Genomic DNA, 72,089 nt, shown 5'->3' with positions numbered 1-72,089 from the left:
GAACTTTTTTTTTTTTTAAATTTGGGATACAAGCAGAAAGCAATAGAACTGTCTTATTTTTCTTCCTCCTTTTAAGTTAGTATCTTAGATCTGGAAATATGGTGAAACATGAGCAGTTAGACAATCAGACAGGAGATAAAGGAGCCACCAGCTTTATTTGGAGCTCAAACCAAATATGAGCGCACCAGTTATGTCAGTTACATTCCCTCATTGCACAGGAGGGCTGTAGGGTAGACCAGTGCTTTCAATGACCACAGATACAAAAATAAGACTTCTGTTGAAATAAACCGTAGCTGTCCTTTAGGGTGAAATTGCATTTGTGTTGGGTGGTCCCACAGTAGAGGCCTCAGGTGAATGCATAGAAAGTGCAAAGCTACTGTACATCATCACTTTGTTAATGACAAAATATTTTTACTAATTACCTTTTTTCTGTGTCGAAGACAAGACGTTGATTAAATGATACTGACGCTGTTAAACACAAACTGACTAAATATCCATACAATATTTTTGTAAAATGAAGTTCAAAAATAAAACCTTTAGCAAAGTCAGTCTCTGTTCTTGTTAACAGAAAAAGAGGATAAAAAATTACAAACTTTTTCAAACAATGATATAATCCAAATATCCATCTGTTACTGGATGGCTGCACAGGAATCATCTTCCTGGTGACTGCACACTAGCAGCGCACCTACTAATTCAGCACCTTTCATAAAAATACACTTTTAAAAACAATATTAAATTTAAATGATAAACAGCACAGAGCTGACAAGTTAAAATTACAGCAACAACTAACAAATGAGGACAGAGACTCAAAAAACAAGAACGAAAGTTCCAAACAGACGAGGAAATAAAAAGCAATAAATAAAATGGTGCAGCTATTCAGACAGGCTAACCAAAAGCCTGTCTGAATACAAACGTTTTCAGCTGCTCCATAAAGATGTCACAGGAGTCTAGGGATCGCAACGATAAGAGGAGAGTGTTCCATAAATAAGGTGCAACAGCTTGAAAAGCACGGTCACCTCGGGTTTTATAGCGGGTTCGAGGGACGGTCAGTAATTTTTGTTCAGCAGACCTAAGAGTCAGATTGGCGGTACAAGGGAGGAGCAGGTCAGCTATATACTGGGGTGTTTGACCATGCAAGGCTGTAAAGGTTAGCATCGGTGTTTTTAAATTGATGCGGACTTTATTTGGAAGCCAGTGCAGAGACAATAAAATTGGTATGAAATGTGATCTCTTGTCGTTGATGGCTCAAAGGAAGGAGTTTGATTCAAACAGGTTAAAAGAGCTGTACAATAATCTAAACGTGAAGAAACAAAAGAATGAAGAATCCTCTCCATCCCAACGTTGGTCACCACAAATGTTGGTTTAACAATGTTCCTCAGTTGGAAAAACCTGAGCGCTTAAGATGGCTGACATGATTATCAAAAGACAGGGATTTTTTCAGCAGATTGGACACAAGAGGAAGGTTGGATATAGGCCTGTAATTCCCTGGGAGGGTGGGGTCTAGATTTGTTTTTGAACGTTTAAACTGGCTAGGGACTGAGCCAATGTCAAGGGGGCCACGTGAAGGCTTAATTTTGTGCAACAGTTTAGTGATGTCTTTTAAGAAAACAAGAAAGATGGAGTTGAGGATAATGGAACATGAAACACTAATAGTGTGATGCTTTGATGTTGGGGGAATATTTGCTCTGACTAACGGAGCAACTGTTTCCACTTTAACTCTACAGATGTACGAGCTGGGACAACAAATGGTGACAGGTAAAGAACATGACGGTAACAGCGGTGGCTTGGTTGGAAAAAGAAACGGGTTGACATTTGGACGTGCCTCAAAAACATAATGCCACTGAGAGAAAAAGTGAGTGTGCAGGATTGTCAGGACAGAGGCCCCGCGGCTACAGATTTGCTGAGAAGAATACCACAAACCTGAAGGTGCACCACAAAAAAACCTTCAGTAATAACCTCACTCAGGACTAAGACTAAATCTAAAAATTGCTGACAAAACACTAGTCATGATCCCTTACAGCAGAAGTATACATCCAAACTGTAGTCAAATTTAGTTTAAACTTCTGCCATTCAGTCTGAATGTATGCTCTCAAAATTATGTCATTTAACAACTATGCTGTTGAACATGAGGATAGGAGAACGAGTAGACATAATTAAACTGTCACAACAGGCTGGTTACAACACAGTATGCTGACAAAACCATTGTACCATGTGACAGGGAAGGCAAGGAAGTGTTGTGTATATGGATTTGCACACTTACACACATACAGACAAACATACATGCCACCCAAACTTATGGGGTGGAAATGACTTATCACTCCTCATCTATTCCATCATTGGGATACATTCAGACTGTGTGTATCACACACACACACACACACATACTTGTTTGCCTCAGGACACAGACCGTCCTCCACTTTCTGTTTATTAACTCATCTGTTTGCCGCAGACAGGCTGGAGATGAGGACATTTATGGCTTGTTGCGATATGGCCACGTATTCAGCATAATTAATCTACTGTCCAATTTGCCCTCAGCGCTCCCAACGCATCTTGTCATCTTGCGCATAACATATCATAAAACTGCCCGCCGTTCACAGCCATCATCTGCCTCATTTGTAACCTTTGAAGTTCTCAGGAGGCTTTTTTTTTTTTTTTTTGTCGTGAGATTTTTCATAGCACCCAGACACTGAGGTGTCAGATGCTGTTTGGTTCAAAATTCCCTGAAATAGAGCCTTATTAACCAGAATTACGTAGAGGAATGGTAGCAGAATAAGCATCTGAATGTGTCACACGTACACCGAAATAATTGAACAGGAGGCAGACAGACCTTGTTTGTGTGCACGCTCATGCACAAGCAGACTAAACGTGGACGTGTATCTGTATGTGTTTTCCTCTCAGTGTGTACGGCCTGTGTGACTCCACCCTCAGAAACCTTCACTTTTCACCCTGATGGGAGCCAGGGATCAATAATGCATCAGCCAACAGATGGGTGACTGTCCCTCCTATCATTTGTTGCCTCTCCTCATCATTTCCCCGGCCAAAGTATTAGAAAACAGAGGTGAAAGAGGGAGACAGAGACAGAGAAAGACAGGATGACAGAGGAGAGAAATAGAGGGGGAGAGTGGATGTGTGCTTCGCTGGTTCTCCAAGGCTGCTCCCTCAAAGGCTCAAATAGAAATGAAAAGTTTAACTTTTTATTTTTGAACCAAAGTGTGTGTGTGTGTGTCAAAGTATGTGCTTGGTGTTATTTGTGGTGGGAGAATTGAACGAATTCACTTAACAGTGTGAATATTTCTACTTGATTTACGTTTGATTGCACAGCTTTTTTCTTTTCTCTTTGTTGTATTAGCAGAGCCATAACTCTTTTTTTTTTATCAATGATCAAAAGATGTTCATTGGTATAAAGTTTAAAAATAAAATGGCAGTTTTACAAGGACAGCTCAAACTTGCAAGACAAGTTAAGAGGGAATTCACTAAGCTACAAATCTGGAGACATTTTTCGAAGGAACCAACACTGCCCACTGTGGAAAAGCGCTTTGCTGTGTAGAGCAGGTCTCTCTTGAGGATGGTTAAGTCTACCCAGCACATCAATGGTTTTCATACTTCCACCCATCCGTCATGTCAACCACTAGCTGTCCCCTCAGGAAATCATGGCACATCTTCAAACATCCCAGATACCCCAGCTGCTGTATGTTCAGCTCTTTGTAAGAACATAGGCAGAGTATAAAGAAATGTGACAACTCTTGAACAGCTCTGTAATCCGCTCTGGGTCTTATTTATTTGCTCTTCAAACTTTCCCGTGATGAGAACACCAAGCCATTTCTTTACATTTGTTCCTCTTGTAGATAAACAGAAGACCATTTGTAAGTTTGTTTCCTCCATTTTGAATCTCAGCTGTCAAAATATATCAGCAAGTGGTTAGTTCATAATTTTGTGGGTATTTTTGTCGGTCATTGTAAAAATAGTCATTGTAATTTAGTCGTGCACTTCCACAAAATTAGGGGTCTTCCAAGTAGTGCATTAAAAAAGAATGATCAAAATAAATTCAGCTTAGCCTGAATCATCCTGATTTATTTAGTCAAGTTCCAAAAACACTGCATCCCATAACGCAAATCAGTAGCACCTTTGTTTAATCTTCCCCTGCCTGGTAAATGGACATCTTTTAAAAACTATCCATCAGTTTGTCAAGCAGGCTTTTCATAGCTTGTAGTCTCCAAGCAGAGATAACCCTGATGACGTTATGAGGATTCATCCCATGCTGCCATCAGAGCTGTGAAAGGTATTATTCAACTGTCTTCACAGATTGAGTAGCACTCCAGGGTTTTCCCTCCCCAAGAAAATTTGATGTTATTCAACTTAATTTAACTTTTCACATTTTTTTTAAAGTTGTGAAATATATATTTTAGCTGGGATTAAAAAAAATCTAATTGAGCCTTGAGGTGTAGCACATAAATTATGTTTCCCCCTTCTCAGTTACTAAAGTTGTAATCAGATATGATTAGCACCATAACTAACTTAAGTCAAAAATAGGTGCCGCATAAATAAGCTCTCACCACTTACTGCACTAATTAGCACTCATCACTTTCAGTTTTCCTAAAATTTATAAATCAAATCAATAAGCTCAAATCTGAGCATGTTGATGAATGCATCAGTTTTGAAGACGTTTGCCTTATTTATTTGTTGATATCACTGTCTACATACTATTGACAAGCATGTTTTGTCAGTTGGTTACCAGAGGTAACTGCTGTTAAAAAAGCTTGTTAAAAGCTACCATCATCCTCAGCATGATATTGAGGAATGGCCAAAATGAAGTTTCAAGATTTAAGATTCAAGATTCAAGAACTTTATTGTCATTGTGCAAGCACAACAAAATACCAATTGCATCAACATCAAATAGTGCATTGTATTTAAGACAATTTGCAAGGCTTAAATAAGACACGATTGAAATAGAAATAAAAAATATCAGAGATTAAAGTGCAGAAGAATAAGCAGTATGAGTACAAAGTAAAAGCAGTATAAAATTCATTCGGCAGCAAAATGGCAGTATGAGGCATTATGATATTGGGGTGTTGTATGATCTGTGTTTTCTGTACAAATATTGTGCATAATCAGTGGCTTAAAGTGGCGTAAGAACATATTTTATATACTCCAATGGTGGCAGCACATCAGTCTTGTCAGACTAAGGAGATATCTGAGCTCAATGGTGCCACAGATTTTGGGGAAAAAGCAGTTTTCAGTCTGTTTGCGTGTTTGTGGCTTGAAGCGCCTGCTTGATGGGAGGAGCTTAAAAAGAGTGTCATGAAAGAGTGTCATGGGTGTGTATTTTCTTCATCATACAGAGTGTTGTGGAGTTGTTGGCAGCTCAATGCCAACAGTGTCCTTTGCTGCTTTCACAATGCGCTGGAGGGCTTTTTTGTCAGCTTTGGTGCAGCGGCTGTAGCAGGCTGTCATGCAGTTTGTTAGTATGCTCTCTGTGATGCGTCTGTAAAAGTTGACAAGTAGCTTTTGTGAAAGGTTGGCTCTCCTTAGCCTCCTCAGAAAATAAAGGCCTTGTTGTGCCATGCCCACCACCGCAGGGTTGTTGTCAGCCCAGGAGACTTCCTCTGTGAAGGCGATACCCAGGAACCTGAAGCTGGGGACTCTCTCCAAAGCTGTGTTGATGTGGACAGGACTCCGTGTGATCTTTTTGGTAGCTTCATTGTTGTCAGACATGATGACTGTTGTGTCAGCCACAAACTATTACCAGCAGTGTTTTGAGTTGTGGATGGGTTGGCAGTCAGATGTGAAGAGAGCAAAAAGGAGGGGACTCAACACACAGCCCTGGCTGTGATGAGGAAATCCAGTATCCATTTCCATATGGTAGTCCTGCTGCGTGGATTTGTCAGCCAGCTTATTCGGTATGATGTAGTTAACAAAGATAATCCTGGCATAGATGTTGTGTCTTCCCAGGTGAAAGGTAGCTGTAATAACCGTCATTCGGATAGCATCCTCAGTCGATATATCTGTCCGTTGGCAAGGGGGTCTGATCTGGAGGTCAAGACCAGCAGGGACAGTGTCTGTGATGTGGGTGAATGCCAGTTGTGCAAAGCATTTTGAAGTGACAGGGGTTAGGGTTACGTTAAGTTTTTTTTAGGAATGGGCATGATAGTGGTGGTTTTGAGACTCTGCATAAGGATAGAGAGAAGTTGAAAATGTGTTAGAATAAATCTGCTGGCCTGGAGTAAATATACCATCAGGCCCAGCTGCTTTCCATGTCTTGGCACCTCGTCAGTGTGTAAAGCAGCAACCTGTGGATCTTCCAACAGTTTGAAACTGACTGGAGGTTGGTTATTGTGTTTGTCAAACTGAGCAAAGTGTTTGTTAAGTTTCTCCACTAGGTTGGCAGGTGTGTTGTTGTTATTTTTCCTTGTGTAATCCACGATGGACTCTAACTGTAGTTTGACTTGATATCTCTCTAAAGGTTAGCTGTAGCCTGAGGTGTCTCCAGATTTAAAAGCCCTGTATCTTGCCCTGAGGAGTTGTGGTTTCTCGTTTGGGTACTCTCGGATCCTTTTGGCAACAGTGACATTAATAGCTAAGGTATGACTATGCAGATAAAGTATACACCTCCAGGACCCTCTGATGGGTAAATTTATTCTATTTTGTGTGTTCAAAACAGTCCTAGAGTTGAGGCTCCCTCAGGCCAAACTTGAACTTTTCTGCTGGTTGGCTTTGCACCATTAGCAATGGCTTTGTGTGCTGAGACAAAAAACAGAATGACATGTTGGTAGAGTCTGGGAAGAACATTCCTGAGGTTTGTTCAGTTGAGGTCCCTAGCAAAATTGAAAAATCCATCAGCTGTGTGTCCTGTTGTTTACTGATGGCATCGTACATGTGTATATTTCCTGAGCTAGTTAAACGGTCGCCATTCATGCATTCGTGAGAAAAACACAAGGGGTAAATGTTTTGTATGGAGCACCTCCTAGATAGGCTAGCAAACCAGCTTGCTTATCCTGCTCCTGTTTTCTTTGGCGGTGCCATTTGTGTTGCCTCCCTCTGGGAATGAAGATCCACGTTAGTCCCTGTGGTCTGAGAATCTCCTGCAGGATTGTTTTTGAGTTAAAATAGTTTTCAGTGCTGCCCGTACCGTTTTTTAAAAGATCTTGGCTGCTGTAGTGAATGTTCGCTGTTGTTTCCATGACTAGTGAGATGATAATAGTCACTATTAATCACAACCGGTAAGAGGACTTGTGTCTGTGTGTGCTGCCATCTTGTTTTCCTATGGCTCCACACCATGTGCCCATGGTGAAATCAACCAGCAGTTTTCCCCAGTCCTCAGAAGGTAACATTTTGCAATGTCTGACATCCTGCTTACAATTAGTTACATCTTTTTAAATTGTGGTAATTTATGTCTGAAAACTTGGGATACCCAGAAATTGCTAAGCCAAAGGCAACATGTTGGTTGGCTCTGAGTGTGAGATGAGGTTTTCAACACATGCCCCTGGCAACAGCACTTCTGGCTTCATTTTCTGCTCCAAGAAAAGCATATATGGCTATGAAAGATTAAACACTGTTTAAGTTAGTGTAAGTGTGGGCTATTTTTGTCTTGTGCGGAGTTAGAGTAAAATATGGGGAGTGCTCAGGCAGGGGTCGTGCTTTCTCTCACTATTTCACAGGAGCTGAGAGAGGTCTGCTTGTGTGATTTGAACTCAAGTAATAGTTTACTGGGTGAAGCACCAAGCCTGATCTCAACTTAACCCGTCCAATCACTCACCCAGAGGGAGTTCCTCTGCCATACTGCCTGTAGGGGTTTTGCAGCCCTTCAAATCTATTTCCATGGGTATGCTGGTGGCACCGTCAGTCATCCATGGATGGGTCTGAATGGGCATGTAACTAATGTCGTGCTCTTGATGTAGTGCACCTTCCTCATCCATTTCCCTCAGTGGGGGTCAGATAGGCTTCTTTTACCTGTTTCACTTTACCACCTTGCTCTCCTTCCTTCCCTTCCACACTCTCCCTCCGTCCCTCTCTCTCCCTTTCTATCTTTCTCCAGCTCTTTCCTTTTAGTTTCCAGAAGGCAAAGCTTGTTCAGTTCAGATGCTGCTGCCAGTTGGTGAGTCTGACTGCTTTAACATATCAAAGGTGCTGTGCAGGAAGAAAGCTCCTCATTATTTCAGCAGCCAACATCAAGCAACTGTGCATTTGTAAACCACAAGGGCTAGGGCAGTGGGGCATTTGTAGGGGTGGGGGTGGGGATTATAGCACGCTCACATTAAGCAACAGATTTTCAAAATATGACCAATCACTTTTGATCATAGTGCGTTACAAGTATAACTTTTTCAGTTGTTAAATTTATCTTTCTAGTGAATACACAATGTGCTCTTCAAGACTTCAGTTTAGGAACTCCTACAACCTTGATATGTGCACGTTTGTGACTGTTCTTGTTCGTTTCTTTTGCCTCTCTATCCTTTCACAGCTTGCACTGGCTTGAAACAATTCTCAAACTTTCTGTGTGATTCCTGTGACTTTTTCTCTCAGCCTCGCTGTTCCTTTGTGTTGTCGGGGTGTGTGTGTGTGTGTCGTGATTCATTAGCTGTTCTTGGTGAGAGGTTTGGGACACATTTTTCTGCACTTTTGAAAGCTGTGGAAAAAATGTCTGTAATTTGTTAGACAAACACTGGCCTATTAAAGGTCACAAAAATGAAAAATGCTGTTGCATTGGGCAGCAAATAAAGTATTTTATTTATGATTAGGCCACAACAGTATCCCACACAGGAACTCATTTGCACACCCATAGACACACATGAACATGGGTGAACACATTATTTCACAATCTTTTGGCAGTGTAATTACAACTGGCATGGTATCAGCATTTTCACCTTCACAGAGGTCTAGTTTAATCATTGTGTGTAATTGACTCCGTGCTAGTTAATGTAATCTTATTCATAACTGTGCAGGGGGCTACACTGGTCACTATAAACTCAGTGGGACATGGCCCCGAGGTTGTGTATCGGTGTGTGTTTTTATGGAGCATGGGGCAGCTACATAGCAATGTAAATTATAACGCTTCACAAATATGACACGCTTTTTCTCATCCCCACAGGCCATGCCACATGTTAACGTGAGTAAAACTCAGAAAAACTGCTGAGGTGACGCTACATGAAGCCAATTAGATGGAAAGTTTTACATATTACCCCCCCCCCCAAATCTGACTGCTGTTCGATACACACAGACACTGATGGTATAGCGACACATAAACTAAGAGAGAGAAGGGGAAAGAGGTATGAACACAAGGATAGTGGGATGACATATAATGCAACAGCACCGGTAAATGAGAGGGGACGGAGGGAAAGTAAAAGACAAGTGGTTGGATTACAATTCAGCTGTTTATCATATAAACGAAGGGTTGTGTTCAACTGAGCCAGGGGATAACAATCAATCGTTTGGCATGCAGATCTGTCTCCATTTCTGTGCCATTGCCAGCCATCCACATAATTCCACTGTGTCACATGCAAGTCTGCCTGCATCTATTTGCTCTGCTAATGTCTGTTGTTTCATTTCATCACCTCTGACATGCTCAGTAAGAGGGAAGAGGTATTTCCCTTGCATCAGTGCCCGCTCTTGATAACATATTTTCATTTCATTTGGATATTTTACTGATTTGGAGCCCTTATGACCGTTCCAGGTGTGTTTACAGTGTTCACACTTAGAAAGCATTCCAGTCTCATTTTAAATCTGATGGCGGGAGCGGACGAAGCAAATTGACCACTTTGTCAGCGCAAAGTGCATTTTACTTGCACAGAGGGCCTTTATTGCAGCACATAGATCATGCCAATCAGTGTAAATGTTGTTAACACTGAGTACAGTACATTCATGTGAAACCAGATTACCTTAAAAGGCTGGTTTCTGTCCAAGAGCCATATGCTCAACAAATGTGATTTGTTAGGAGGGATGATGGATCTCATTGGAGAAATATATAGTACAGACACCTCTGCAACCATGGTGACTGTGCACACCCTAATCATCAGTCCATTTTCCACCATTTATCAGTGTCTGGGTTGCTGAGATGGGAGTCTACGTAAATTAGCCCACATGTCCTTGTCCACAGTCCTCCACTGCTTCCTGAGAGACCTCAGGGCAATTCCAGTCTAGGTGGGACATGTCCTTCTGGGTCTACCCCAGAGTCTAGTGTGACATTCTTGGAATATGTTCACAGCAAAGGGCTGGTGTAGGCATGCTGATCGCATACTTTTACACATTCTTTTTGTTACCACCTTAACTGGCATCTTTCAGTGTTGAGGAGCAACTGTTCTGTTCTTACCTCCTTCCACATTTCCAGTGTGTGAAGCAGCTGAGTCCCTGCAAAGGAGACTAGTGATGTTCATAGGTCCAAGATGTTGGACCAGATCCAAATCTGGCCTGTGTAAAACTTGACACACAATTTTTTTTTTTTTTTTTTTTCAAAAAAGAGAGACCTGGAGACCTGCACAGAGCCCAGACCAGTTCTGTTTGAGGAATCTAAGCTAAGATACATACAAACAGACCCAGCCTGATCAATAGCTATCTGCCATTTCATTGCTTGGCAGGCAGATACAAAGGTGGATGTAATAGCAAGTTTCATTGTTTTGAGTGTGCACATAGGTTGCCAGTATATCTCCACATGACTTGTATCATCAAATATCCCTAACAAAATTAAGTTCCCTGTGCGTCTGAGATCCCTGTCTGGGGAACAAGCTTTTGTTCGAGTTCATGAACTGACACACAGACTCTGCATTTTTGCATGTTAGACCTTACATTTGCAGCAAACCACAGCCTCCCCGTTCATCCCAATCATGTCTTTAGTCTTTTGTCAGCCTGAATTGCTCCAACAAACCTTTTGTCCGAGCCTGCACTGTGCACCCTTTGACTTTAGAGGCTTAGCAATTACAAATCATCCTGAAAGGGCCACAAAGGGGATATTATTAAAGATGAATGAAAGCGGGCTACTTTAGGAGTTTCCTTTAAACTTCACTAAGTCAAGGATAGAGGGATTAGTAACAAGGGATTCTAATGATGCACGGAAGGGAAGCCCCTCCATTGTGATATGTGACCTCTACAGTACTTGATAATGGGCAAGATTTTATTAATCCTACTCTTTAGCACAACCTCTTGGTATTCAAAAGAGCACAAAAACACACTCGTAGCAGGTGTTTTAATAAAAATAAGAATGTCAGCTTTGTAGCAATACTGCTCCCTGTGATTGATGGGCGCTGTACATGTACACTCATAAATGTGTATGCTGAGACATACACCATGTCTAACTTCCAGCACTGCCACACCCACTTCCCGTTTGCTTCAGATGCATCAACTCTCAACTCCAAAAAAAAAAAAAAAAAGTTATTTTCTGTGACTTTGCTGTCTGCTGAATACAAAGAGAAGTGATTACATGGAGACCTCCCACTGCTCTCAGCAAACTGCTGCTTCTGTAACTCACACTGGCATGGAGGCTTGGCACCAGCTCTGCCTGGGTATAATGCCCCCCCCCCCCTCCCCCCCATCATCCCCACCCCCCTGGTGCTGTCATTAGCATACAGGCCATGTCTCACTGGCTGCCAACCTTTAGGCAGTGATTCCATCTTGTCGTGATACGCAGTGAGGGAGTGCAGTAAAACTGCCATGCTGCCAGGCTCTGACGGCTACAAAATTGCAGCGAGGCTGTGAAAAGGGAAAAAGGAGAACAAAAAAAAATAAAAATTACAACCTGCCTGGCAGAACGTCAAGAAAGAAAGGGGACTGAACTCACAGAGGAGCTACTTCACCTTATTTTCTTCTGTTGGTGTTGTTGTTGGGAGTTATTGATGTAATTGACCAACCTAAGGACAAGGGAAAAATCTATAGTGGAAGAAGATTTTCTTTTTCTCCAAAATGGAGGCATCAGTGAAGGCAGCCAAGTTCCACTCATGTGTTGTAGGTCATCTTATTGATTGTAAGTTAACGGTAATTGAACGCGACTGCGACTGTTGTTAAGAAGAGACATGGCCCCTAGGGCTTTGGCTTGCACATCCCGCAGGTAGTCCTGCTCTGCTGGTTTATGACCATCAGGGCTACAAAAATCAGAAGTTGTTTGTATCCAGTGCAGGCCCTAATCACCCCTCTCTCTCTCTCTCTCTCTCTCTCTCTCTCTCTCTCTCTCTCTCTCTCTCTCTCTCTTGCTCTCACTCTCAGCTGATTTTTCTTTTAACCTTGCATCCTTTTTCTTTTTCAAAAAGCAGACAATATTTAGCAAACTGATCACCAGGAACCCCTATTTGAAGTCTTTAACCCTGCCTGAGGGCAAGCTGTGTTGCCTTCATAAAAACAAGTTTTCTGGTCAGATAAGCCTTGATCATCAAGAACACTTTCAACCTGCAATGCTTAAATGCGCTAATTATGTGACCACATGTAGTGAAGAAGAAAAAAGAGTCTATGAAGATGCAGGCAGCCCCTGAACTTACCACTAAAATCTTTTATCTCAGATAATTTGCATACTTTTGCATCTCTAAGATACCGTAACCTTCAAAGGGCACAGAGCTAATGCAAAACCGAAAATCCGCAATCTTACCCTGCTTATCATACGGCAAAACCAGTGATGCAGACAGCCGTCAGCCATGTCTTTAACATGATCCATTTCTTCTTTCCATGTTTCCACTGTTGTCAGAAATAGAACTTACAATTCTGACTTTACATTTTAAAGGCAAGAATGAAAGTCACTAAGCTGTTCTCACAGGGCTGTGTTGCTAATGCTGTGAATATGATGTTGTCACAGGGAGCAAAACATGTACACCTTGTGGTACTATAGATCAGCCACGGAGGACTACACAGGGTTTTACTGTATACTGTATAAACAAGATTATACTGACAGCTCATGCTTCCTCATAGCTTATGCAGGCAATGTTTCTGAGGCTGTTTACGGTATAAAACATACTCGCAGTTATAAATATTTAAGGCCTTTGTCAGGTTACTCTAAGACACTAAAGTCTCGACTGGTACAATTCAACATAATGGCTTCCAAATTCCAAAATGGCAAAACCAGTTTTGACATTTAATATAATTTTGACATGTTACTAATCTGAACATGCAGCTGCCTCTTTCCTTCTGCAAACTCCGGCCTTGACATCAAAATGTGCTCTGGATTGTGCCAAACCTTGATCAAACGCGGCTGCCACTGTGCCAAATTACCAGCTGTAAAATGATAGGGTTTGGCCCTGTTTAACTAACTGATAAAAAGGCAGCTTTATTTGGATCCCAATCCCCCCGTCAAAAGTAATTCCTGCTCTCGCTCCAACCCTGAATTTAGAAAAAAGGGTGACTCACCACCTTCTTTTTGCCGACTAAAGTCTGTTCACGTCTGTACACAGACACAGACACACACACACATTGATAACTTGTTTCTTCTGATTTCAGTCTTTGGACGACTTATCCAACTCCTGCCATGATGAATCTATGCACCTACAGGCCTTCATCTCGGACACAGGTACAGACACACACACACACACGTACAAGAACAATTTCTGTCCATTGACTGTGTCCCTCAAAGCAGCAAGTGGACTTCCCATTCCCCCTTTCAATAATGCAACAAGTTCTCTTAAGCGTCTACAGTACCTCGTATGGAGCACTTAGAAAGATAATCTGCTCTGGAATTGTGTGAATTGCCTGTGTGGGGAAAAGAGAAAAGTAATTTGTCTTACCCTATGATTATTTTGTCTCCTTTCTCTCTCGCTGTTGTTGCTTTGTTGCCAGCCCTCCTGCCCTCGAGTATTTCTCTGGGGTTTGTTTTTCTTCACCTATGTCACCATGACTCCTTAGCCGTGCACTATATTTCCAATAAAGAGTTCTATAGAAGGTCGGGGACAGAGCCATCTGCAGTTTTTATTCCAAGTGCATTTATACATATTTATTACATTCTGTTATCACAAGCATGTCTCCAAGGACCTCACAGACACAGGAGAAAAATCAGTACATCTAAGTCAACACTCATAACAAAAGCACACTGTGTAAACAGACAGAGGACAAGTCAAAAACAATTGCATGTTGAAGAGACAATCTTACCCAATTTATTTAATTCATGTTAGTTGACTTTGTATGTTACTTCAAGTCTTCACAACAGCACCACACATATAAATGGAATATTTAAAGATGAGTAATCTGACTGGAAATAAAAAGGGAGGCCCAATCAGTTTGGTGCATTTATACTGTGACAGAAAGGGATGCAACATTTCTAATTTGATTATTTTAAATAACAATTCATATGATTATTTTCTTGATTAGGAATCACGATTCCATTGTATGAAACGTCAGAAAATAGTGAAACATGCTCACCCCAATTTCCCAGAGCCCAAGGTAACATCTTCAAATGTCTATTTTGAAAACAAAACCCAAACATATTCAGTTTACTGTCATGTCTTGACAAAGTGACAAAGCAAAGCAATTCTAAGGTTGTGGTACTAACAGATCAAAAAACAGCAGCAAGAAAAAAGAATGGAACAGAAATCATTTTAAATCAGGCCTGGTTTGAAATCAGTCTTTATTTATTATTATATTGTGCACTACATTTACCCTTATTCACTCTATTTGAGTGCACCAACTCTGAGTGTGACATTTATTCATTAATTACTGTGTATGTATCCCAAAAATTCCCATGATCCCAAAAGCAGTGATAATTAACAAGTGTCCAAAATCTTAATTTACTGTCCACTGCAGAGTAAGGAAGTAGGCAATGTCTATTACATAGGGAGAAGTGAGTGAGTGAACAAGGGAGCGATCTTGAACACAGCCTTTGTTAAACTCTCTGTATATGTGTATTAAGGCATTAAGGCAAAACATTTTAAAGGCCTGCGCTATGCATTGGATTGATTCCGTAGTGTTATTTTAAAGTGATTCGAAACCTTTAACTGCCGTCGTCTCACATCATTTATATTTAAAGGCTCAAAAAAAATAACTTAAGTAAGAATACACAATTAGCTGCCATAAATAATATGTGTAATATAATTTATGCATTCACTTCACAGTTTTGGAATATACTGTGAAGGAATAATGTGAATAAACTGTGAAGGAATAATGTGGTTGAGCGTAGACATCTTGATAGAGTTTCTGACTCGGGAAGTTAATTTCTTTAGCACTTTGGCTTTCACTTGTTCCCAGGGACATGGAGACAAGTTTTTCATGGCCCATTGGCCTGATCTAATTTGGTGGAAGAGAACCCTCTATGTCTAAATTTGTCACTGCGGCCACCAAGGTTGGCACCAAAGGATGGATCACTGAGCAGCACCCCTGTCTCCCATATCAATTTCAGACCAAACCCTAAAAATACACCCAATTATACAGAGGAGAAGAAAGCAGCTGTTGTCGGTTTCTGTATGTTCTGACCCAGAGTTGTCACCTGGATGAGATCGTGTTGAATATAGGATGTCCTAGAGGCTTGAAACACATGGGGAAACACTTGATTAAATGTCAACAGCTATACCGTACGTCTCACTTATTGCATAATTCACATAAGAAGCCAACACATGAGCCATGTCGTCTGGGCTTAAACAAGCAGTTAATTATCCTTTAGCCTTTTTTTTTTCCCCAGTCCAATACTATTAAGTCAACTAGTAGCCTTGGGATTCATACAAGAGCTCTGTCACTTCCTGCTCACCATGAGACTGTGTGAACTGCATACTTCAAAAAATAAAGACCAATTATGTCGGCACCTCCAAGCACCAGTGGATGCCCCATCCTCTCTTCTGTCAACTGACAGCCTTTCAGGGCTGTCAAATCCACCCACTAATCAGCTAATAACACCAACAATTGGTAATTAGGCATCCCGAGAGTAAGCAATTAATTATCGGTTCACAACGTTCCTTCCCCCCACTAATAGTTTGGTAAAAAGACAGCCCGCTTGATGTTATGTTTAATAGTCATAAACTTTTATTGCCTCTCAAACACGAAGAGTCAATTACGTAGGCGAGTGAAGATGCCTGCTACAGGCCTGCTGGGGAGAGAGGTTGATTAAGGGTGTTAAAGACCCTGCAGCTTTAAAGGGATGGATGGAGAGTAAATAAACAGAGAGAGATAATTAAGGATTGGCAGAAAACAACAAGCTTTATTTTCTCTCTCACACTCTCTCCTTTTCTTAGTCTTTCCATCGCTCTCTTTTTCTCTCGATATCACTCTTTTTCATGACTGTTTATTGAGGTTATTGACTTTTTTTTGTTTCTTCCATATGACTGAACTGAAAACTTTCATCTGTTTGGAGTTCACTGGCTGTTGCTAATGGTCTGGTTGATGGATACATTACGGCACAATTTCTCTTCTTTGAATTTTTATGGGCTTGTTTCACAATTTCAGAAACTCTATAGCTATGATTCCCAGAATTACATTCGCTAGGGGAAACTTCTGTTATTGATCATTGGCTAAAATCTAAAAATCTAAAATTCAGCACACACATACACACACATACACCCACATACACCCATGCATGTTATAATCAATATACCTTACCTATATCATTACCCTTACCTTAAATTAGAGCTTTAGGGTGGTTTTACATCTATAGTTCAATTGGCCTTTTAGTTCCAGTCCAGTCTTATTACAGGAGGAGTAAATGTGTAGTGATATTGCCTCAGTCAAATTCTGATGCAGAACTTGTTGCGCCTTGTGTGTCTATTTACCTTCTCTCTCTCTGTCAGAGCACTCACAAAGATTTAGCTGATTATGAGCACTATCATTAGAGCCTGCAGCTGGACCTGGTACGTTATAAACAGTGACAAATTAGATAGAATGGGACAAAAAAGGCATCTTGTAACATTACATGGGGTGCTTGTTTCATGCATTTTACTGGGGAATTACTAGATGGAGAAGGACACTAGCTCAACACTCGTCTGTTTTAACTGTTTCTGAATGATGATGCAGAACCGTGCATGTGTGTTATCATATCATATATAACCTCATACATCATATGTAATGATTTTTGAATTGGACTCTGGTTTGCCTCCCCCCTTGGTGCAATTCGTTTGGGTTTGATCTGAACTCAGCAATCATGCTTGAGTGCAGAGCTGACTGACAGTTTCCACACCAGCCCAAACAAACTGTCCTAATGGGCAAACACATCGCAGTTTGTTTGATCTGAACCTCTGCACCACCACTGTAGTCACTTTGTCAGGTGCTTTCCACTCCAGTTTAATGTGAAAATGGCCGATGTAAATCATGTCCTGTGGTTGTTCAGTGTGACTGTCGGCTATCCCTCACATGACCTTTTAAAATGAATCAGTAATGTTTGTTTGTCTTTTAGTGGCACATGATGTTTCACCAGAGATGGTTTCTGCTTCTGAGTAAATCAAAGACCGAAAAAAACACTGCTGACAAGCCAAAGTAAGTCCTTTCCGTTATTCGTTATTACTATGTGAACCATTTACTTCTTGGTGTCTCTTGGTTCTTCAAATGCTGACTATGAAGACATTTTAAACATCTTAATATAATAAGATGGTATATTTATGTTATAAAACAACTTGCATCCAGTCTTTTTAAAAAAAAAACAAAACAAAAGAATTAGGATCAAACTTTATTGTCCCACCAGGGCAGAAAATTTGTCTTTGCACGACAATAAATGCAGTAAAAACAAAAACCATAATAAAGTAAAAATAAGAAACACGGCACATCACAAATCATCAGCTGTGTGCAAAAGCTGATACAACTTAATGAAATCTCCTGGCATGGGGACAGTTTAGTGCTGTTTGTTCATTATAATAACTACACACTGGAAAAAGGATCTCTTATATATCTTTTTTTTTGCCAGTGTTGAATAGAAGGCATTAACTCAGATTCAAATGTTTTGTGTCACTAAGAAAAGACAAAGCTTCTCTGCATGTAGCAGTATTGTATAGGGTATTTCTTAGTTCAGCTGCTATGATGATGAAATATTCCTCAGTCTGGCTGAAAATACTGCATCTGATTTGCTTCCTTTATGGAGAACAAAAATGCCACAGATTTAAATGATCTCATTTGCTTCTATCCAGTTTAAAAGAATAAAACAAACAAACAAAAGTAACAGGTGTTGTTGTGTTGAAAAGTTTGGAACTGAGAAATTATCCCTAATGAAAAATCCCTTTACAGACTCTTTAAATCATTTATGTAATTGTGATTGTTGACATTTGCAGAATGTATGTGGTGGAAATTACAGAATCAATTGGTAGTTCAATATCTACTTTCGAATCTAGCACACAGTATGTGGTATGGAGCACAGCAACTGTCTCAGTTTACCTTGAGCTGGCTTTCTGCAAAGCAATCTGGCCCATTTCAGAAATATAAGCAATTAGCATTAAACCTGTAAATTACTGCTTTCACATAGTAATTCAAGGGCAGAGGTGTTCTATAGCTATGGTTTGTTTGCAGTGCAACAAACAGAAACACAAAGGTACACGCCTGACCTATCCTGGTCACGGGTCAACATCCCCTCTTGCTGCTTGCTCTCTGGCCTTGTAGAGTGTTGCTGCACTCCTCAGCACCATTAGTGGTGCGTGTGGCTGTGCTATGCCTCTTCCCTGCGCACCTTCACTGTTGCCCGGACAGTGAGTTATCCACCTCCTCCATCACCCCCTGTCTCAGCAGCTTAATGTGGTGTGGGCTGGTTGTGGCATGCAGCACACTGGCCTGCTTGGTCAGCCATTAATACTGAGCCATTTCCGGGCAGGTGTCTACAGTGAAAAGACGAAAAAGCACTTAGAGAGTTAGTTTCCAAATGATTTTGCCTTTGTTTTGAACCTGCAGCATAAACAAAAGTTTTACAGAGTTAAATTTCCATGTATTCATTTTGTACAAAGAATACTTGACAGATTTCTTCTTTTATGTCAACATTACAGGTGTATACACATGCAAATTCGTGTGTGTCTGCTTCTGTCTATGTTTAGTTTGTATTTTCTTTCAGTGTACTTACTTTCAAAACATTTTTCCTCCTGGCAGTCTGCAGGCTGTAGAAACTCTTCCAGAGATTAGTCCTGCGAGTTTCATAATGCTTTTGTTGCCTTTAGCCTTTTTCTCCCTTGCAGAAGGTGCTATTTGAGCTTTTCTTACTTTTGTTGCAGGGTATTACTTTCGGTATTGCATCAAAGTTCATCTAATTTGTTGTCCCAATTTCCCTTGGAGCCGTCGGTCAATCACTGTGGAAATGTTTGAGGAGAGCTCTGAACATGAGAGAGGAAATGAGCTGAGACGGATGTGCCCAAAAAAACACCACACCGTGGGAGATGGAAGCAAACGAGACAAAGGCAGAAATCAGGTAGGAAGGATGGGAGAGTGCAGAAACTGAGACAGAGAGAAAGAGGGGAGAAGGCAGGTGAGCTATGAGCATGCTGACCTTCCCTCGCGCTGTCAGAATAAAATAAACCCAGCAACCCCTGCCCCTCTAGCTGGATCAGGCTGCCAGTCCATCAGCTGTCCCATTAACATGTCAGAACAAACTAAACAAAAAACACAAAGCGCCAGCGAGCAAGAGGACGGATGGATGGATGCCTTAGCTGGGAGGAGGACTGGCTGCATGGCTGTGTAGTGAGAGATGTACTGCTGAGCATTGTGGATCTGTCATCGGTCATTTCTCTCCGTCTCGCTTTCTTTTTCTCTTTCTGTCTGCAAACAATGGCACAGCCATGCACCAGCACCCACAAGCCAAGCACAGAGAGGTTAGGGATTGTATCTATCTGCATGGAATATTATTCAAGATTTATGAAGAAGCATCTTATGAAATATTATTAGATTCTTGCGTCTTTTAGTCAGCGCAACATTAAAGTGGGTCACATTTTGTGATCTTATAAGCAGCCCTAAATTATGCTCCAACACTCTTCCACATCTCATCTGCAGTTCACAAGGTGCAGAAGAAGACTGAGGGAGGGAGCCGGGCTCCATGACTGAGCCTTTCCAAGCCAGGATGCAGATTGTCTATTTGTTTATGTGTTTGGACTTTTAATCTTGTCAAGTGGGTTATAGAGCACAGCTGTCGGTATACAAAACCAGTGGGGTGGCTGATCTAATACATTGAGCTCTTTTTACCTCCCCGCATGCCCCCCACTCTTTTTCCTCTGTCTGCTTGTCTGTTTATGCAGCACAGATGGATCTACAGTGGCTCCTGGTGGAGCTCTTAGGTACTGTACCGAGTGCTCGGGGATGCAGTGGATGTGTGAAATCCTTGACCTAGTTCTTCTTCTTCTTCTTCTTCCTTGCATACATTGCATTTCTCTTGTTAATCAAATCAGCGTTTGGAAAACTGGTAGACCTTTCTCAAAATGAATAGCGGATGAAGGAGACAAGAGCAGCCTCCTCGGTTTGACAGATTAGCCCAGATCCATCGATTCTAAGAGAACATAGCAGCAGGCTGGCACAGAGCACAGCTGCTTTCATGGATTCTGGCAACCGGGTGAGCGTTACGTCATATGAGAAAAGCTCTAACATACTGCGCTATAGATACAGAAAAAAAGAGATTTTTTTCAAAAAAATCTATCTAGAAGGATTTTTCTCTTGTAAGTAGGACTACATGAAACAAATACTGTAGACACCAGGTTTTCTTGTGTTAAATTCCATCTCTTGGGGACAGCTGTGGGAGATATATTGTTCGTATAGTAAGTCCACGGTGAATGCAGTCCTGGGGAGAGATTTCTTTTACTCACGCACAGTATTGATTAAGTCAGTGTACTAGCAAAGTTCCTGCACAGAACATTTGATCCTTTAGGCATAAAGTAAGTAAAGCTTTTGCAACATTCCACTCAGAGAGGGCACAGCACGTCATCGTGTTTCTGGAGCTCAGAAGCAGCTCACGTTTTCTCATTTTCCCTCTATCTCTGCTGGCCAGAGGTGGTCTGGGGAATTTTGCACTGCCCGGTGGAAGGCACACATCACACAGTCTGAGAATTATTTAACTGGACAAACATAAGGTCTTTGTTTATGCACTTCGTACTCACTGACTCACTGACTTGTCTTATCTTACCTGTGTTTGTCTTTTCTGTGGCTTTTCCATATAAATTTACCCTCGTGGATTAACTTACACATCTCTTCCTCTGCAGTCAGACTGTCCATTTACAGTAAGGATTTGTGTTTGTGGCTCAGTGCATCCTGCTGCGCATGTTAAGTAAGTTCATCATTTGGGAAGTATACTTATTTGCTTTCCTCGCCCTTAGTTTGATGAGAAATTTCATACCACTGTCATGTCTGTACAGTAAATATGAAACTACAGCCAGCTGTTGGTTACCTGAGGAAACAGCAAGCCTGGCTCTGTTCAGTGGCGTTAAAGTCCACCTGCTAGCACATTTAAGGTTTACTTAACACATTATATCCTGGTTTATTTGATTTTGTACAGAAGTCAATGTCCTAATCAATGTCCTGCAGTGTCGTTGTCAATGTCAGATTGCCAGGCAACCAAGAAACCTGGCCAAGGAATAGCCGAGCGCACAACCCCTGTAAAACCACTGGACCAAAATTTATCATTTTAGGCATTTTTAAGCAAAAAATGTCAGACATTTGCTGGTCCTAGTCTCTTGGATTTGCTGCTTTTCTATGTTTGATATTGCTGTAAACTGAATATCTTTGGGTTTGTGACCACTGATCAGACGAAAAAATGCATTCAAAGACTTCCCCTTGGACTTATGGGAACTGTGCTAGACATTTTTTGCTCTGTTTTACAGACCAAACAGCCAATCAGTGAATTAGGAAAATAACTGGCAGTATAAGAGGCAATCAATGAAAAATAATTGTTAATTGCAACCCTAAACAGCACAACATGTTGTTTTCACAACTTGGTTTTAGTACAAATGAAACAAACAAGATAGAACACAGTTACTAGTGATAGAGGTGCCGTTAGGTGGAATTTTTCTGCCTTTGGACAGAGCTAGGTCAGCTGTTTCCCTCTGTTTTCAGTCTGTATGCTAAGCTAAGCTAACCAACCACTGGCTGTAGTCCTCTAACTCTTGGCAAGAAAGCAAATAAGCTCATTTCCAAAACAATTCCTTCCAATGAATCATACTCTAGGTGAAACTATATAATATAACTCAAGTCTTTAGAGGAGAAATACCAGGTAAACCAGTCCCTCAGAGCATCTCTTTGACCCTAAGAGCAACCATAACCCAATTCTTTATGTCACAGAGAACAAAAAGTATACATTAATAAATAAAAACTTGAAATGTAATTTCAGCGCGCTGAAGATAAAACACCCCCCTGATATGGCGATGGGAGGGGTCAAGGCAGTGCCACATATGGCAGGGAGGTTGATGAAGGGCCCGCAGCTCTCTGACAACTTATTTTCGGTGGGTTTATCCGTCAACCATGTTGATTCCATTAGCTGGGACCTGACAGCGAGTGGCTGTGCTCCAAGCTCTATCAGTCTCACATCAGAAGCTAGTGAGAGAAAGAGGGATGGAGAAATAGGGAGAAAGAGACAGAGAGAGGTAAATAACAGCTGGACCTTTTACTGTATAACTTCTGTTCTTTCATACACCCCTTCCCCATGTGATAACAGTTTAGACCTGGCCTGACATAGGAAAATAAAACAAGCATAAACAGTCATAAGATTAACAGTAGCATAATAGTCTTGGGACAGAAATTCACATGAATAAGGTGACAATGACAGTGAGAGTGAAGTTGACAAGGATGATGACAATAACCATTATGGCAGCATTAGAGAGCAGCGGCATTACTCCGTCCCTGCGTGAAGTGGGTCAAAGCCCTAATGCCTTCTTTGTGAATGTGACAAAGTACGAAGCAACTGCCGCCGCTGCCTTGTTATACCCTTTTCCCACGCGCAGCCACATAAATCTCCTCCTCATTTACTGCTCACACGATTGAAATTCAGTTCCCCGGAAACTGGTTTTAAAAAAGACACTTCAGGTCTGGCAAGTTATCAGATTAGGCAATACCCATCCCCATTTAGGCTGAACTGAATTAGATCTGGGGAAAAGGGAATGGGGTCAGAGTGCCATATTTCATCTTTAAACCAAAGCTCATATTTTTGTCTGAGTTTCCTCACTGGCCCGCTGTCTTCTGGAAGGCATCCGGTGCTTGAATTTACTCCCAGGACTGAAATTACCTTTCTTCTGTGTCGCCTCCTTTTGCTGCTCTCAGTCCATCAGGCTCGACTTGTTATTACAACTTCCCCTCAAATTGTGCCAGGGATAGATCTATCCAGTGTAATGATGATGGAAGTCGCACTAAACAGGTCGGCGGTGTCTGTCACGGACAGAGGGGCAGCTTTTACTACGAGTAAGGCGCAAAATGACTGAGGAGAATGAAACATTACTCATTTGGGGTGTAATGAATTTGAACATGATTAAAGGTCTTTTATTCTGTTGAGCTCACACCCAAACAATCCGAGCTGGGCAAGAACTAGCTCAAAGTCGGGGGTTTGACAGAACAATTTGTATGATGCCTGAGAACTCATTAGCTTGAGAAAGCTAATTAAAGCTTTCTGAATGGTTCCTTGACCTGTGAAATCTGACGGCCAGGCAACCATGAGAGAAGACAGAACAAAGTAGAAATCTTGATTAAAACTCAATAGGACGTCACTACTGGAATTGATTGTTTAAGCTGGTTCCAAGTCATGTGGGTTACACGCTATAAGACCTAATTGTAGTTAAAGCAGCAGCTGCTGAGAGAGAATGGATGAAAAACACGTTACACCAGTGAGTTCAGCCTAATCGCCTAATGAATATAGGAATACTGGATAGGAGTATATCACAGGTTACTACTTATTGTCCTTAACAACAATAAAAACTATTATTGTTATTAAGTAATAGTTTTTATTACTTAATTAGTGAGTACAGTTTACATCAGTGGGGGGCGTTTGCAGGTAATATTGCAACAACCTAGCAACAAATATAGTAACTATTTGGACAAACCCTGGTGAGAATTTGGCTGCATTAAATTACTGTATATGTTAGCACACAGAGTAGGAGAGCAGCAAACAGACTAAGGGTGTAAACCAGCTGACACTAGGCAGAATGCAAATACAACGAGGTGTGTGTGATCTGTAAAATGAGTCTTTTAGCTGCACTGTTGCACTGTGCCGAGGGCGTCCCTGTGATTGAATATACTGTTTTTCAAAAGTCACTGAAAGGGTCAGTCACTGTCCAAGCTGACGTGTCCTGAGATTTTCACTTTATAGAGTTCACTCCAAGGCAAATCCTTCCAGAGTAAGACGCAGATGATGTTTTATTCAGAGACCTCCCCCTGCTCTGACATTTTAGAAACAATAGAAGTGTAGATGTATGAAGCAGCATAAATGCAGTGATGTCCATACTCTCAATTTTCACATGACAATTTGGTTTGAGACACAAGACAACAGCTGGCAGGAGTAACTGGGAAAGCAAGGTACCTGCAAAAATCTCTTCGACCTTGGCTGAGGTGGAAAGGGGGGACAAAAGAAGTGAAGAAAGAAAGTAAAAATCTCTTTTTTTCAAAGGGTGAATCCCACAGGTGTTCCTTCTGTCTGACCTCAACAAAATGAAAGAAAATGGACTAAACTCATCACGTTGCCTGTAGGAAATTTCAAGTTGGAGACAGAGAGCAGAAGGGGAAAAGGAGGTTAACGCCCTCCATGGAATTAGAGGCAACGTTCCCCTGACTGAGGGCTTTGGAAGACACAGACGTTCACACAGGGGATTGTCTGGCAAAAAACGAGATCATGATCTGAGATACTGTGATGCATAAAAGATTTCATCTTCTGTGTGGTATCATTGCAATTTACACAGGCTGTCTCTGTTTCAGAACTTTTGTTGCTGGCCAACTAAAAGTTAAGCGAGTGACTTGCTGTTAAAGGCTCTTATGTGCACTCTGATTGACAGGTACAGAGAGGGGGGCCAGTAAAACTTTATGGATTTCTTGATGATCCACTGACCCATAGATGCAGCAGCCAACCGGGATTTGTCCCGTTATGGCCAATGGCATGGGAAGGGGAGGAGGGACCAAAGTGTGTATTTCTTAGTTTCCTATAATACGGGTAGAAACCACAACTTCCTTTGGTTTGGCCTATGTGTTCGACAGTTGGCCAATTCTTATTCATTGCCCCTTTAAAACACTCCAGTATGTCTGTTTTGAATTCAGGGCTGAATACATAATGCCTCAGTCCAGAAGAACCAGCAAGTGTTAAAACTGCACAGGAAAACCGTTTGTCTGCTAAAGTTGCAGACTGTCAGATCCATTGAATGAAGGATGGAAACACACCCAGAAAATTTCATAGTCAGGGGACTGTGTTGAATACATTACTCTTTTTGCACACTCAGCCTTCTTTATTTGATTTTCACATCTTTTTCATCTTTTCATATCATATTTATACTGTTTTTATTCTGCCTCATTCTCTCTCCCACACACAAACACACACACATATACACGCTGTGTGTGTGACGAGTTTGACATGATCTTTCATTCAGGCCGGCGGCTGAGCTTAATGTGGTCCTCGGCTCCTGAGTTCCCTTCAAATGAGTTTTTCTATTATGCTTCTCTTCTCCACCCTCTGCAGGGCTATTCCCTCACAGCCATGTGGTCGTGTGTGAATACTAAGCTGCCAACATCAGTATGTGTGAGTGTGTGTGTGTGTGAGACAGAGGGAGAGAAAGACAATGAGGTTTGCTACAGGCTTGCATGCTACTGTAAAACAAATAATTTTATTGGATTCTTTTTGTTCTCTGGGACTGTACTGTACATCTCATGCTGTGCTTGCTCAGTACTACTTCCTCTACCTACTGTAACAACCACAAATAATGTCTGCAACGCCCCCTGAAGAGGGAAGATGAATCCCCTTGTGCAGAACTTTGGCACATCTAATAGAGTGCCAAATTAAATCGCACTCATTGATCATCTTCCCTCTTTATCTTCTCTTTCTGATTGTTCGTTCTGATCCTCATTCTGTTGCTCTGCTCATTAGCATCCCTGCAACCCAGCAGCTGATTTCCCAATGCTGCTCACACTGCCCAGCACCCTCACATTGATTGCAGGTCTCCATTTACCAAAACAGGGACTCCCAAGGCATTATAATATGCACATATGGACTCATACCTCAGGCTCATGTGTATGCACATAAATACCATCATCCATACCATATTGCCTAGAATATGTTGTTGTGCTTGTGTTAAGGAATGCTGCTGAGCCAAGTTGCCTTTAACCACAACAGCTCACATGGTGGCATCAGCTTCCTCTATTTGCACGACATCCCACGATCAATAACTGGACAACTAAATGAATGAAAAAAAAAAATCAAGAAACACAAATCTGTGTTTGTATTGTTTTCTATTTCCTTCCCAGGAGCTTTCAGTACCAAGGGGAACCTTAGCAGATGTTATTGAAAATATTCTCCAAACAGCAGTAATCTCTAAAAGGCATCAAGCACTGATGCTGGAAAGCTCTCCAGCATGACAAATATTCTGGATGAGGGCAAATCATTTATACACAAGCAAGCTGCTTCACAAATCTAACTCATAGTATTGAAAAGTGCTGAAATGTGTCATCACAGATAAATTTCAAGTCCATAAGCCTATATTTGGCAAGATTTTCTCTGATCATTATCGTCTTATGATCCCCCTCACAGTATTTTATGTTTTTATGCAATCACAGACAGTGCGACACAAACGGAATGACTAAGTAGTAAGAGACTGTGGCGATACGCGTGTGTATGTGTGCGCACCCGTGTGTGCGAGAGAGCATTACAGAAGGGTAAAAAGATATGCCAAGTGTGGAATAATGGTTTGGCATGTGTGAAAATGAACACAGTGATTGGGATTAATGACCTTATGGGAGCCTAAAGTGGGCATAATGAGCTGGAAAAGGCATATTCTAGGTAAACCCGCCGGAATGGTAATGGAACAAACTGCTGGAGTTAGGGCCCAGTGTTGAAAAATATCGAAGTTAGATTTAGACCTGATGGATTTCATTTCTGTGCACCTTTGGGTGATGAAGCTCTCTGATACTGAATTACAGCCAACTTTCCTTCTACTCTTGTGCAGCTCAAGTGTTATGTTTATCAGTATCAATCAAAAATAGTGTTTAATATGGACTACTAATGGCATTTTCTACTCAACAAAGCTGTGAGCATTTGTAGCTGTGCAGATAATGGATGTTCTTTTTTCATCTGTGATTAGCTGTGTGGAAATATGTATGTTTCTGGACTAACCAATTACCATTAGTCCTGCTTTTCTGTTTTCTTTCACAACTTTGTCCCCTGAGAATTACATTCATTCACAGTACAACTAGTTTGCACTAGCAAACCAAGCAAGCGAGCCTCTTTACTAACACAGTGAGGAAATGCAGTACATTATTTAAGTAACCCACACCTATAAAATAAAATGTAAACCTAACATTTGGTAAACAAGAAACACTGTGGTTTCCTAACCTTTGACAGCGGACCGTTACTGTCAGTGTAAAATGTTTGTACAGAATGGATCTACAAAATTTTGTGGCCAGAATTGTTTTTTATTCAGTATCCCATCCTGGCAACTAAAGCAAAACTCAGGGAAAAGAATACTGATTGATATTGAGATTGCTGGGAACAGCATGGGCAGGGTAGACCCAAACAGGCTTACATGCAGACAGGTGGGCAAGATGGCAGGCGGGTATGCAGGCAAGCAGGTAAAGGAAGCAGGTGAAAAAAGCAAATGGCAGGAGCACTGGGAAAACACATGAGAACAGAAACAAACGACCTGACAAAAAGCAAAGGGAGTGAACTGGTTTATTTGGTACCAGGCTGATTGTAGAATGAGATGCAGGTGGAGAGAGCTCAGGGGATGGCAGGGCTGATGAGAAGCAGGAACAGGTGTGTGGATGGGCAGGGCAGACAGGTGAATAGGAACAGGGGGTGAAAGTCAAAGGACATCTGGTGGGTGACTAGAGGAAGCCAGGTCTGATCTGGGGAGAAACGTGGCCTGAGAGCAGTGAGAAGAGGTCAGAGACATGGGCCCAGAGGAACACAGAGGCAGATCGTGACAGTACCTGCTGTCCAAGGGACGAGTTCCAGGTGTCCCTAGATGACACCAGGTGGGTGGAGGGACACTGGTGGATAGCCTACTCTGGAACAAACTCAGCAACGGGTTTGGCATCGGCCAACTCAGAAACAGGCTGGGGGACAGGCTTGGACACTGAGACTCACTGCTGAGTCACACCATTGCACTGGCTGACGTTTACAGTCAATGTGGGCACTGTAGTTTATTTTCAGTCAGTTCCACATATATTGTTATTGTAATACACTGTAATACTTACTACAGCACTAAATGCACAGCTCAAAATAGCTCTGAATAGACAAGTTCCCTTTGTTTGAATAATGTTTGCTAAAAACTACAGTACCCAGCTATTTTAGGAAATTATTTAGCCCTGATAAGGAAACAGATTGGCCTTTCATTTTTTCAGTCATTTTGGGAACTTGGGAAAGCATTGAGAGACAGACTAGCTCATTGTAAGGCTGATCTTTTTATGGGATTTGTAGTCACCAGCTTTATGCTAATTATATTGATAGTCCAAACCTGTGAATGTGTGATGCAAGAAGCAAGCCTCACAGTCCAGTGCTAAAGTACTGTGTCCCACCAAAAGTGGAAAAATCTCTAGTGAACATCATCCAGGCAGCAACTTATTTTTTTTTTCAAAACGTTTTTGGCAAAGCAAACTAGTAGTAATGTCTTTTGCTGATCAACCACACAGTTTGAATAATGACATGAATTGTTTAAGGACCAAAGTTATTTATTATTTATTATTTATTATTTATTATTTACCATTTACTTTTGTTGAGCATGTTCTTTGCAAATTTAGAGTTTGTTATTGTAAAGATGATGCCGTTTTTAGACACTGCACAATGCTGTCAAACCCGTTTGACAAATAAGATTTGAAAAGTTGACTTCTGAACAAAATCCTCTTCAACAGCTGCCCCTTGGCTTCTTTTCACTGTCTTTCACCGAGTTTGGACCTTTCCTTGAGGCGTCCTTCTCAGTTTGTGCTGCTGGCTCTTGGGACAGATGTCCCTGGTTGTCACTCACAACAGGGTTTCGGTGGGGGTTGAGTGAGCTGGAGGAGGACGCAGCATGGAGAGTAAGTGAAGGGTGCAAAACTGGCCCTCTGGGGGGATCACCTGTTCCGAATGGAGTGGTAGGGGCCAAAGGAGAAAGGAAGGGGTGGATTGGAAGACAAGGAGTGAAATGAAGAGTGAGGAGGATGAAATGAAGCAGAGAGAAGAGTTTGTGGTGAACATGTGTCATGCACAGCTGCTGTCTTGGTGCCTGCCGGCAGTGCTTCAGGCCTCAGACCTCAACTGTGGCCACCGCAGTCTGGAGAGGGTCATAGGAGGCATGCAGGGAGGGAAGGCAAAGATTCTTTGAGGGCGAAGGTGGTATAGAACAGAGCGAGGCCATAAGAGATAATAAGGCCACAGGGTGATTGGGGGGGGGGGGATAAGAAAGAAAGAGACAGAACAAGTGAAACAAAAGAGTATCTTGCACTGTACAGAAGAGAATCTTTGTCCCTGCACAGGCTTTCTCTCACTTTCTGAAATCGTACATATCTTCCACCAGTCCCACCAGACAAATGGTCTATGATATCTTTTACTCATTGACGTCCGTCAGCAGTATGGGTCCACAAGGATCAGGCCCTCGAATTTATGGGGCCAGGTTAATGAGTGGTAAAGGAGATGACTCTGGGAATGAGAGGGAAGGCTGTTGTGGTAAAGCTTCAGTCACTCTCCCAAAGGTCCTCTTGATCATCATACTTGCCCCCTGGAGACAATGACTCAGTTCAGTGCTCCCCTGCTACCGTCACATGCTCATTATGCCACTGAGAGAGATGTGGGTGCTGGGGAAGAGCACACACACACACGCATCCACACAGTTCCTCTACTTAAATGTGATTTTCCTTGACATCAGGGTCTGTCCTCATCACTCTTGTGTTTGTGTCATGTTGGTAAATGGCTTCAGTGTTTGTGTGTGTGTGTCCACATGTGAGTAGTAGTGTGTTCTCATGTGCCATATGTCTTACAGTGTTGGCAAATGGCACCATCGGCTCTCCAGGGCCGATTCAGGGACTGATTCAGCTCTGACAGAGAAACGACCATCCTGACCGCGAGGATAAACCAATAGTCCTTACAGATGGATGTCCACACTCTTGGTGATGAAAGGACTTCATGACCTACATCTAAACCAACAGTGAAAGAGTGAAACACACATCAAACCTTAAGACGCCTCAGGTATGACAGTCTGTGCTTACATACAAAACCAAAAAAAACTTGGTTCCCTAAGAATTGTTTAGATATTAACTTTTGATTGTTTATCATTGAGATAAACCTAAGCCCTTGTACAGATTCAGATGGTATTTTTCAATTCCAGTTCAATCAGGAGAGACCACAAGGAACAAAATGAATGAGGAAGTTTGAAAGAATTTATTTAACACAGGTAGAAAAGTCTTTTGGCGCTTAGGCCCCTTTGGAAGCAATCTTGATTATCAGACGTTTCCCACATGTAGGAAACCTCCTATTTGGAATCAATAAACTTGCAACTGGTTAAAATTAAGAACTGGTTTTGCTATCCAACCGTCCAACCTGACTTCTGGACTAGTTTAACTTTCACTTTAATGTACTATACACTGTCCTTCTGCCCCAGCATGATGGGACACTCAGAACTTTCTGTGTACACTGTCTTCTACTTCCCAGCCAGAATCTGCAGCGAGTCTGCAAATACCGGCTGGGGGTCTTTTGGACCTGCCTTCCCTCTGGGAAAAAAAAGTTTTTGTTGTGCAGCACAAAAAGTGCCCCGATGGAATGCAAAACAAATCCACAGTGCAGTTCTAGCCAGTGTTTTCTCAAACCCCCTACATCCAGAACAAACAACGGCAGTTGAAAATGATAATCTGTTTGACACAGGCCAGCTCACTGCCCCCTGGATGATTGAAAAAAATGACTTGACTTCATTATGCATAGCCTTACTTTAACTGCAGCAAGAACATTCTGTACTATGCAGTTGCCAATGCAGTGATGGCGTCAGTCATGTGAATTTGCATAATAAACAAGCTTATAATTCCATACAAGGCTGCACTGTTTCACAGAAAGTACCATTCATTTGAATGTCATTCACAGTAAAACTAAAATATTCCCGTATTTGGAAATAGCAAAAAAAAAAAAAAGTGTATTCTAAAAGAACTTGTTCTTCCTAATTAACTGTGACTGAAAAAAACGTGTTGCAAACTAATTATCTTTGGATTGAACTAAAGTGTAGCAGAAGTTAGCAAGCAAACAATAAAAAGTCAAACTTACATTATACAGTATGAGCTGTTGGGCAGACTCATTTATACATACATTTATTCTGATCTTGGTTTACAACAAAATAAGACTTTAAAAAATGTTTTTAAATTTTCTTTTTAGTTCAAGACTCTGAATGATGGCCTCAAAGTACCAAATTAAATTCATCAAATATTCTCATGTAGAGTGCGTGTAGACAAGCTTAAATTGATTTCCTGTTGATGTACATCTCACAGGCATTAGAAAATCCACATCAAACACACAGTTTGTCTTTGCTTCTCTGCTCATTGTCATGTGCCCTTAGAGAAAAGCCAGATTTTTTTTTCCAAGACCCCACCTCACTGCATGCTCGATTCCAGCACACATACAGACAAATAGAAGCCGAGCAGTTTGGAAAAATGACAGATACTCTCTTTTGAGTGTGTGTTTGTGAGCCAGTGTGTGGGTGTGTGTGTGTGTGTTTGTTGACCCACTTTCACACAGAGTGAGAGAGGTAGAGCAGTAAAAGTTCTCCCCCCTTTCCTCCTCTGCTCTACCTCCTCTAACTCCTCTAACTCTCTTTGTCCTGGCATCCTAAGGATGCAGCGGTGGCTATGGCAACGCTGCAATAGTGAGTAAAGAAGAGGAGGCTTCTTCTTCTTCTTCTCATTCGCTCCTTCTTTTCCATTTTCTGTCTATCTCCAGTTTTTTTCTTCTCTTTATCAGCTCAAGGCTGTGTCACGGGTATGCATCTAGATGTTGTCTTTGTAATTACAATGATCCCTATCTTCTGATTTATTTAGCAGGCCTGCACTGGGATTTTCCCCAGCACTGAGCTTCTCATTTAGCCTAATTTGCATCAGATTGCTTTTTTTTTTATTTTTTAAACACGATTTCAATGGGATATATATCATAAAGAGCAAGGGTAAAATCATATACACTTTAGTTCAGCACACAGGATTTGTTTTAGGACACCAGCACACTGCATCACGCTCCTCACTTACAGGGCTGACTGTGGATTGGTTGTAATGGGCGCCACTAGAAAAGAATCCAGAGGACTATTAGGATGCTGTCCTGAACACCCTGTTGTTGTTAAGGGATACTGTTGTTGTGGTGTTGACTCTTCTTTCAGCTTACTCCTGATTCCTAGATAACGCCTTTTCTGGCCCTTTTGCTTCTTGTGTGTGTGTCTGTGCATGTGTGCCTACCATCTCTTTGGCACAGTCCCACCACCCCTGCCCAGCAGTTTGAAGCTGAGGACTCCTGGCAAAGACAGAAGGGCTTTTGGGACCTGCAGCCGAATGAATTTTTCATTCACTTCACTCCGCCAGCTCTCGCCCCCTCTCTCTCCCTCTCTCTTTCTCTCTCTCACTAGTCCACTCTCTCTCCCACTGACAAGTATTGTCTCTTGCTCAGTCTGCGATAGCACACCTGGTGCCCGTACAAGCAGGGGGAGTAAACACAAAAGCACACAGCCACATACACACACGCACACTCCTTCTTGCTCAAGCACAGCATGTAGCCCGCAGACAGAGTAAACAGCTCCTAGACAACGGTGCTTGGTATTGTACTTTCCAGTGTTTTTTTTTTTTTTTTTTTTTCTTTTTCTCTGTCCTCTCCTTCTTCCTTCTTCTCTGGGTCCCCGAGGCCGGGCATGTGGAGAGAGGGCAGCAGAATGCAGAGGAATCCTTTCTGCAGAGTGTTAGCAAAAAAAACCCCACATGACAGCAGGAGCGAATACTCATTGGAATTGCACACATTCACACTCAAGGCACCACAGAGGAGAGAGAAGACGAGCACTCAGCAGCACCGCATCAACAAACGCGCAACCTCAGCTAGCCGGTACACACAAAACTGTTTACTTTGACGTACTTTGTGGTTACTTTGTAGTTACTCAGAGGGGCTGACAAATATATGAAAAGGAAAAATACAGAAGATTTAGTGATTAAATCCTATCTAAGGTAAGACACGCAGATAAGATGGGCACATGAAAGACAAACAAGAAGTGAAGAATCAAAAAGGTTTTCACTTTTGTCATCCACCATATGCATCACTTCTGCATCCATGCACATGTGGCAGACAAAGCAATGACTGCGCAAGACAACCTGACATGTCCTTTTCATGGGCCAGAAAATAGAGCTGTCAAGTGGCAGTGGCACGGCCAAGCCATTGAACCCGGACAGATTTTTCAAGCAAAATTGCCTTTCAGAAAGCAGTTGAACCCTGAGGCCATGACATTTTAGATCTCAGCTCCTGAGACATTTAAGATCTCAGTAGGTGACACGTTACCGTGGCCTGCTGTCTGTGCTTGGATGTATATAACCTGGCAGGTCCCAGAGCTTCAGGTAATGTCAGACATGCCGAGATGCTGTGTTGTGTTATTGTGGAACCAGTTTGTGTGTCAAGTTCTTCCGTGGTGGTTGCAGAGCTCCTTATGACAGAGGGCTTCTTTTTGTGTGGATCTTGGGAGAAAGTGGAAATGGTGGCCTCCAAACGCTCCTTGCACTCTTTGAACAGTTAGAAGATTCCCTTGATCAATTATTGATCAAAGCCATAACAAAGCTCTGTGAAAAGTCGTGAGTGTGTAGTGTGATTCATTGTGTCCATGTGTATGGAAGTGCGTTTCTGTTTGTGTGGCAGAGAAAGAAAATGGTAGAAACTAAGGGGCACACAGATAGAGAGAGAAAAGACTGGAGAAACAGAGGCAGGAATAAAGGAAAGGAAGAGCGTGTGCTCATATTGCTTCACGGTAAAAATGAGATGTATTTTAGCTATTTTAAGGTATTTTCTGCTGTGGGGGGAAGAATTGCATGGGTTCTTTTGGGAAAATGAAACATCTCAAACTTTTCCATTCATTATCTTTTTATTACTGTGTTCTCTGCTAACTGAAATGTAAAATATGAAGTCAGTATTAAAAAAGAAAATCCACCCTGAAAATTACATTTTGTCTTTGCTGTGACTTTGGACACTAAATTCAACTTCTAGCAACACGCAATACTGTCTCCCTAAGCTGGAGATCAGGGCAAGAACTGAAGCGATAATGTCATCAGGTGACACTTCTTGGCCTCGGTCACACACACACACAGAATTTGTGACCTACACCATGACCTTACAGAAACTTGAGGTATATTACATTCAGATAAGTTTTGTGATAATGCTGGGCTGAACTAGAGACCATCTTACGATGGAATCACACCAGCTGCAATGCCAAATCTGTGTGTATGGTGGAGCGGGACACACACTATGAGAGAAGTGACTTATGCGAAACACGTGAATTATGCAAGACTTATTAAGTATGCCTAACTGTGTGACCCCGTAGCAGATGGTTTGTAGTTTTACCTAATGTTGTACAGTGGACGCAAATGATTGAAAGAGGGAGACAGTGAATTGCAAACTAAACGATTAAAACAGCAGCATAAAGTGGTGGGGCCATTGGTCACTTTCTTACTTCCAGCTCCCCTACTTCTGGTGCACTTGCTCAGACCTCAACCATCTTCAAACTTGGCATTCATTTTAATCTCAACTATACACCTGTAAAGTTTTGTAACCATATCTTACACAGTTGTGATGCTATTGCAGTGTCAGAATCTGTCCACAGACAGACAGACATATAAATACCTGTCAAAGTACCCAATACTCGGCCTCTGTGGTAGTTCCTGCTACAGTTGGTGTGTCCAGGACCATATTTTGCCGTGATGACACACACACACACACACACCGACTCACAAGGTGAAAACAATACCAGCCCCGCTGTCGCGGCTGGTAATCAGAGCATGTTCCTATATCCCAGTAAATCACAATGGGTGCTGTCATACTGTCTCAGGATTTGTTCTATTATTAACTGACTATGGAGCCGCTCCAGGACTTGTAAATCATATACTGCAGTCTTGTCTCTCTGCTGCTCAGCTTATGCAGAGATTTGGTCAAGTTCAGAAGTTGAAAATTAACAGCTCGGTATTATGGAAATATGTGAATTCTTTTCAAAGATGGCTTTTCCTTTTAATTTACACGGAAACTGACAATCTGTAGTGGCAGTGGAATGGACAAAAAAAAAAAAAAAAGCACTGAGCAACAGTGTGATCAGTACTGGGGCAAAAGGTTAAAACAGAGCAAGGATGGGGTAGGGAGTTTTTTGTGTTGTATTCCATAAATAATTTCAGAACATATATATAGAAATATTTTTTCAGTCCTTCTCAGGATCTAGTTCTTTTCAGCATTTTGCTGTTGAACAAGAATATTGTTCTGTAGCAAACGAAGCAAATGGATGTATCATGTAATTATTATTTCTTAAATATGAAAATTATGGCTGTGTCAGCAAGGATTCATTTGAGAAGATCTTAGATAACGGTTGTCCTGATAATATGAAGACGACTGTAACAATAGCTAACGTGAGCTCATGACAGCCTTCATCGTCCTAATGCAGGCTGTTTACTTTGTATTCTGCTACAGGCAATTTAATGTAGTATGAACACAGACACAGAAGTAGTAGTGCTATTAACATTATTGATTGTTGTTTATTTTTTATTGATTAACTGTGTGGTCTATAACCCATCAAAAAAAAAAAAAAAGAAAAGAGAGAGAGAGAGAAAAGTGTCCATCACAATTTCCCAGGGCCCAGAGTAAATGTGTTTTTTTTTCTTTTGGCAAATCATCAGATCAAAAGCCAAAGGTGTTCACTTTACTATAATAGAAGACAAGGAAGAGCAGCATATTCTCACATTTGAGAAACTGAAACCATAAAATGTTCATCACCTCTAGTTATAAAAGCTAGGTGGAACAGATTAGGCTGAAACTGCAGGTCCAAAGCTGCAGGAGCCACATGTATAAATGTGTAAGTACATACACGGCAATAACTACACATAAACTGGTATTTATATGAGAAAAATGTTCGGTGAGAACAGTTGAACCTCAACCTCAACCTATGTTTTGACAAACGTCAAATCATAAGTACACATTGTTGTCTAGAGCCAGCCGCAGGTGATACAGGGAGGTGGAGATGAAAAATAGAAGGGAGACTCTCAATAATAAAACGCTGTTTGTTTAGGTTGTTAGCCAGTTTCACTGATTGATTGATTTATTTATGCATTTATGGCCCCGGGTCTCAAACTGGTTGAGCTGCAGCTCTGCAATTAAATGATATTAGTTGGTACTGGTTTTGAGTGCTTTGCATCAGTGAAATTGTGTCCTTGTTTCTTTTGTTGTTCCATAAAACGTCCTGGGGTCTCAACTGTTTCATCTCTTTCATGCTGCACTACGCTGCAGCCAAGTATGCTGTAAGTGGTTTGTTTTTTTTTATTTTTTTATAACTTGTCAATATCATAAAAAAGGCAACCTCTATTTTACAAAATGCTGCATAAAAATAATAGTCTTAATTTCTATGCCTATTTTTTTTTTTTTTTTTTTTTTTTTTTACCAATGCTGTTTGTCTTACACCTCATACCCATTTTGCAAAATTCTATGAAATCCTTAATAAGGAAAGCGAGGGAGAGTGAAGCCAGGTGGGTGTATCGACTGAGTGAGGTGGGCTCCTGCAGAGATGTCACTTATGTCACTCTGTACATCTGTTTTTCAGTTTCCATGATTTCACCACTGCAGTGCAGTAGTAGCAGACTGGCCGAATGCAGCTGGTGAAGAATAGCTCTTATTTATAAGTTCGAGGGCTCATTATCCTGACCAGCCTGAAATAACAGCTCAACCAGCCCCACTTTTTCTTGGAATCTGTGGGGGCAATATCAGAGTCTGAGAATCACATACTGAATTTTCCATAGAAACATCTTAACAACCCTTGAAAATGGTTTTATAGAGCTGCGGGGTGCTCATCATGAAGACGACGTAAAAGCAAAGCAGGTTGCACATAATGATAATCAGAGCAGTTGGGTCTTGGAAGCACACATTAGCTCCTATAGCCTGCTCGATCATGATTGGCAGCTGTAAACTTAGACACCTGTTCTGTTTGGCCACCATCAACAAACCGACACCAAACACACCCAGCAACATCTGATTACAAGTATCAGATGTTATGAAGAGTGTCAGGGACTCGTAATGACAATTGGCAGTATCCATGAACAGAATAAGAAAAAATAATTAACCCTATCAAAGATGACACTGCTAAATAACAATTAAAAATGCTAATATAGTTCTAAAAGCTTCTCTCATTACTGTGCATCATGTCGCATTCAGTCTCATATTCATTCATCCTGTCATCTTGACACGCACCTCCATGTTGATTGTGAAGCCCATTAATTAATTTGAAAATTTGCCAAAAACATTTCCAACAATTAACAATAATGACAGCTCCCGTGTTTTCTGCAGGTGTTTACCACTAATAATAGGAACAGAAAAGCACCTTTTTAATCTCTGAAGTTAAAACAAAAAAGAAAGAAAGAAAGAAATCTAACCAGTGCATTAGTCAGGGACTGGGGTTGTTTGACTGAATTCACATCTGTCTGTTGATGTGTGTTTTGGACTCTGACACAAGCTGAGTACTAATGGGCAATTCAAGCCAATTACAGCAGTAATTGCAGAGCTCTTGGCATTTGGCCTTATGAGGAGAGAAACCTGTTCTGATGGGTCGGGCCAGGTACTGAACAGTGAGGGACAGAAATAGAGCCGTTTAGAAGATATCCATCTGTGGGGGAAAAAGTCAAAGAAAAATCTTTACCCTGTTTGCCTTAATAACTTAAAATCTCCTTAAAACCAAATAGAACAATTACCAGCCACTTAATCTAAATGACTAGGGTGTTAAGTACAAAACAATGTTGGGCTTCCTTTTTATACACTTCTTTTTCTTTTTTTTTTCTTTGCTATAGGTAAGCCTATATCTTTCAGCAAACCGGTCTCTCACAGTGCCATGTTTTTCACGGTGACTCTCCTCACTGTCAGGGCTGTGATGGCTCCAGAAAGCAGCTTGTCTGTTTTCTGCCCACATACTAGAGGACCTGGCCAGACACACACTGCCCGAGAGACAAGCTGCCATTTCCACAAGCTTGAGCACTGAGGTGCACGCAAGCGCACCCACACAGAATAATATGCATGTGCACATAAACAGTCATATACATCTATACATGGTTTGACTAGATACCTATTCACAGACACATTCATACATACAGGAATGTGTTCTTGCAATGACTGCAGACATCCCTGAGTTAAATACACAGCTCTTATTTGCCCTCAGTGTTGTTCTGTGAGCATTGCACACTTGGTATTAAAATGGTGAGAGCCCTTATTAATTATTGTCATTACTTTAAATTTTGCATTTGTCCCTGTTTTGATTAATAAATCACACACACACTCAAGGGTCAAGAAAAAAAGCTGACACTTTTTCTGGATGTTTTAGGCATGAACCTCTGATGGCCGAATGAAAATAAGCTGGAAAATTAACTTCATTTACAGTATGAGAGTGGCAATATTCTATATTTTTGTTACTGCCAACCAATCCAGTGAAAAAATAACAGTTATTATAATTGCATTACACCGTCTCTTTTCTGACTTTAATGCCCTGTCCTTTGGTCACAACCCATTTGCTCCCTCTGAATATGTAAATCATTTGGCTCATATATACTGTATGTATATATCATTTAAATTTTAAATGTTAAATAGCCACCAAAAGCCACACTTTTGAAACTTACATTTTTAACAGTGTTACTCAAACAGGAGTAAATAGTACATTTGCTAGGGACTATTTTCAGCTACAGATTTGATGCACTGGTGAGTATTTACTGCAGCAGAATGGTGTGTGTGGAATTGGCTCAAAATAACCTACAGTACTCGTCTTCATCATAAAGAAGAAACATGTCAGCCAGTGCAACGATGTGACTCAGTGTTGTGTTTTTAATGGTTTTTGCACAACAGTGGAGCTGTATGGCACAACAGGCTATTTTACAGGCTTTAACTAAACAGACAATGTTGGTTTTGGTCTTTTCATAACGTTTGCTGACATTTCTTTTTTTTTTCCTTTTGAAGGGTAGTGCTGCTGTTTGTCTCTAAATCAACCTTGAATTCCTTGAAGCACTGACTCAACTGGATGCTGGAAGCCTTCCACAGGGATCTTGGCCCATGCTGACTTGAGAGCATCACACAGTTCCTGCAGATATTTCGGGGGCACGTTAATGCGTCTGAAGGCACATTATGCTGCTGGAAGCATCCATTTGGAAACGGAGTGTGGTAATAAATGGGTGAACCTGGTCAGCAACAACCTGCGAGGACATTGCAGAGTTCAGATGATGCTCAGTTGGTGCTCTGTGACGGGACTTGTTGAACAAGATGACATTTTTCTTATTTCCAGTTACTGTAGATCGCACAAGGTTTACCTTGTAGTTCTTAGCTGATGGGACAGGAACCAAGAGAGCTTGTGCTCATGTGTCATCACTCTGCACGTGACTGCACCACAAAGTGAGTTTACATTTGTCGCCTATAAACTTAGCTTGAACCCATCTGACCTCCTTTGTCTGTGATGCATTTTTTTGTCCCCCAGAAATGCCTCTGCTGTCAGGATGTTTTTTGTTTGTTTGTTATAGTTGTGCTGCTATCCTCAGTAAACTCCATAATGCGTAAATACCCCAGTGCGACGGCTGTTTGTCAGATGCTGGACCCATCACGCCTGTAATGATCATACCATATTCAAAGCAACTTAAATCTCACGTCTTGCCCATTCTAGCATTTAGTTGTACAGCAACTGTCTGCCTGCCTTATGTCTTATTTACACATCACTCAGTCTGGGAAGGCAAGCTGTTTGCATAAAAGGATAGAAATGAAGTGAGAGTATTTATTTTTTGAGGAAGACAGAGATGTAGAGAGAGGAAAACAGAGGGAGAGAGATAGCCTGCGAGCTGATATGACAACAGAAATGCCAGACAGTTCCACTGGAGTCAGAGTTTTTTTTTTTTTTTTTTTTTTTTGCTGATAATTGGATTCTACCCTAAAAGTTGCTGTATTTATTTTAAAGCAAAACAAGACAACCAAAGTTATCCAGCTGTATACCTCATTATGTTGCAGTCAGCTGTGATTTTGATACCCACTACTACACTTCAGCTTCTTGACAGCAAAGGTTTGTTTCGCTTCTTTTTTTAGGGCGGCATAAAAGTTAACAAACGCCTTTACTGAACATCTATTTTTAGCCTTTTCAAAGTCACCGGTTGATTTAAAGGACTCTTCCTTATGAGGGTTTCTAATGCGATTTTCCTGAGATTGTCCCCCACCACCCCCCCTCAAAGAAACAAAAAAAAAAACAACTCCTCTGTAGCCTTCAGTTAACCATCTGCTGGGAAGGAAGCACATGGCAGAAGATGTGTTAATGAATGCATTGTTATATAATCCAGTGGTGGAGGGAAAGACCACATCTCTTGACAAGAGAGAAAGTTAAAAGCCATTCTTTGTACCACCAGTGCCCCCAAGTGGCTCATGGTGGCATTTTTCCCCCTCCTGTCTTCACCTTTTCAAACATGACATGACAACTGCTGCTTTGCTTTTTCTCTTTCTATAAAGAATAACTCAAGAGACCTAGGAGCTGATGTATCGCACGTGACAGGCTGATATACGGACGGTATTGCTTTTTCGATGACCACTGTTAAATGGGCTGCATGCTGACACAGTAAACCACACAGCAAGGACGACTATTACAAATCAGTCCCCCAGCCCTCCCTCTTTTCCTCCTCCTGCCAAAACGCCATACCTGGTCCTTGCCTTGGCCAGCCATCATACCCCTTATGAATCAAAGACACTGGAGCAAAAATAGAGAAAGACAAGGACTTATGAGTTCTTGGCTGTGTCTCCCCCATTTTCCTTTGTCTCTCTGTCTCCTTCTCCTGCAGTCTGTACATTTTTCTCGCTCCTCTTCTGCATCTATCTGTCTAGGTGGGTCGGATGATAAATTCTCTGGCGAGGTTTAAAGCACCGGCGGAGCAGAAACTGCCCAGGTTACACTCTGTTCACATCAGCTAATATACATTAGCTGGTCAACATATACAAGGGTATGTGCACACTCAACCCCTCCTCTGCCCTTCCACTCACCCACAAACACATTTCTCTTTCCCTCCGTCTCTTTCAATTTAGTTGAATTGAGTTGCTTTATTGGCATGAGTATTTATTACAAACAATATTGCTGACACCATATGGAAGAAAACACATCTTTTGCAGGACAGTCAGGTTATATTATTGGGTTTAATTTAATTTGATTAATTTTTTTTATTTTGGACCCCAGGGTGACATGAACTGACATAAAGACACATCTGTGTAAGCTCAAAATGTTAAACTTGGTTCTTTGTACCCAACATGTTTATGATACAGACATGGTAGTAGCACTGATTGAACCTCTCCATAACTCTCAGTTTGGGAGCAAAGAAGCCTAGCCTAGCTTCAAAATTAGTAAAAATTATTTCCCCATTATTATATTGCTGCATTCGGGTGATGTGACACTGACTAAAAAAATCTAAAGACAGTACAAGGGAAATTTCATGTGTTTTGTTTAATTTATAACCAATTTCTGTACCTGTATGGCATATTTGGTATTTGTTATGATATTCAGTATGAAATCCTTGGTATATTACTAGAATTCAAAATGAAGTCATTTCAGTGGGTTTGAGCCATTCTTGTCCAAACAGCATGGATTTGTAGTAATGAACCTGTCAAAGAGCTTAAGTATGAGATTGCAGAGCTGTGCGTGAGGATCTAATAGAGATATAAATCAAATCTCTAGTTGAAAGTGTTCATTTTACACATTCTGTTTTTGTGTTAATCTCTGAGTAATAGAAGTTGCAAAACAGACTCTTCCTTGTTTTGCTGGGAATTCCCCGCTGTGAGATCTGGTATATATAATAACAACAGACTAATAATAACAGAATATTGTAACACAGTTCTAAAGTTACTATCTCTCCAGCTCTGTCTCCGTACCTGCAAGTAACCCATCTAATAAACAGGGACTGGGACAAGCAGAGAAGCAATGCGGCCCAGACTCCGGTCTGCTTCACTGGACCTGAACACAGCCATTTCATCTGTTGAGCCAGCAGGCCAAATCAAGTGGTCTTTATTAAAGTCGCTTTGATGGATTCACCCCTGGCCTCCCCCGCTGTGATCTATCGCCTGTCCAGCCCTTGGAGGTCGTAATAAACTTGTTTAGCAATGGGGTCACTGCATGCAAGCAGAGCGTGTGTGTGTGCGTGGGTGTGTGAGTGTGTTAGCGTGTGTGTGTGGGGGGGGTTGCCTTTACAGTATGCAGCTCAGGTCTGTCGTCACGACCAGCGCGTCATATATTCATAGCTACTGGCACTCCATCCACTTGTGATGATATTTGTAGTTTCCTCACAGATTCTGGCATGATTGCATCATATATTTATACACACACATTTCAGATACGGTCAGGCACAGTAGCAGCGCTGTTATCCCTTTGAGTAGTTTTACCGTCTTGAGCAGCTCCTGCATATTTCTTAATAGAGTAGTAAATCAAAGGTAGTTGAGCCCGGGTAAGTCCTTCACAAATTCAATGAAGCCGTACACAGAAAAGCTATTTATTTTATAGAAATGAACGAGTTCCTGTTTTGTTTAGTATATATTTTCCATCATGAGAAAGCAAATGTTTTTCTCTCTTTTTTTTTTTTTTTTTCCACGTGATGCTCTCTTGAATAAGCAAGACATGTCGTAACACAAAGACCTGGCTCACAGTTCATTACGCTTAATGTCTCATTTCTGCTGTTGTATTACATTTGCAGCAGTAAGAAATGTATCACACTTGGGAGTTGCATTAGGCAGAGGAGATGAGATCTTTAAGTGTGCAGTCTGTCTGTCCTTCAGCGAATGAAGCACAACAATTAGCAGACACTGTAGACACAGCCAACCATCGTCCTCGTGTGTTGTCTTCCAGTTAGGGGCGGCTGCTGTCCCCAGCGTATACTGGCAGATGCAGGTCACTGTTAGTCGAGGTGAAATCCATCCGCTTTCTAATGGGCACCACTGGGGCCAGCGTTATTGGATGATTCATCAGATCAATGGTGCAAGGCAGTCCTCATCTGACTTCCCGAGTCCAGCATGTGAGGCTTGTTGAAGTTTATGTAGCTTACATAGAAAACAAGCACCTGGCACTGTGGGTTATAGGCACCAAAGACTATATGATTTTATTGTTTTAACAAAATAAAAAAATCAATTTACAGCTTTGTTCCCAGATGTTATTACAAATGTTTCATTTTTGAAAGTAAATCACACCAGTGAAAGCGTATGATGTACTTTTATGAGCGAAATCTCTCACAAATAAAGTTTTATAAGAGGTGTGACTGGAAAGAATCGGGGATATTTCATTCTGAGAAGCCTTTTGGAAGATACAGCAAAGGGCAAAGCCTTTTACTGATGCTGTTCTTTATGCTGTTGTTTTATTAACAGTGGTAAACCATCGAAGTCAGTGGACGTTATCTCACATTATATTGTGTATGAATTGAACTACAGTCTTTAAGAAGTACTGTGATGCTTTACAGTCTGTAGGAATAAAGTTACAATCAGGACACTGCCTAGGAGAATTATGGCTTAATATCAGACGTTACACGTATCACAGAGTTAACAAAGCATTTAGTGCGAAATTAAGACTTTTAAAGTACACAGTATTACCTTACCATATAATACCTTAACATTACCTTAATGAGCTGATTTCTGTAAACCATACAAATAGCTATCTGTGAATCTTTGCAGTTTACATGACGTGTTGCCTGAAAAATTGCCTTGCAGCAAATAGACAAACACACAAGTTTTCATATTTTAATATTAAAATATGTGCGATTATAAAGTGTTTCTAAAGGTTAATTCATTTATTAATTTAATTAAGTTTGGGATTTAGTAACCAGTCATATGTAACTGCATAATTTGATTTGATCTGTTATGTTCATACACTCTGTCTCCTTCCTTCTCTCAGCTGAACAGTCCTCATTAAAATATAGTCAGGGCACCTTGGTGAATAGATTTTGTTAGTGGAATTCCTTGTTCAGGATTTCACTAAAACCACACTCATTTGCTGAGAGTCTGTCTGTGTCCCCAGGCAGTTGCTAAAGCATGCCTCTAAAATGTCCAGAAGCTGACTTTAACTTCCTCCAAAAATATACCACTTCCTGGTTGTTGTTCATCATATTCACTTGAGGTGACATTCGCTTCATAATCTGACATCGTGAACGTGGCACGCCATCAGAAGTTTGCCGGGCGAACCATCATGGTTGTCATAGTAGCCATCAGGTTTGGACCCTTCCAGTAGTACCATTTAATGCCATTGTAGCGAACCACACTGGATGAGGCAGGGTAATATATGCCATTCAGGTTGGACGGGCCACAAGCCTCAAACCACCAGCCTGGAAAGGAGGAAGAGAGTTCAAGGAAGAAGTCAGAATTAATTGAATCCAAGCTCATGAAATGTAACACCCAAATGTACAGCTGTGAGTCAGCAGTAACTTTATATTGGCACAGAGGGAAAATGAAATGCACTTCGGGGACATTTACAAGAGGGTGGATAGAAATGTTTAACAAGATGGGTTATAAGGAGACACAGATTGAGACAGGTTGAAGGAGGCAGCGTACCTCCTGATGCGAGCTGCGCACACTTGCAGGTGCATTGGTCGTTGTCTCTGTCCTTGGTGCTGAATTGGGTGCCAGTGTGGGTGAGACTGCTGGTCCGTCCAGCTGTGCCACTGAAGCCCTCGGCATGAAGGCTGGTTTTGGGCAGTCGGAAAAAGCGCAAAGAATTTCAGTAAAAAGCTCAGCCGCAGGCACTTCTCTTCATTATTAAAACCTGGGTTGGGAAACTTTGCTTGTCGACAGCTCCAAATGGCAATTAGTGGTTACTGCCCGAAAACTGTTTGAACCTCAGTATCTCTGAAATCATGTAATGTTATGTTGTAAACTGAACACAGCTCAGTCATGTTGTGTCATGTCAGCCAAACCGGCTGATCTGTGATTCCGTAAGACTGAAATAAATATCTAACTTTGTGAGTCCGACTTTCTGTGGTTAGGGCGCTCATGCTGTTGTTTAGCAACCAGTTTGTAGTTCACTTTTAATTTTTTACTTTGTCAGCGCCTCTGGGCATATCTAACATTAGAATGCCACTTTGGCAAACAGAGTAAATAGACGGCATCTTAAATAGAGCAAGAGCTAGTGCTCCTTTTCTCTGCCTCTGCACCTTGTCATGTAGTGTCTGCATATAGGGGTCTATTTTTGGATAGAGCTCTTCCCGTGTGCAGCATTAAAATAAAATAACTTTGTATATTATTGCACAATAAAAGATTAATAAAGATAAATCAGAAACAGTCAAAGATTATGAAGTTGTATGTAAACCACTGTAGGAGATCATAGCCTTTTTAGTATATGTACAATAGCTTTTAATACTAGGTACCATCTCCCCCTTGGTCCCCACTGTTGCCAGACTTCGATACAGAAACTAACCTAAAGAACCTCTCATTATTTTTCCCTCATGCTGTGGTTTGTGAAACAACCCAAGCAGTCTGAAAGCAATTTTTGCCCAAGTTAAATTGATTCACCCAATGATTTCCATAGAGCCTCCCTGAGAGTTTGTGCATGTGTGGGTGTGTTTCTGTGTCTGTCTGCCCGTCCATGTGAGTGTGTGTGTGTGTCAGTACTGGTTTGAATTGAGTGGACGAGGAGGTCATCCCTGCTGTCTGGCCTCTCCCCTGCCCTGTCATTCTGTCTAGTTAGGACTGGACTCTCCTGAGTTATATGACCCCCCCCCTCTGTACCCCGGGGCATGCCGTCTGTGATGACTAAATGAAGAATCCTCCTCTTGAATTTGTAAGTTCACAGGGCAGGACGACACATCATGAGGGGCAACGACATGGGACTTTGAAATGACAGTGCCGGTGACGGGAATAATGATGGAATAGCAAAGAGACTAGAATTATACATGAGGGGATATTTTGATTGTAAAGTTTTGTTTTATTTTCATGATGGGTCGGTGATGAGAAAAATATGAAAAACTGTCAAATTAGACAGGATGACAACCACAGAGCTACAGGATATCCTATTGGAAAGGGTGGCTTGTGCCCCGTGCCAGCTCTTCCTACTCTCCAAAACATTTGCATTAGCCATGACTTCCAGATGAATTAGTTCAGCAATTCTAGCAACACCACAAACCCCAGGCTAATCCTTTTTTTAAGGTGACTGTCTTTTTATATTGTTATTTTACCCTTTAATGAAACATATACTGTTACGTTCAGAGGAATGCTTACCATTAGTTTTACTATAAGAACAGCTATTCTTGGTTAACTCAGAGGGGGAAAGCGGTCTGTCATGCTGATGATTAATGTATGAATAATGTTAGTGAGTTTTAGGTGAAGACCTCAGTGTTGCTCGAGGGAGCACAGGGATGCAGCTGAGGAGGAGGATTGCTTTCGCTGACTAGCTTCATAGCGCCATAGTTGTGGCCTGGGATTTATAATAGAAACCCTCAGAAGAAGCCAGCGTCTTCAGAATGCCAGTAAAGCTGGTGCATATTGAACTGGTTACACAGAACATGATCTCAGAGGTAGCACCTACAGAGATGATTATATTCATTCAGGTGCTTCACCTCACACAGTGTAGCCCACAGCAAAACTGTGAAACATTCAGTTTCATCGCGCTAATTATGTGGAACAAACTCAGGCAAATGCAATTTGCTGCACTATTAGGGATCTTGGAAAGCACACACCCACGTATGATTATGATTTGTCATCTCTCAGAGCATCAATCACCATAAACTTCCACAACACAAGGGCAGACTCCTGTGAATTTATGTGAAATCTTAACTGAACTATTTTGGGTTTATATTTTATTTCTGTCTTGTTTTGGAGGGAGCATGGCTTCAGCACACCCACATATAATCTTGTTAGTGATTGCAGGGTTACCGGGGAGCTTTGTTTGAGTTGTCAGTTCCTGGCAGGGGCAGGTATTGCAGAGCGTTCCTTTTATACTCCAGTGGATGTGGCTTCCCTTGGGGATTTTTCAGGGGCAGCGGTAGCAGTGGTGATGGGAAAAGAAAAATGGAGGCAGACGAAAGTGGCTGCGTGCCCTCCACTGAGCTCATCATTTTGAATGACATTCTTAAAGATGGCCCAAGTGGTTCCTTAACTGCAGTGCTCGGGGATAAGAAAGCTTAGAGAATAAGAAAATAGAAAGTTGATAACGGTTTCTAATCTGTCGTAATATTAAGAGTCTCACACCCAAAGGGAAGGCAACGATTGAAAGGGTGTTACTGCATTGCAATTATGCCTTTTACAATAGAAGGCTCTTAATAAAACACTTTACTGAAATAAAGCACCTTCATTACAGTCCTATTCATGTCAGATTTCTGAAAAAGTGAAAGAATTTAATAATGTTAATATATATTTAATATGTAATATTTTATAAGAAGTACTTTTGTCAAATCTTGTGCTGTCTTATTAATTACTAAACACCTTAGACAATTGATTTGATAATTCAAAAAAGGGAACCTAAGCATTACATCATTACAAGTCAGAATAAATAATGAAAAACTGGCTAAAATAACCAAATAATATATTTTATTTTGTGTGGTTACCTGTAGTTTTTATCCTCTCCGTTTATGTAGAAGCGATCGTAATGTGAGAAGGCCTCGTTCCCCTCTCTGTCTTTTAGTTGGACATGCAGACTGTATTCCTGGGAGCTGGTCAGCTTGTGGATGATATCATTCCCCAGCCAGTGTTCCCCAGACGGATCTCCAAAACCCTGGATTAGACACAAAGACAGAGAAACAATAGGACAAGAAAATAATCTAACGAGGGGGATGATTTTACCGGAGACCTGCCAAATGTTTTTGGAGTTAATATGAAAATGGACCTCAATTTAAAAAGTCACATTCATCATTTTGATGGCCTGAGGCAGCCCTCTGAGTTTCTGAAGTGAAATACTCTTCTCCCAAAGCAAGGGGCCAGTCAATTGAGACTTTAATTTACCTTAATAACCTACCAATGCTCTGTCTGGGCTTGGAACACTTAAAGTAAAATAAAAACTGGCTTTGTGGACTGATCCAGTGTTTGTTTTTAGCTTTAGAGCTTGACGTTAACTTACACTGAATGATCACTAAATGTCATGAGAAAGAATATAGGAAATAAGAAGGACATTTAATGGTATGCTGTAGGCAGATACGAGCAGGTGAAATATAACAAATGCAGATGCTTCCATACTGTCCCGGAGGTCATTAAATATGTAGTATGAGATGTATGAGTATGAAACTGATGAGAACCAGAGGCAGTGGCTTCTGGTCACCAGATTTCAACCAAATTGAACACCTACAGACAGAGTTGGAGCCAGAGAGCACGACTGCGACAGTGATCCCCGTCACCACTATCTGACCACAATCCTCAGTTATACATTATATTAATGATTTTAATTACCTTCAGATTTATAGCTGAGCAACAGCTTGCCCCCTCAAACACTTAATAATGTTAGCTAACATAACAAAAGCTCAGCATCTGAAAGGGACACTGAGAAAACAGACTCTCAATTTTTTTCAAATTCTAATTTCTTCAGCATAACTGTAATATGTCTGATAGAATTAATCTATTTTCAATTCTTGTATTATTTTAATACTATTTTTTACTCAGTGCAACTAAAAGTTGCTCACAGTATTGTTAATTGTTTGTCTTGGATGGAGAAAGAAACATGTATAGACTAGGAAAATGTCAAGGACTCACTTAACAGAGTTGGGAGGCAATTTTAAATGATGGTAACAGGCAGAAGGTGCAGTAATACAAATATGATTTCACAAAGGAAACCGCGGCATTAAATGGAAACAGATACCGTGTGCCATGGGCGTGATGGCTTTGACAGAAATGGTTCGCAGTGGGAATGGACATCGTCACTCCAGGGAAATGATAATAACATGCAACGTTCTATTCAAAGAGACGGCTTAAGAGGAGGGAATGTAATATGGCTTCGATTAATGAGTCTCACAGAGAGCTGTCAAAGTACGAAATACCATGTTTGTTTTTGACTGACGCAGGCGATGTGAGAGGTGGACTCACAATCTGAAAAGGCCAAATTAATTTTCGAATGCATATGTTAACTGACAGTCAATAGACATAAGTCTGATTCCTTGCATTATAACATTTCAAGGCATTTTCAAGGTGAATAATTCAACTCTCCCTCTGCAGAGTTGAAACAGTCTTTATCCATTTGAAAAGAGGGACACATTTTGTCCTTGTTTACCTCAGAAGTCACTTTGTATAGCTGTCAGACTCTCTTTTCGTCATTGGTCTTAAGTGAGAGCAAATATACAGTGAGAGCCTTGGAACGTTTATCATTTGACTAGCAGTTCTGGGTGCAACATTTGATCAACACTGACCACAGTTTCTGAGAATATGGAGCGTGGTTGGAGGGCAGTGAAGCATTTTAGTACATACGTTATCTGCCATCTACAGGGCCCCTGTGCTCCCACGCCCCAGCTGGAGCCAAATATTTATCATCCACTTGTAAAAATATTGTTCTTGAAAGAGGTTTTTAAGCTTTTTTTTTTGTTGTTGTTGTTGCCCTTGCTCTCACTCTTTCACAGTCCTCTCAGCATTTTATTTCCAATCCAAGCTGTGGCAATTGATTTGTTGGCGTGCGTGAGAGATAAATTGCTGCTCTGCTCAATCAAAAACCCAAACTAGCCTCTCTCATTTGCTCTGTGTGTAATTTAACACAGTCAAAATGGCTCACAAGCATATGTTTTTCTCTAATGCTCAAACAAAATGTTGATTCTATTGAGAAAACTTTGTAATGAGGTAGAGAAAAAATATTATCTGGATGCGAGTAGAAACAAAACAAAAGCCAAAGGTGCATGCTTGATTTGGTCAGAGCAGTGGAGCAACTCCATGGTCTTTTGTGTATGATTGTACCGTATCCAGTTTGTTTTATGGGTCTTGCATTTGGAAATGTTGTTACTCTCATCACCACATTTCCCTTTGCAGGAAAGCAATTGAGATCTAAAGGCTGGCTACAAACATTAGTGCTCTATGGTCACTGAAGTACCTGATGTGTGTGTGTGTGTGTGTGCGTGCGTGCGTGCGTGCGTGCGTGCGTGCGTGTGTGTGTGTTTGTTCTTGAGCGTGTGTATATGGGTGTGTGGGAGTATGACAGAGAGAGGGAGCGCGAGCAGGTGCAATAACATGGGAGGTGGTAGAGAACATGAGGGCGGCCAAATACAACAACCACAGGTCACCTGGGATCACAGGCCAGCCGGTCTCCCACGCCTCTCCGTGCCAAACCACCCGTGGTTAGTTATTGGAACCTCCTGTTCAGTCCCACAATACTGATCCATACCACCTATGCTGATAGCACTAGCCCTACCGTCTGAAGAACCCACCATTTTGTAGTCCCTCCACCCACGGTGGAAGTTGATGGAGCCGTTTGTTCGATGCTGCAGCACCGTCCACCCGCCACCACTAGTCTTCATATCACAGAACACCTGGAATGAAAGGAAAATTACAACAAGCATCTATTCCTTGTGGCTAGGTAACAAAAAGTCAATTTGAGTACCGAACAAAGTCGAACATTGGAATTGAATGCTCGGTCAGATTCTTTGGCTTGTTTTTCTAGTCAATGATTAGATATTTCCAGCTGTAAGTCAGGAAACCTTTTAACTTAAAAGCAGCAACAATGGATTTTCTTGGCAACTTGGGAGCAACAAAATAAATGGTAAACAACATTGACAAGTCATCACTTTATATCACACACATTTCCCTTAATAACTGTACACATTGTACAGATACAGAGAATTGATTTAGAGTTTTGTTTTGGGCCACCTAGTGCATGTAAGTCCAATACTAACTCTCCTTTGTATCTGCAGCAGCTAAAAATTCCACTGTATTAATCAGCTTGTCTCTAAATGTCTTGTTGCTGTGTAGGTAGTGTACAGTGGGTTTATCACAGCTTGTTTTCTGAACCCTAACCCAGCGTGGCTGGAAACAAGACTTTTATTTTAAAAAATGATACAATAAAAAAATAAAATGAATGTTTTGGTGTCAGTACCATAGTGGTACCAGTATTTAGCATTTTTTAAACAAATATCCAGCCTTACTCCTTGTTTCAGTTTTGAGCCATTTGACTGATATTAATTTCAAGATGTTATGCTTTGCAGCACCAGAGTGGTCTGCTGAAAAAAAGTGACATGAAATGACAAGAAGAAATAAAACACACTTTAGCTTCTCTGTTACTTGACTTGAAGGATGTCTTGGAAGCCTCAGGAATAAGGGGGGAGCCCAACATTTCGGGGTGTCATGCAATGATATGACCCAGGTGGGAAGGAAAAACTAACATATCAGCATGTTCTTATCCCCTTGAGTTGGGGTTGAGGAGGAGGCATCTGCGTTTTTGTTTCCACACACTGTTTTCTTTCTTACTTGGCTGTACATTTTGCCATATGTAGATATGTTTGGAAGAATAAACAGGAATGAAATGCACTTGAAATATAGACTTGTTAAGGGACCTTTTTTTTTTTGCATATTGAAGGTATTTAACTGGACATATATCAACTTCCCTTAGGTATTGTGATTAATTCACAGTGAATTTCTCCCTTGGGTGGTAAGATTAGATGCTTTTTGTAACTGAGTTCCCTTTTTAATCAAACAAGTGTATTCAGTTAGCATACCTCAAGGCTACAGGGTCGGACTATGTCGGTTTTCCTTGGCTCTATGTTTGACTCTCTCTACAGTGTTGTCACCTCAAATTATAGATATTGTCATTGACATTTCTGACTCGATACCAACCAACCTCTCCAGCCTCGAGTGTGGATAATTACTGATGAACCTGAATTGATTTGCTTGGCCGGTTGCGTGAATTTTCGTCCACCAAACTAAGCCCCCTGACCAGTCTCAAGAGCCGTGCAGTATAGATGCTGGTATGTGGACAGAATCCCAAGGGGTCTCTCTATTTCGACCTCTCAACTGGCTATTTTCTGCCAGAAATGAAATGAGAGTTTCCAGCACTTTCCCAGTAATAGTAAAGCTAAATTAAGGTCAAAAGGCACTCAGGTCTTTTACCTCAGAAAACAGTGCAGATTGGCAATATGCTGTGATTATTCACTGGCACATTAAGCCAATGTTGTGGCCTTAAAAGTATCACGCTGAATACAAAAACAGGGTCTCGAAATAGAAATCTCAATTTAAGTCATTTCCCAAAAGTGGTTGTTACTCTGATTTAGACCAGATCTGTACTTAATACTCCAAATTCACTCATTATTAGCCAGCAAGAGTCATTTAAGGCCAAATCCATTACAATAAAATGCAAAAATCCAGACAACTTATGCATTATTATGATTTTTTAAAAAGATAATTTGAAAGTTATTATTTTCAAGGGGCTTCCTTGGGGCAAAATAGTTACTTTAGAATATGTGTTTAGGAAAAAAAAGCCCTAATGTGTTTCATTTTATGAGCCCTGTGCATGTGTAGCTCTCAAAAGTATGCATAACAGGGTTGTGAAGAATTAACACTGATCCAAACTGTGAATTATTTGGTCTGTAAAACATCATTATTCATAACCTTGGTGATTAAAAGTAAGATCGATGGATGCACAACATGGATAGATCACATATGTATATGCCTTTTGTCTCTGGCTCAACTGAGGAAGCCCGCACTCTGCTTTGAAAATAGGGCAATTTGTATGTGCCTCACTTTTATGCAGCCAACCAGCTTGCCAGCCACGTTGGAATTAGATGGCATAGACTGAAAGCAGCAATGATTTGGGGAGTACTAACTTGCATCAGTGGAAACGTACATTGGCCCTAGTTGGCAGGAAACACATGGCACCAGTGCCTAACACCTGGCTGCCTTGCCCACAGGAAATGATGAGGAAGAACAGGGGAAAACAGAGGCAGGAGGAGACGGTGCCAACCAGCAAACTAGACTGAAAGTAATGAATCTCAAAAAAAAACAAAAAACATTTCACTGTTATCTTTTTTCTTCCCTCGTAAGCTCTGAAAGTGAAATGGATGAAGCCAAGAATTCTATCTGTGATTCAAAGAAAGGATAGCCTTCAGGTCAGCGGAGGTACCTCTTAAGCTTTTCTGACTTTGCATTCAGCAGTGTACACTCACTCACCATGAAGCCTGCGGGGCATAATGCTCCCGTTGCTTATTATTTTAGCTCTCTGAAACCCTGCATGGCATTTCCATCAACCTCTATACCAAACACCCTAGAAAATTACCATTACCTCAGACTAGTCTGTCCTTCTAGTGTTTACTGCAGTCCAAAAAATAATGATAAGCCCTCTGAATGTCATTATGCAGTGTGTGTGTGTGTGTGTGTGCGAGCTTTACATTACACAGGCTGGGCAAAATCCTGTTAAGTTAATACAAGTGAAATGATCCCAGTACTAAATACTGCAAGACAGTTGGATGAAATGTCTTACCAAAAAAAAAGTTTCATGTCACAGTCAGTTAAGTGATATTTGCAAGAAAAGGCCAGTGACCTTTAAAGCCTTACTACCTTCACAGTCTGGGTGGAGTTAGGGAGGCGTATGCTATATATTCCACTCTCTGTCACTCCAGATCTCAGGATCTCTGCACAGTCCCTGAAGCTAAGAGACTCCTCCTTGGGCATATTGGAGATTTCTGCAAAAACAGGCAGGCATGTGTTTACAAATGGCAGCCTTATGGGTTTCTGCACACAAAATCCCGACCCCATATGTGAGCGCTCTTGTAGCGTTAAGCTCCCGCTTAAGCCCGCTACGTCTGTAGTGCATACATGTACACATTGTGTCTGAGATTTGAATTACAGGCTGCTCTAGGTAATACTTTCATGTAAAATGGATTTTTTTTTTCAGCTTAAATCACAAATCCTATCCTCATTAATTGAAATACTGTAGATCTCCTTTTTGTCTAAATGAAATTCTGGTGCTTATTGATACTGTTAATGAGTCTTTTTTTTTTTTTTAGAGGAGGTAATGACTCATAGGAATGCAATAGAAATTGTGTTAACAATTGACTAATATTTGTTAATCTCATTTATACCTCCTGAATATTTCTCTTCCTATGTATATTTGTATCTCTTGCTTAAAATAAATAACGTTGGCAGCTCAGTTTGCTCTTTCAAAAACAGTAAACCCCTCAGCCTTACCATTGCAGTGGCTGACCATTCCCAGCAGCTGCTGAACAGTGTCTGTGAGCACGGCCTGCTGTCTCTGAAGTAAGGTGCTGTTGAGCGTGGAGCCGCTGAGTTCACCCTGGAGCTCACTGACCAGTCGACTCTGCCTCTCCAAAAGCTCTTGAAGCTGCTGCTTTTCGCTCTGCAAGCCCTGTAGCTCCCTCCCGTACCGAGACTCTAGTGCCAGGAGCCTCTGTTCCAGAAAACTGTCAAACAGCAAAAAAATTTGTTGACCATAGTATTGACTTTTGTTTGTTTTTCTTAAAAAAAAAAAAAAAAAAAGAAGAAGAAGAATTCGACCTACTTTTTTGCAGTGCACTGGAGAAAAGTTAAAATCTGAAAACATAATATTTTATCAAGTGCTAAGATGCATTTTCGATTGAATGGTGGGAGAAGCTATGACAGGGTGGGTGCAGGAGGAGAATCCATCCATTCAGCATCCAGCTTTAACAGTGGAGGTTACACAGACTTGCGCATTTGCATGAGGATGACTAATAGATATCAACACAACAGTCTCATTGAGCGAACATCGTATAAACACCTGTACTGCAGCAGCACTTGCAGATGGGCCTGCATGCTAAGCCTCTCAATCATGGCCGTGAGGCAACAGTCTGACATTGTGTGTGTCTGTGCGTGTATGTGTGTGTCTGCACAAGTGCCACACCCCCACCTCCAAATGAAGATCATAAATCCCCGTAGCCTGATCTTTATGGCTTTGACTAACGACTCTGCAGCAGTTATTTATTGAAACAATCCAGCCACCCAGATTGAACAAGCTACTTTTCAGCCCTGTGCACACGCAGCTGCTACACTAAACATGTATCCTCAATCTCCCACTTTAAGACGTTAAGCAGCAACTCAGTATGTGGCCTAGAAGGAAAGCTGGATCAATTCAAATCATTTTTAACATCACTTTCATTTGATATTTGCTTTGTGGGGGAAACACTCAAAAAATGTGGCAAAGGAAACTAACAAATCATTCTCTGTTGTGTATATTTTACTTTGAGGAACAGTCAAAGTTTAGAGCATGGCAGTAAACCAGCACAGCAATGTTTAAATAGAGGGGTTGACAGAACAGATATGGCATTTTGGATCACATTGCATCCTGGGCAATTACACTGTTATGCTTATGATTGTGCTATTTATTATTACTGTAATATAGATATTGCTATTAGTCTTCTCTCACCCTGTCTCTTCAATGTGTTGCACTTCCTGCCAATCCTACTGCTTTTACATGTAATGCCTATGAAAACAAACATGTTTCTCTGCTCTTTTTAGTTTGGCAGCGGTTCAAAAACTGGCTCCATGCCCTTCAGGCTCAGCAGCAGTAGCCCCCTACAACCACTGCAGTCCTCAGTTCTCTTTTACTCCACAGCTGCCTGGCTGCAAATCCACTATGACCTTTCTAATTTCATGCGTCCTGTCATGGTGTTTACCCTTGTGAAGATGTATTCATTTATTTTCATGTCAGACACATGTAACCAACTTGAAGGACAAGGGCCAAAGGGTCAGAGCAGGCCCAAGCAGGGGCCAGATGTGTAACAGGTGTTGGAGCTGGGGCACTGTGTTCCTCCAGTCACACTTGGTACAGACAGATGGAATGATAAACAGCCACGTACAAAGATAGAAAACACCCGCTCCCTTTCACTCTGCCCGGCACCCTGTCCTTAACCCCTGCTGGCCCTAGTTTGACCTTGTGTTCCTAGAGAGAAGAATGGGAAACCCCTCCTAACGCGTGCTGCCTGCTCACTGGCAAACACACACACATTTGCACAATACGCATTATACTGTCGTTAAGTGCCCTGTTGTTCACATTTGTTGGAGTCATTCAACATACTCTTTTCCAGTTGTTGTGTAAGAAGGACCGGTTTGATTCATGTACATGTAAAGACCCAGTATACAACTCTTCTGAAGGCCTTTATGTTTTGTGTGAAGTAGCTTTTTCCTGAAAAAACATTCTTTGGTTCACAGGAAGTGATGCATTTTATGTTTCCTACAGCAGCCACGCACAGCTCACTTGGAATCAGTAAAGCATAAGCTAGGGAGGCAAAGAAAATAGCGCCACCTGCCGTGACTAAAAGCTCACTGACAGGAAATCCGAGACAAAAAGTCAGTATTGTGGCAGACACAGTTCTGCAGTAATGGGTAGCAAAGACCAAAACCAACCAAAACCAACCACAGCAATGATTGCACAACATGACCTCATGGTGTCCAAAAATGAGAGCAAAGTGAAAAAAACACTTTAACTCCAACTCCTCTACTAAGACTTAAACTAACATAATGGATCTAAAAATGAAGTGCATATATGTAACAGCACTGCCTGAAATGTCCTTGCCTGAATAATCTTTTGAAGTGTGAGTGCTCACCTGTTTTTATCACTGAGGCGTGAGATTTCCTGAGTCTGCAGGAGAATATGTTTCTCCAGCCGGTTAGTGAAGAGCGAGTACTCCAGCAGCTGGATCTCCAGGCGACTTGTCTGGTTTAACACCTACAGATTGATGAAAACAGAAGAGTAACTCTGTCATCGTGCGTGCAGGTAGAAGGATGGATGGCAGTGATGGGAGATACTGATGAAGAGACTGAGAAAAAAAAGGGTGCCCACTAGCTGAATGTATTGAAAGGACCCTTGAAGATAAGCAGTGTTGCTCAGCACATCACAAAGCTCATAATGCTCATTCTTTGATCAAACAATGAAAAACCAAGCAAGAATTATCTCACACGCACCTGTGACATGTTTTGAAGTTGCAGATGAAACAAAAGCTTGAACAAAGCAGCTCAAATGTTTGTACAGGTTTCAGTTTCATATCAACTTTGATAAGGGAAAAAGAAAGCATGAGGACCAAAACAAGCCCAGTCTGTAATAACAGCTCAGTGGCATGATTGAAGACACATCTGTGTTGTGCTACTGAGCTTTATGTTTTAATTGGCTTGTTGTCAGATGCAGAGCTCAACTCATTGTGTCAATCAGCGCCTGTAGAACCAAATACCAGCTGTTTTAAAGCAGTTGCCGCCACCTTTGGGCATGGCTTCTCAGCGGGTTACATCTGATTTACATTTAATTAGCTACTCGCCAAGCGTTTCGCAAGTGACATCATTTGTTTTTGCATGGGTGTGATCCCCACAGTTGTTCATTTGTATTGGCTGCAAAAACTATATCTCTGGTTCAGTCCAGTCCTTCCTGATGGACTCACCTGGGTCTCAACGTCTGTCAGTTTGCGAGTCTGCTCTGCTGATTGGCTGAGCAGGTTGGTTCCCATCTCGAGCATGGCAGCTGTCTGGGTGTGTACTGCACTTCTCTTTATTTCCTCCATTCCTGAGCGCACATTCTCCTGGATGAAATTTTCCAGCTGTAAAGAGAAGAAGCAGACACTGGGAATATTATCCACAATGTCAGATTGTGGTCATCAAATTTTAGGAAGTAATGTCCCTATATATCCACTGACAACTTGATGTAGTAACCTCACAGTAATGTGTATTTGTCACCTCGATCTTCTCAGGTACTGTGATGGAGTCACAGAATTCAGTATCCGCAGGGCACTGCAAAAGTCTTGCCACCTATCTATCCATCCATTCATGTGCTGGTCCACCTCAGGCAAATACCAAGCTCACATTAATGAAATGATGCAATATATAGGCATTTCAGTGGGACGAAAGAAGAGCAGCAATGGTATACTCCAGGTTTTTGACATCACAATATTCACATGTGCTGGATAATCGCTTACACTCTATAATCAATCACAAGCTCAAAGAAAGAAGCACTGGCAAAAACTCATCATATGTTACAGCAGGAGTAAAAATAGGACGGCATCCATCTTGTTCCAATAAATAGATTTTCTTATTAATGTGGTTGGTTTGAGCAAACGGCATCGGGAAGACAAATTTGGCTTTTCCTGCCGTGAACGATGGAATTTTGTTTGATGTTAAACGGGCAATGGCCTGTGCCTCTGCAATAAGGCAAAAGGAGAATATCGAACCGGAGAGCATTAATATTTATGGCTTTTCTGAGGAGAAAAGATCAGACTTTATCCGTTAAACCACATGACTGGAAAATGAAGTCTCTGAGGACAAAGCACTCAAAATTATCCAACTAATGAGTGTCTATCTGCAAAAATCGAAGAGAATACAAATGAGACTAAGATTGTTTGTTTTTTCCAATACAAATGCCCATCTCAGAGAGGAATAGGATTATGATAATGCACTGTCACAGGAGAGGGTTGTCTGTTTATTATGAAGTATAAAAAATCCTGATCCTGAAGTGGGCAAATAGAGATAAATTGGCAATTAATTGTTTGCCTGCTAGTAATATTTCTCTCTTTGTCTCTTACTTTCTCTTGATCTCTCTCACTAACTCCCTCTTTCTTTCAAACTCTCCCTCTTCCTCCCTCTTGGTCTGTAAATCCGTCTCTCACAGTTCCCTACTTTAGGACGACTAAGACAGCAGCAAAAATCCCTCCATGACGAAGGTTATGAAGAGATTACCAAGCGGATTAAAGCCAACTCCAAAGGAAGAACCAAAGATCCCTGCATCATAATCAACCTCATGTATTGAAGCCCCTATCAGCTGCCTGTCCAAAGTGTTCCCATTACAGCCTTCTGTGATAGAGCTCAATCCAGAGGTCTTGATACACTCCATCTCCCACTGCCAATTGCATTAATTGCAGCTCTGTCATACGCAGCACTACGCAGCCAGATAAATCACATTTGGGATGTAGTGTAATTCTGTCTTATTGTGTCTAAGAGGGACAGAGGAGGGATCAGTGCTGAGAAAATCATAGGAGTTGTATCACTTGATATCTTAATTGTCGAGCCAATAGACATATTTGTTCTCAGCTACAATTACAGAGGATGGGGGAAACATATCTGCTGGGTGTTCCGGCAAATAGCAATGATGGACTGAGGCACATCAGTATGGGTATGATTGTGAGGGACGGGAGTGATGAAACGTTTTGATGACTTGGTTGAAATGCGCAACACAATGTACGTGCACTTTTCATTAGAGATGAAGATTGGTTTTATTTGGTTTTCTGCCTTCGCCCTAATTCAGTGGAGGAGGATGGTATTTTGTTTGTGGGGTCCACGACATTGTAAAAGGACATTTACAAAAATCAACAGTAACATCTCTCTCAAGAGACAATTCCTGGACGATCCACAGATCTCACTGTGGACAGTTTTAACTTCATTCACATTCAGCTAATTCCTTGTCCCCATGAAAATGTTTGACAGTATGTTCTGTGGTTCCTGAGTAACCAGGAGACTGTTTCTGAGATATGTTGCTGCTGAATTTTTAGCTATGCTGGAGGCTTCGAGGCAGTCCACCACTTTGGTTGGGACTGAAATATCTCAAAAAAATGTTCGATGGATTGTCATTCTTCTCATTTTATTTATTTATTTTTTTTCAAATGTGTTTTGTACCTACAGGGATTGTAATAATTTTCATGACCCCCCCACGACTTTTTATCTAGCGCCAACAGCAGGCCAATTTTTTCACTTATCTAGTGAAATATATCAGGATTCATGATACCCAGAGAATGAATCCTAATGATTTTGGATTTCCCCCTGGATTTTCTTCTAGTGCTTTCATAAGATTGACAAATCCATCCAATACTTATTTCTCAATAAGTACTGGATGGATTTGATACAGGCCTTCTTGTCCCCCTCAGGATGAACTGTAATAACTGATGACTCCCCAACTTTTCATCCAGAACCATCAAGTAAAAATTTCATCTTGCTCAATACTTCGGTTCATAATCAAACCAGAGTCATTCCCATCAGCCTCAACTGTACCTTGTGTTTACTGCCAATTTGCTAATGTTAGCATGGTAATGTGCAAACCTAAGATGGCTAATATGATAAAAAATTACACAGTACTTGCAAAACATAAGCATGTTAGCATGCGTACATTAACATTTAGCTCAGAGCATAGTACATTCACCCCGCCATGTTTGACGCAGATATAGCAAAACCTCGGCCAAATAAAACCACAATGAATCTGCATGCCAGGATACCACTAGAGGTCACTAAGAAGTTATGTTTTGTTATAATTAGTATGAAAGACAACAAAAATAGTTTGAAACTGTTCAAGATGGAAAGTGCATGTTTAAGGTGTGTGTTTAAGCAAAGGAAAGAAAATGGAGTCCAACTGGATAATGTGAGTGATGTGGGTGACATGTACTTTTGTACTGGCTTGATGAAATATTACTTGGCCAGGAAATCAGGTTCACCAAGGGTTGCCTAGTCACCTTGATCTCTATGCAATATTCCTGCACTAGCATAATCTGCACAGGCTGTTAAAAGTAGTAACAAAAGCATGCTCACATCTCTTTTGCCAATCCCTCAGGGCAGCTGAAGGCAAAAGGGACTAGATGGGGGGGTGTTGCATTGGAGGGTCAGTACAAAAGAAAACAACAAAGAAGTACATTAATACAGTCCTGTTGTACTCCTCCACTCAGAGATTCCTCTGCGGAACATGGTAGATTAGTGTGTGCGCTCCTAAGTTTGTGTGTGTGGATGTGTGTTTTCTTTCAAGAAGTTTGGGTGGAAGGCTCGCAGTAATGGTCATAACATCCCGGGGGAGTTTTGAGTGCGATCGTACAACGTTTCACCCACATGCCTCGGGCTCTTCCGCATGCACATCAACCGTTTCTCTCCAAATTTATGCAGATAGGCTTAATGAGCTCCACAAGGTGCTGAAGAGGCTTTGCCATCTAGGGTCAAAGGTTAGTATGCCCTCGTGCATATCTGAAAGAGACTCTCTAAGGTCGTGCTGTGCTTACGTTCAAATTACACTTACTGTGCGATACTTTCTGCACAACTGTCGCCTGGTGGGGGCAACGTGTTGAAAGGTTGTGTCTTTGTGTTAATTCCAGACGTTGTGTGGACGAAGTCTGGCAACAGAGCAAGGTATGTGTCAGCAGAGCTTTTTCTGTAAATGGGGGAGGGGGGGTTGTTTAAACTGCATCTCCTTCATGACTGTTGATATTACATTTTGGTTCAGAGAGAGTGAGACTAGATGCTACAAAGCATAAGCCCAGGATGAGTGCAATAATTAATGCTTTTGTATTTAACAATACAGCCTATGCTTTGCAGGCTGTGTGCATGAATAATGCGCTGTGTGCATGAGAAAAAGTGTGTGCACTCTCACTCCCTATCATTGTCTGTCTCTGTCTCTTAAACACACACACATACACAGATACAGTGTGGCCTCCTGGGATGCTTCCCATGGAAGCTAGGTCTCCAGTTCATAGACTGAGCATCAGACAGAGTGCACACAGGGGAATTGAGTGTGTGTGTTTTCATACGTGTGTTTCCGACTGTGTGTCAGGAGAGCGTGAGGAAGACAGACAGAGAGTTTGAGATCTAATGGTCGATGAGTCAAGGTGCGAGATGAGACACATTCATCACTCCAGAGCTGCAGAACAGTCCAGATGTGTCCAGAAGTGAAGGAGATGGATCGAGAGGAACAGAGAGTCAAAAGAAAAAAGGAGAAGAACAGAAAAACACAGACGACTCTGTGGTGAGTGAGACTGGGAAATGACAGGAGCGCAGGAAGAGCTTTGGCATTCATAATACCCCATTTTCAAATCCTGAAATATAATTAGCATGTTTGCCTCAGTTGGCCAATCTAAACACTCAACACAACGCTTATAATCGGCCCGAGGATTAGTGTCCACAATAAATATTCTGAGGGAGATGCAGACAAGAATAGAGAGACGGGTGGAGAGGGGTGGCGTGTCAGTCAGTCTGTCCTAGACAATGGCCCCACACTGATTGTGTGCCCTGATGACCTTAGCAATGAAAACACTATTGTGAAGCCACTTTTAATCGCATCATTTCATTTTAGTCAGTCATAATCCAAGCTAAATGGAACTGCAAAGGCCAGCAGCCCAGCAAGGAGACATGCTGAAATGTGTCTCCCACAGATAAACAACATTTTTTCACAGAGGAAGCGTGTTATATTTTCATTTAAACTTTGTGTAGTGTAGAGTTTTTGCCCAATTTGACTTATAAATCAAGTCAAGAGTCAAGAGTAAAGTTGCTGTGTACTTGTTGCCTGTTGGGGGGAATATGCTCATTTAGAAGGTCCTAACAGCTTGAGACATGTTTGGCACCGCCTCATATGAGCAAACTCATTTCATCTTGTCTTTCTCCTCTCACATGCAACAGGGAGTTCTGGCATCCTAGTGGCCTTAAATACAGATACACACTCATTCACCAGGTGTTGTCATGGAGCCAGATATACAGCAAGCATCCAGGAAATCAATAATGATAATGTTATCACAGAGTGTACTCCATGGACAATCCTGTGCTTTCTTTTCCAACTGCATTTTGTTTGAAGGTCTGCAGGCTTAAATGAGGTATGTGAAAAGGATAAGAAGACAGAGTGACAGTAAGAATATCTTTCGCCACAATGAAGAAATCGTTTTTTAAGTTAACAGTTCTTACCTTCTGCAGCCACTGGGTGTTATTCTCCATAGCACTCTCCAGACTCTCCAGCTTCCTCTCCTGCCAGGAAGGCCTCTCCTTTTGGGCCTTACCTCGCCTGGACTGGCTCAAATCAGGCTCGGCCTCGGGCGGGGAGTCCCTCTGGAGGGTGTTGGTGACCTGGAAGTCCTTTAAGGGATGGCAGTGCTCCACCTCGGGGAGGATGAAGGTGTAGCTGCAGGGACCGTGCTGCACGCGGTGCTGTTGGCGCTCCGAGCCCATCACTGCAGCCAGCAGGTAGGCCAGGTAGGCGAGGGCCAGGGCCAGCAGGCAGCCCATGTCAGAGGAAAGAGATGGAGAGGGGAGGGAGGGAGGAGAGGGGAAGAAAGAGGTTGCTCCAACTGGCAGAGCAGACAAGTAGGTCAGGTGAGTTTCCCGTATTGCTATCTTTTTCTGTCTTGTTAAATTGTCCCTCAAGAATCTGACTCTGTCTTCCTCCTGTCTTCTCAGTCCAACTCCTGCCACGCCTGTCTCTGTTTTATCACTTTCCCTTCTCCTCTGTTGGCTGGTCCTCCTCTGTGCTGTTGCATCCAAAAGTCTTCTTCAGCCCAGTTCGTGCTCCGTCTCTTCAGGCAGACACACACAAAAAAAAAAAAATACACATACACACACACAGGAAAAGAGGATTGCCTCCTATTGTGACTCCAACAGTCAGCCAGCACGTGCAGCTCAGTCCAGGAAACCAATAGCAGACTTTTCTCCCACTATTTATCTCTCTTCTGAGAAGTTGCTTTCCTCACTGCCACTGCTGGAGTCCATGCATTGGTCTGGAGGAGAGAGGAGAGGAAGGCTGGAGTGGAGCGCGGCCCGCTTCAGGATGTTGGCTGAAGTGGAAACGCTCTTAAAGTACAGACAGAGAGAGAGAGAGAGAGAGAGAGAGAGAGAGAGTCTCCACAAACACACACACATACACACACCTCCTTAGCACATAATCACTCAACCACCCTTCCCTCTTTCACTTTCTCCCTCCTTCTTACGCTACTCCTGTTTGCAGGGGTTAGAAGAGGAAGCTACAAAAATACACACTGCTCAGCACAAGAGCAAAAACTAGGAACTTTCTCTGATAACTTTTTGCTCCCTCCCATTCTCTCTTTCTCTCTCTCCCCCTCCCACTCTGGTGGTTTATTGGCATGACCACAATTAAGTACAGTATTGTCAAAGCATGTTGTACAGGCTTAAAATTTAAGTATAATAAAAAAGTAAGTAGAAAAGACCACAAATAGTTTGTGATAAAATATTCTAAGCTCAAGGTAACACTTTCTGGCTGTTTCAACCACATTCCACAGAGCTTTCACCTTTATTTTTTGAAAGAAGACTGTGAGATATGTGAAAACACTGGAAAAAGTAAGTCAGCCTTGAGTTTAAAATATTTTAACACAGTTAAGGTCAAGAATGAACCTGCATGCTTAAATAAATAATTTGGCCATTACTGCAGCACATATCTGTACAATGTACTATGTAACTCTACTAATGCACAACATGATGTGACATAATGCCAGAAAGTAAAACATTGCAAGCAAATCCTTTAAATAAAAACCTAAAATGGTTTATGTACATGATAAAATGAGGTTGTGTTTAGTTAAGTAGTTTAATAATTGAATGTAATGGAAATGGTGGAAGCCCGAGAGGAGACAAAATATAAATAACTAAGAATGTCAGAATGTAAATAACTAACACTGTTGACGTTATGTCCACCAGCCCACCGGGATGTGTCCTGTTATGTCCGATGGCCAGACTGACTAAGGCACAGGAGAAAGGGAGAAGGCAGGAGGCACCAGACGGAGCTTTTCTTTGTTTCATACGACAGGTATGGACACTCCAACTTTCTGGTAATGTGCCACCCTCTGTTTGTTTGGAATATGTATTCAATAGTTGGCTGATTCTTACACATTGCTACTTTAAAATAAAGAGCAACAAAGAGGAGGCAGATTTAAAAGAAGGTGTTGCTGCTGTTTTTTTTCCCTCAGACTCTGATATATTTTACTGCTTTTTATGGGAATATCATATTTTCCCCAAGTAAATATTTTGTTTTGGGTCTGAGAGTCTGTTGAATTTGTAGTATTTGAGATTTATTTTCGCTCTTCCCAGGCAGCAGTGTAGCAGAATTGTTGATTTGTCTCTACCTTCTGTTGTTGGTTGAACTGATACTGTTTTCTCTTGTTGACCAGTCTCAAAGGCCAAGTGGAGGTCTCTCATTCTGTATTTAATTAAGGTATTTAATTTAAGTGCAACTGTAGTTGAAGCATGGAGGGATATACAGTATGGTATGATAATATTGTGTATATTTTTCTATTTAGAAAACGAGGAGAAAGCTGTGTTTGGGATTTGTTAGTCGTCTAAGTGTCTTAAGTTTCAGGCATTGAGTAGGATTTTATTGCTCTTTCTTAGGTTCCAAATCAAAAGTAGAAATTTGCCTAATTCAGCTTGGTTCTGTTTCTGTGGTTTCATTGACAGCCAAACCTGTGTCTCCATTACTTTCCATTTCCTCCATCTACTCAACTGTGGTTTCGTTCATGTTGCCATTATCTTCTGATGCATAATAAAGGCCCTCCCAACCTCGTCTTTTGCTGTGCAGTGTAAGATTAAGTCCACACTACAAGCACAGATCGTCCACTTGATTACAGTCTGGATGGACATAGTCATAGTAGGGCACCAAACTCGCCTTCAATACGTCCTGCTTCTTTTCAATTCTCTCCTGTCACAGTGATCAAGCGCCGCTGACTCAAACAAGCAAATATAACACTCTCCAAGGATAACAAGAGAGGAAGTTGTCCTGTCACACATCCGACATAACTGCTGTTTGTTTGCTTCCTGCAATCAATACTCCCAAAGAGGAACAAACCATATTAGACTTTCAAATTTAACATTTTCTTTCTGTCTTCCTCAGTTTTGTCCCTCTCTATCTTTCTTGTTTGTTCCCGTGCTAATATCACATTAGGAGATGAGCTTACAGTATGAAAGTCTTAAGCTTGCGTATACTTTTCATGCACCATGTAGTCTTAGCCCTTATCTCCCAAGCATGATGAGCATTCCACACTGCCACTGTTGTGTGGATGCTTAATGACCCAGCAGCTTTAAAACCCAGTGTGTGGCCCCATCGCTCAGCATACCAATGACTCGGATCTATAGCCATATGCATCAACTCATATCCATCCCGCTCATGTGTGCACTGTACACACAGCACCCACCTTTGCAAACACAGCATGACTGATTGATTTTCATTAGGAAATTAACTTCACTGTATAGATGATGGTGCTGATTTCACAGGCAGAGCTGTCAGCGTGTGATGTTCTCCTGTGTAAAAGAAGAAAAACAAGGAATGTTTTACTTCATCGTTGAACTATGGTGCGGTTTTGTTTTATTCTGCACAGACCACTGTCTATAGAGAACGTCTGTCTACAGACATCAAGCCGACTAGTGTGCTGATTATATTAAATGACTTCCAACTACTGTTCACAGCGGGAAGAATTCCCCGGAGTGTCTGTTCTCGCCATGGATAATAATCAGATGTCACAGAATTGCGAAAATCTGGAAAGTTGTGTATGGGCAACACAAGATAATTGAAAAAATGATGATTCATGCGCAAACACAAGCTAGCTGCTGTTTTTATGCATGATACATATTTACATGTGAGACGTGTATGAGCTGAAATGAAGAATGGATACAGCAAGTGTATTGGGTAACAGGACGCAACAGAGTAATGATCTCATGCAAACTTACTGACATTGTAATATCCAGAGGGAGAGCTCTGAACGTTGTTCCCCTTGTGGCCTCTTTCTGGAGAATAAAAAGTGCACATACACATTTTATTGCACTCAGTTTTTCATGAGTGCAGAGGAAGATGGGAAGATGGGATTAGATCTTTTTTTTGGCAGAGGATGGGAACAAGCAGAAACAAACCGAGTGGCAGTCTGAGTATGTCACGTTGGAGAGCGATGTATCGATATGATTATTTATGGAGCTTGAATAGTCGAAATGCCTCAAGTTGGTTGTGTGTCCAGAAATAGAGCATGTATCATCGGACTGTTACCAGTGTTCAATCACAACATGAGAGTAAATATTAATAAAATATTAAACAGCGTCTGCTTTCAGTTACAAAACTGGATATGAGCGAAAGTGAAAAGTGGCCACGGCTGTGTGCTGAGAGGAGTTTGACTGCTGTCCAGTATTCTTTCATAAAACAAATATCGGCTCATAAAACAGGCCCACATCCTATTCTCAAATGTTCTGTGTAGTATCACACAAAATTTATATCTATGCACGCAGGTACACTGTGGGATACACATGGAGCAATCATATAACAGGCTTTCTCTTTCTCACATGCTGCATAAACACACAGTACATGTTTTTGTCACTATATGTTCTGACTCTTAAAAACTAAGTCTTGAAAAATGGATCGTGGAATATAAAAATAGAGGTGACCCTGTATCATAAAAACATGACTGTTACATGCTTAGCCACATGATCATTAAAACAGAACATAAAAGTTACTGGAGACACTGAAATATCCTTCACATGATGAATTATATGTTTCAATAAAAACCTGTGCTGATATATTTTCATAACAGCCATCTGCACTATTTTTAGATTTGTCCCAGAAATTCAAAGGAAACATTTCATATGTAAGGTTAAGTGCTTTGTTTATTGAAATGTACATTTCAAACATAAACACGTTTTCTGCCATATAAAACAAAGTATGATGTTAAAGGAAATTGCCTGGGGGCCCATAACTCATAGCATGTTGCAGTTAAACGCTCTCCCAGGGGAAACTCTGGTTGTTTGGTTTAGTGTCTCCTGTCAGGCCAAGGTATTTCCCTCTGCTCCCAGAAGGCCCTGAATCAATCCGCCTGCTAGATTTGAAGGTGACATTCAGCCTCCCCTTCCTGTGATCTGGGTATAGTGACTGGGTTTCTTCCTTGCCTGCGCTGCTTGTCACCCAACCCTGTCCCGTGAGATGAGTGTTATTAAAGAGCCAGAAACCAAAAATAATAATAATAATAATAAAAATAAAAAAAGTAAAAAGCGTTAGGTCAATTATTTTTATTTTATTTTTAGAAGCCAAACTCGCTGACAGTTTTCACGATGTTGAAGCCATCCGTAGTGATTTTGTTATTCTAGTGGAGTGGTGGGGAGTATCCGCTCTGTGATACAGCCTTTCGCTGTGGGACCCATCACTCTACACAGCAATCTAAACCTTCCTCCTGGGCAGGGTGGAAAGAGAGAGACCAGAGCTGCCCCAGATTCCCCTTAAAAGTTCCTCCTTTAAAAGCCAGTCTGAAACACTTAACACCCTCATCCACTCTCATCTACACAGGCTGTCATTTACAAATGACCATCTGTTTAAGGTCTGTTTGTTCATACTGGGAAATTAGAGAAATGTGAGAAGAGCCCAGCTATGACTGGCCTGTGACAGTCTGCATTGGGTTAATAATAATTACGATAACAATAATGATGTTAGCATAGCTTTACTGCCTCCCCTTATGCTCTTTCTGGGAGAACAAGACATCTAAGCAACAGAGGGCCCATGGGAGCTGTTCTGAAGAGAAAACAAGGTTAGCTCCGCTAATTTAAACTGGAAATAAGATGAACTCCAATGAACCGCATCTGACAAACCAAAGAGTGAGACCAAGTCCTGCTTGTAGTTGACGATCATTAAAGGCCTGCAGGGCAACTAAATCAAACTCCTGATGTGTTCACTCACTTGTGGGTCAGATCACATGGGCTGCAGGCGCTTAAAAATGATATAATCACAAACTGACAGGTCCAGAACAAACAAAGCTCCGCATTCAGAGCCGGAGACTGAATTGTAACTCAAATGCCATGGAGAGTGATTCACCCATGGACCCTTTTGATTGTCTACACAATGATATGCATTCATTTCCATGGAGACTAAACAAATAGAACGACTGGTGTCCTTCTTTCCCGATACTGGGTTGGTTTTACCTCTCCTGACCCGCCCAGCAAAGCAACCAAAGTATTCCAAAGAGGAAATTCCTACACTGGCAAGAAAAATCCATTATTGACCATAAAACTCAACCTTACTGCAATTAAAAAAGAAAAAAAGAAATGTATAATTGACTGAGGCTGAGTCGTACAGAAAAAAAAAAAAGAAAAACGTGTTGACAAATGAGCACTTGGGAAATAACAGTATCGCTGTTATTTCCCAATTCCCAATTCCACTGCCAGCGTTCAGTCCAGTGTTAAAAGTAGACAGGTAAAGGGTTGTGAGAATTTGGTGCTCAGTGTGTGTGTGCAGACCTGCCAACCACTCTACGTAGACAATTTAACACTCCTCATAAAAAAGGGAACATTAAGCAAAGCAGGTCCAGATCCAAGTCTGTCTCTCATCGACCTTCCTCATCCGTTCCCCATTTGATCTACTTCTTTTGAATAAAAAACATCCCCACTCCATTCTCTCCTACAGTCTCTCCCTTTATAAATTTAACCATCTAAATTGCTGTTCCTATCCATCTGTGACACATACAGTCTGCTATGTGAGAGCTGCCTGTTACACAGCCCAGATACCATTATTCATAGCAATCTGTCTCTTGTAAAACACCACAGCAACCTGTTTGAAGCCTGGCCACAGTTAATTAGAGAAATCGACAGATGAACACTGTACTGTGCTGTTACCACTGTTGCTTCCTGCCCAAGGGTGACTTATGCAGAATTTTGACAGAATTGATTGTGTTGCATGGTGAGAGTGTGATGATGACAATGAATGAGCTAATGCGCATATATTCAAAGATCTTGTCAGAACAGAGGCTAAACTGGAAGCCAACAGCAAGATCATCTGCTTCATGCAATCACAGTTCATGTCACCTTTGGTCCTCTAACATGTCTGTTTCCATTCTCTTTCCTCCCCTCTGGTCAGAAATGTTTGCAGTGGCTCCACATGTGATTCAGCTATAAAGGCCTGTAATCTGCTTCATATGTGATTTCAAACTGCACCGGGTGAGTGAGTGAATGTGTGTGCATGATTATGAGGCACCTCTCTTGTTTTGCAGTGAGATTAGGTAATACAAAGCATTTTATGGTTGAAGCACATATTGGAAGCAGCTGCTTTTTCCCCAGCTGTTCTCACATTGCCTTTGTTGTGTGTTGAGAATCAGGAAGTCCACCCAGGTACCCAATAGCTCAACTGTTACTGCTGCCTTCCAAGCTTATGAGAAATATAAACCTACGGGTATGCATGCCTGAATCTGTTTGCTGAATGTTATTGAAAATTAGTTTTTTTTTGTGTGTGTGATGGCTGCAGCTTCAAGATGTACTCTGTGTTACTGTACAGCAACAGCTTTTCAAAATGATAGGGCTGTTAGTGTCCGTGTGTGTTAAAGAGAGAAGCAGAGAAACATGTCAACAGTCTCTCAAAGCCTGCACATGGCTTTTCACGTCTGTACTTACATTTGGTTTCACGTGGAACACATGCAACATGACCTCTGACCCCTCACACACTCAGTTGTCAGTTTCCTTTTCCTGACACCAGCACCTGGGTGCAGTTTTCCACTTTATACTTTTTCACCCCAGGGGGTATCCTTGTGTGTGTGTGTGTGTGTGTGTGTGTGTGTGTGTGTGTGTGTGTGTGTGTGTGTGTGTGTGTGTGTCTGTTTGTGTGTGTGTATACATGTACATGTGTGTGTGGGCATGTGTACACGTAATATAGGCCCCTAGCGTCCGGTTCTGGAGGTGGTAATGTGGTCAGTGATTGGAGCTCATTAGTGTGTAGCTTTCAGAGGACTTGAGAAAAAGTAGGAAATATAATTTAGTTGAAGCCAAACAATGGCTATATCCCCCCACCTAGCTTTAGCTTGACAAGGCTCTTAAGCCTTCTATTAAAAAAAATGTGCTCTCAGAGACTAAAAATTACAAAATATATAGACTGCGAGACAGATTGAAAACAAAACATATATCACACTTTATCATTTATGTTTCTAACTGTAATGAAACCTGGTGAAAGTAGAGGATAGCAAATTCCTGCCTTGTTGACATGTAGCATTTGTTCTGCTAAATCTGACAGTGTTTCAGTCACAGTGAAACTAAGAAAAAATGATGATCCTCCTAACATTTTCAAGTTTAATCAAAGCATTAGTTGTGTGTCCATGTTCACACAAATAAACTCTTTGTACAGACTGAATCCCATTCATAGACGTGTGCATAAACAGAAATAATCTCACAATCTCACACAAACACACATACAGGGCCATTTCAAGTGGATCGCACTTGAAATCTTTGGTACATCGTGTCCATGTGAATTATGGTTTTAATGCTTCATCCGTCCCCATTAGGCTATCCATCACACTGGGGCTCACTTAGTCATGAAGCAGTCATCATGGGGGAGAAGGGTGAGGGGAGATGGGGAGAGATGCACCTGAATGACTGGGAGAGGCACAGAGATAGAGCAAAGAATTGAGAGAAGAGTGGAAAGGAATAGCAGAACGGTGAAGAAAATGGGGGGGGGGGATTCAGATGAGTAGTTGTAAACAAAGGAATTAAAGAGAGGGTGAAAGCTAGGGAGAGAGATGTTGATATGACCTGGAGGGAGATAAAATGTGTGGATAAAATGGTCGAGCAACAGCAGCGGTGGAGAGACGGGGCAGAGACAGAGTCATTTAGACAGATTGATGGTGATGAGGGAGGGCTTGAGATCCCTCCAATACTGATAACTGTTCACGACTGCTCTGAATGAGGAAATGGGCTGTGCGTGGCTCTGTTAGTGTTTGTATTTTTTTCCTCATTTACTCATCGCATGGTGCCCCTCTACAATAGTAGCTCTGGAAAAGTGGCCTTGACATCAGGTGGGATCTAAACAATATTAAAACACAACGGTGACCTATTTAGACTTGCATGAACTAAAATACCAATTTCAGCACTGCCTCAGAATTCAATTCTCGCTCCCAGGTTGTTTCTGCGTCAGTTTGCATTTGGCGGGAGGTAAAGGAAAAAGGGAAAATGTTCTATTAAAGCAAGTAATCGTGCGCTGTCCTATAATGGAAGCTCATTATAATGACTTGTGCCATGAAATTGTGCCTGGCCCCTCTATCAAACATGTTATTAACCCTCTTGTAGCTTATCATAGTTGATAGATTTACATGAGCCTCTGTAACTGCAGACCTCCTTCACATAAAAGTATTTTTGTTCCATGAGTAATCCTCCTAAAATCAGGGTCAAATGAAATTCGTTTAGAGGAATACAGATTTCGTTATACAACTTTTACTTAATGTCACTTCTCTCATGCAACACAGCAAATCAACATTATTACAGAAACATGTTATATACCACAGTGTAGAAACAGTCACTACTTTACCATTCAGTGCACTGCATGCCTGGC

At 41.4% G+C, this 72,089-nt stretch overlaps 1 protein-coding gene across 1 annotated transcript; it reads right to left on the bottom strand.

The window, feature by feature from the left end:
- Positions 1 to 42,826: 42,826 nt before the first annotated feature.
- angpt2b (angiopoietin 2b) lies at positions 42,827 to 63,591 on the bottom strand. Its single transcript, XM_041054208.1, has 9 exons — positions 62,723 to 63,591; positions 57,472 to 57,627; positions 56,647 to 56,768; positions 54,254 to 54,486; positions 53,624 to 53,748; positions 50,506 to 50,607; positions 47,719 to 47,885; positions 44,732 to 44,862; positions 42,827 to 44,505 (listed from the first exon to the last, which is right to left on the bottom strand). Exons 1-9 carry the CDS (start codon positions 63,038 to 63,040, stop codon positions 44,345 to 44,347), a joined length of 1,515 nt encoding a protein of 504 aa, XP_040910142.1. The 5' UTR covers positions 63,041 to 63,591; the 3' UTR covers positions 42,827 to 44,344.
- Positions 63,592 to 72,089: the final 8,498 nt, after the last annotated feature.

This window comes from Toxotes jaculatrix, chromosome 13, assembly GCF_017976425.1.
Source record: "Toxotes jaculatrix isolate fToxJac2 chromosome 13, fToxJac2.pri, whole genome shotgun sequence".
NCBI classification, from domain to species: domain Eukaryota; kingdom Metazoa; phylum Chordata; class Actinopteri; family Toxotidae; genus Toxotes; species Toxotes jaculatrix.
This window is presented reverse-complemented; position numbering and strand designations above follow the sequence as displayed.

Bases quoted from the DNA above. Each gene is read 5' to 3' on its own strand.
- angpt2b (XM_041054208.1), bottom strand. From the start codon at position 63,040: ATGGGCTGCCTGCTGGCCCTGGCCCTCGCCTACCTGGCCTACCTGCTG. The intron at 50,608-53,623 runs GTAGTAAGGCTT...CTTTCATTCCAG, and splicing joins ACTCCACCCAGACTGTGAAG to GTGTTCTGTGATATGAAGAC. The intron at 47,886-50,505 runs GTGGGTTCTTCA...TGTCTAATCCAG, and splicing joins GGTGGAGGGACTACAAAATG to GGTTTTGGAGATCCGTCTGG.